The sequence below is a fragment of the Camellia sinensis genome, chromosome 12 (assembly GCF_055761805.1).
Source record: "Camellia sinensis isolate YWXY chromosome 12, ASM5576180v1, whole genome shotgun sequence".
In the NCBI taxonomy this organism is placed as follows: domain Eukaryota; kingdom Viridiplantae; phylum Streptophyta; class Magnoliopsida; order Ericales; family Theaceae; genus Camellia; species Camellia sinensis.
The window spans coordinates 105,096,703-105,168,791 of NC_138972.1; positions in this window are offsets into that span (position 1 = coordinate 105,096,703).

The window sequence follows — 72,089 nt, forward strand, 5'->3', positions numbered from 1 at the left end:
TTTAAATTATTCAAATACCTGATCATCATATTTCACAAATTAATATACAAAAGAAAAATCATATCAGGAAAAATAAAATAGAAAATTTGTGAAAAGCTTTTTTTGAAGAATTTGTTTAGTCATAGATGCTATGAAAATATTAGTGATTCGATAAGCTGTATATGTTTAAACCGTGTTATAAAAAAAAATTAAAAAAAAAATAAATGTTTTTTCATGATAATTTTACACTCTTTGGTCAAGATGCTTACATGGTAACTTTTTTTCTTTTCTTTTCTTTCCTTTTTTTTTTTTTAATTTTTTGCAAAACTTTGAAAATACAAATCCATTTTTTTTTATATATAAAATTTTGATTTTTGAAAACCACTCGATAAGATATATCAAACAAAATCGTAATTGAATATAAAATTATGTAAAATGAAAAAATAAAATTTTCACTTTTTTTTTTTTATGATCTGAAAGTATGATCTTTTTTTTTTTTTTTACTTCTAGAATTTTACATTTTTTAGAGATGTTTTGTGTAGTAATTGTGAAAATTATAAATGTGAATATTTATACTTTCATTTCAATTAGTAAAATATCATAAATTTTTTAAAAATATAAAAGTTAGTGTGAATATTCATACTTGTTAAAAAAATTCACAGGTCTTAAAAATACATATTATTCTAAGGGAAATGTTTCGTAGCTCGAAACATTTTGGCCCGAATGGCTCGAGGGAGAAGACGCAGAGAGAGGCAGAGGGAGAGAAAGAGAGAAGCAGAGGGAGAGGGAGAGAAAGAGAGAAGCAGAGGGGAAGAGAGAGAGAAGACGATCGTCGCCCCGGCCAGCCGCCGATCGTCGCCTCTCCCAGCCGCCGATCCGCCGATCGTCGCCCAGCTCAGCCCCGCCGCAGCCTCCGACCACCGTCGCCCCGCCTCCGCCTCCTCCTCCCCCGAATATTATGCCCCCTCCATTCCTCCACCTCCTCCCTCCTTCCTCCTCTTCCTCCTCCTCCTCCTCCTTTCTTCCTGGTTTTCGTTCTTCATCTGCAAAAAAAAAAAAAAAATCGAGCCATTCGGGCTCCCCGTTTTCGAGCTACGTAGCACGATCGTTATTCTAATTTATTGAAAGTATGATTATTTCGTTATTCTAATTTATTGAAAGTATGATTATTTACATTTCAAAAATGTTAGAAATCCCAAAAGTTTTACCAAGTGTCTTACGCTCGCATGGAATTTGCATGGTATGGATCTTATACCTATGTAAAACATTTAATAAAAATTTTAATAAAATTTTTAAAATGTCTTGTATTTTTTGGGTGAATAAAATGTCTGGTATTACTCCTTATATTTTTCAAAAATTCACAATATTATATTCACTAAAATTGTGAATATCCACCCACGTTCTCGAACTTCAAGGGTTAGTTTGGGTTGGTATAGGTTTGGAAAAAGCCTCGGACCCCCACTGGAGGTGATCCCAAGGCCCCCAATGGGGTGTGATTGATTCATTTTTTTTTTTTGATCTAATGACCAATCCCCACGTGTGTGTAGGGGGTGATGGGGGTGCTTGGAGACTGGGGGTCTCCGGCACGTTTGGTATAGGTTTATGGTTGACAATTTTTGCACACACCCCTATCAAACAAAATGATAATATAATGAAGCAGGGAGGAAAGCATGGAAATTACAGGAGAATATATTCATTGAACTTACTCTACTCTTGATCCCATCAAAAATCAAAGATAATTTGAAAGGAATATACAAATTCTAATGCTTGAATTTTGAAGGACAAGATTTGATATATCAAACAACAATACAACATGAAAAATGCTACAGTACACATATTTTAAGGGTGTGTATTATATGCATTCTTGTTATACAATTTTATGATATATATTATATATTTTTATGGTAATATTATGTTTTTTTTTCTGGGTAGAATTATGAAAATTTATGACTCAGAAATGAAGCATTTTGTGGTAATGTTATGCTTTTTTGTGGTAATATTACACATTTTTTGGTTAAAAAATATTTAGATAAAAAATGTGTAACATAATCATAAAAATACATAACATTATCACAAAATTTATAACTTTTTTTTTTTTTTTTTGTAAATCACAAATTGTCGTAATTCTACTAAAAAAATTAGATAATATTACTATTGGAAAAAATATGATTTTATGGTGACTTTAATGTGAAATTATAGTAGGTCCCAACCATTGATTGAGGTGGCATTAAGTGAGTTTAGATTCTTTGTAACAAAGTCTTTACACCACAAAAAGCATGACCAAAAACCATTAAAAATTGAATGAGAAATTGTCTCATAAAAATGGCCTCATGAATGAGGTATTGAGAATTGTGTATAACTACAAATCCCACATTAATTGTAGAGGAAAATTTTGATGGATATTTAAACCTCAAGGTTTTGATAAGGGCATGAGCCCTTTGGGGCATCCGAATTTTCCGAAGGAAAGAAGTTATGGATGCTTTAAGTGGGATCGGTGTGACCCCTCCAGTCTTCCTAGGAACACTTTTGACCATGTTCGATTCTAGGTTAAGTGGTGAGACTAATTTTGAATTAAATTTCCAACTGTGAAATTTTCTAGTGTTGAGTTTAATTTTCAGAAACATAGAAAGTGAAAGTCTGTTGTAATTTTTAGAAATAGCAACTGTCACCGATGCTGCTCCTACTGCTAATGTTGATGGGGATTTGAACCCCAGGACAACTGGCTTACAAGCCCCTACTGCTGTGACCTCTGTGGTCAACCCTGTTGTTGCTCCTGGTTTTCCAAGAGGCCTGCTCAACCATTACGACCGCCCGGAGAAGTTCACGTGAGTGAATTTCAAGAGGTGGTAGCAGAAGATGCTATTCTACTTGACTACTCTTAACCTTGCGAGGGTTTTGAGTGAGGATCTACCAGCTGTGGAGGAAAATGAGCCAGACAAACAGAAGCTCATGGCTCTAGATGCTTGGAAGCAGTCAGACTTCTTTTGCCGGAACTACGTTTTGAACGGCTTGGCAGATTCACTTTTCAATGTGTTTTATGCCAAGAAGTCGGCAAAGGAGCTGTGGGGTGCTTTGGACACGAAGTACAAGACAGAGGATGCTGGGGTAAAGAAATTTGTCGTTGATTGGTTTCTTGACTTTAAGATGGTGGATTCAAAAACCATCATCGGTCAACTCCAAGAGTTCCAAGTAATTCTGCACGAAATTCATGTAGAGGGAATGTTCCTGAGTGAATCATTACAAGCCGCTGCACTGATTAAGAAGCTGCCTAATAGGTGGAAAGAATTCAAGAACTATTTGAAGCACAAGCGGAAGGAGATGACAGTCCGGATTGAGGAAAACAACAGAAGGAAATGGGGGAATACCTCCATTGTAAAAGCAAATGTGGTCACTGTAACAAAAAAAGTCTTTGGAGATGAAAACTAATGACGAAAATAAATTTTGTCACAAAAGACGTACCTTTTAGTGAAGAAAATAATATTGTCTCCAAATGTACTATTTTTAGAGAGAAAAATAAAATTTCGTCACCAATCTACATACATAATAAAAAAAATTAGGTAACAAAATTATTTTTCATCATTATTTTTATTTTTTTGTCACCAAAGATTTTCTCGCTAATTTTTTTGGGTGGCACCAAAATTTTGAGACTTTTGGTGAGGAAAAAATTAGTCACCAATTATAAAATTATTACTGACGAATATATTTTCGCTACCAATAATTTTTAATATTTTGATATCATTTGGTGAGAAAACACTACTACAAAAATACTTAAAGATCACACTTAAGAAAATTAAAACATGACACTTTTAATAAAAGTATGATTGAAAAAACCAAATTAATATTTTAATCACACCTTCTAATTAAAGTAGCAATGCTTCAGACCCCCACAACCCCCATACCCCCACAACATTTGTGAGAGAGAGGGAAAAAAAAAAAACGAGTAGTTACAAATCAATTGAGAGTTACGAGGGTCACCAAAAATAGGAGTCTCAAGCATTTTTCTATGATTATATATATATTTTTAAATTTTATTTTTATACCTAATATTCCCAGATCCTTATTTTGAATAAACAGGGAGCATCATTCCAAAAAAAATTGGCCCTAATTTCATTGCCGCTTGCCACAACCTTAGTTCTCTCCTCACTCATTCTCTCTCTCGCTGTGGTGCCACAGATGACAACACCTGCGTGGGCGGAACTTCCTCTGGCGTCTAGGTAACCATTTTCCTCTCTTCTCTCTCTTTCTCTCTTGTTCTCTCTGTCTCTCCCTTAATCTCTAGCTTCATATGACTCTACCCTGTTATTACCGCAACTCTCCTTTTCCATCTTGATGCGACTTATCTCCCATTACTGCTGGTGAGAGCTCTCCTTCTCATTTCCTGACTCATCTCACTCCCAGAGATGTGCCAAAGACAATGATATCCTTAGATCAGATGGGCCCAATACAAAGATGTGTCCATTTTAGAGCCTAGATAAGGTGGACTGGTCGCCGGATGCCCATGCGCCGTTGCTTTGCCGACCCTACTTTTCAGCCGCTGCTACTTTTCGGCCACCGCCATAGAGCTACATTCCGATGCTACCCCTCTTCATATACTGGTACAACTTTTCACTTGTATATAGCATAGATTTATAGATTTGCAATTTCTTGTAGGATAAAGATGCGAAAAAAAGGCGTTCATATGTGTATTATTTGTTTGAATTTATGCCGAATAAACAGATTTGAGTTTCAATTAATGAGAATTTATCGCTGATGATTTCAATTGCAACACAAGCCTACATACTTATTTAAATGCCATAGTAGTTTTTGTTTTTGATTGCCAGGCTTAATTGTTTTAGGAGTTGGAATTGTATTATTTAAAGTTTGTTTTTGTATATGTATGTATGTATGTATGTAGGTGAGGCTGGAACATGAAGAGTGCTACTGTAATTATTATAAAAATGTTTGATGGCTTTTATTTTGAATAAGTGGCATGTTGATGGTCAGTGAGATTTTGCTGGTTTGGTTTATTTGACACTATTTAGTATCAAATGCAAATGAGGATAAGGAAGTCTGTGTAACCAAAAGACCAAAAGTTAGTTGGAAATGATAATTGTTGCACTTTTACTACATTGTTAATTAGAATGTGGTTAGTAGTTGTTAGGTTAGGTTAGTTTAGTTAGGATACAACTGATGTATATATACTCTGTTACATTCAAAAAATGAAGTCATAAACTTCTATAACTACTGCTGAAATGTCATTTGTGAATACCCTGGTACTAATTATTAATGAAAACCTTGCTTTGTGCTTTTGAAAATGCAGACCATGTGTATCATGATCCAAACCCGCCCCTATAGATTAAGGTCATAACTGGCTAGTAATCATGAGATCACCTGCGACCTCAAACAGAAATCAAGTAAAAATTAATAATATGGGGCCAGATGCGGAAGCAGACTTAAAAATTTTGTCCAATGAGCTGTGCTTATATAGCATATCAAAACATTTCCCTTATACTTAATAATTACTCACACAACATATTAGTAATTAACATTTTGTATACCCAGGATCATTCAAACACATAGTCAGCTATATTAAAAGCTTATACACATAAATGGTCTATCATGACCAACGAAAATAGCAAAAAAAAAAAAAAAATACAAAAGATCATAAACAAAGCCTCTTGCGTGAGGCGCCTGGGCTGACTTCACTAAACTTGGGTTCCTTTCTCAAACTCCTCTAAGGCTGGGGTTGAACATCCCTTTGCTCACCTACATACATATTAATACGGAGTGAATGTCCAGTGAATAATACTAGAGTAAAGAGGTTAATGAATGAGATTCATACATAAATAAATCATACTTATAATTTAAACATTTAAACTACCATTTTCATTCATATCAGATTTATAGATCATAACAAAGTAAAATGACCCCGAGTCCAACACATCATATCCATACGAAACGACCTCAGGTCCATTGTATGCAAAACGACCTTGGGTCCATCTATACAAAACGACCTCGTGTCCAATACTCATTCATAGACCAACCTTAGGTCTAATGAATCCATATACGAATGACCACTGGTCCTTCATATCATAATACCAAACGGCCTTGGGTCCAGCATTCTTATAATTCATAACTATACGCATAGTCACATTCATGATCATGATCACATCCGTATTCATATTCAAAACGACCTTTGGTCCAATCAATTCCTTATTCAAAACGACCTTTGGCTCATTTAACAATCATACAAAACGACCTTCAGTCCAATTCATATACAAGATGATCTTTAGTCTATCTTGTTAAACATTCCAAATGGCCTTGGGCCTAATTTGAGTCCTCATCAAATATACCAAACGGCCTTAAGCCCAATTTGTGTCCTTATCAAACATACCAAACGACCTTAGGGCCATCTCATATGTTTGCACCAATCGCTTTACAGATTCTACTACAAATAGAACGGATAGAATACTCATTCATAGTACAAATTCATAAGGTCAGAAATTTAACATGTAGGTAACATTTAGAAAATAATGTATACACAAAATATTGTTACTAAGATATTACTCACAATGTTTGGAGTGTTGATTCATCCTTGTGGATGCTCCTACACAATTCATAAACATACACAAATCGGATCACAATGTTATTTAATCTGCTCCTTAACTTATTTAATTCTCTTAGACTCCTCTCTTATTCTTTTATTCATTTAGAATGCTTAATGCATGCGTAAGAGTGCTTAAAAGATGAAAAGAACGGAAAACAGAACGTGAAATAGCTTTTCAAAACTTTCTGAAATAGGGTACCTCGCTCGAGCGTAGCTTTGCTCGCTCGAGTGGACCCTTTTGGTCTGCAAAACTTCTGGTTGCCCTCATTCTTCGCTCGAGCGGCAACCCCTTCGCTCGAGCGAAGAGGCTGATTTCTAGGTTTTTAAACATAAAGTTTGAGCTCCAAACACGAATTCAAAGACTTGGGTCATGTTTGGATTATTCAAAAACACAAAATTACTTTAGAAAACATATATAAATGACCCCATAAAAAACATTTGCTTCAAAATCTCATCAATTTGGCAAAATTGAGCTTAAAACTCTCATGTGTGCATGATTTTCAAACTCTTTTCTCAAAACTCAATTCCAAAGTGTGTAAGCTTGCATGTTTGAACCAAACTCTTGAAATTACATGGAAATACATATGGATGAGCTCAACTTGAAACCATGAGCTCAAAAGTGTTATGGTTTGCCAAAATTAAGATCAAAACTTCTATACATGCATCAATTCCCTTCAAAGACTTTCAAAACATGGAATTAAGCTTCATAACTTTATGATTCATGAATGCATGTAAGTGACAACTCCCAATTCAATATGGATTACAAAGTTTATGCAAGAAACATGAGAGATCATAACAAATTCATGCATGCATGTATGATTTAGTACCAATTTCCTCATTCCAAGCTCAATTCTTGCATTTTGGTTCAATATCTTCTAGAATACACATAAATATTAACTTAAGCTCATAAATTAAGGTTCAAAAACCTACCTAGAGGCCTCAAGAACAATAATTCTTGCAAGATTATGAGTTGTCTTCTTCAATTCTTCAATCCTTGAGTAATTCTTCAATCCTTGAGCAATTCTCCAAAGTTTTTGTTTTTCTCTCTTTCTACAAGGATGATTCTCTCTCTATATAGTTTAATCTTAGCAAAATGGTGAAGATGAGCTCAAAATTATGAGCCTAGGCACTAACTCAACATATTTATAGTGGGTGATTAGCTTAGGCTAATTAAGCATGATTAAGACTAATTAACCTTAATTTAATTCAATTTAATCTAATTAATTTGATCCGAATCAATTTTTAATTAAATTTCACCATAGGCTCTAAAAATCATGCTAAACACAACAAATTAATCAATTTTGGTTTCTGGCTCCTCTACAACCCTCAATTTCGGATTATAGCAGAAATTGTAACAGATATATCTACAATCAATAGATAGGCATCCAAAAATTACATAGGACACATAATTAGCATTCAGATTCATATTAGGCATATAAACACATATATAATTAATGAATTAAAAGCTTAATAATGTGTCATTTATCAAAGATGTAGCTGCAACTCAACCACCAGAGCATTTGCCTTATCTTTTGAAAATTCTTCAAGCGAGAGGTAAGGTGTTGAATGAACTCTCAACTACTTAAATTGTGAGGTGGAGTCATTGCATTGGATATCTTTCGAAATGAAGATATTTTTATTTTAAATAGTTAAAAACGGATCGCAAAACAACCTAGAAAGCAATTGATATACTTTGATTCCTCAACTCAATTAGTTGTCATGACCCGAACCCACCCCCGTGGGTTAAGAACATAACCGGCCAGTAATCATGAGATTACCTACGGCCTCGAACCAAGACAAATGTATTTTAACAGAGTTAATGGGGGCCAAACGGAAGCAGTTCAAAAACTTTGTCCATAGAGCTATGCTTACATGGCACATCAATACAACCAAACACATATACATTAATAACTCACAACAGAAAAGCAGTAGCATAAGTTCTGTACAAACAAGATCATCCAAAAACTAAGTCAACCCATGAAAGCTATATACAACATAAACAAAGACTTCGCCAATATAACAACATAAACAAAATGACAAAAGGCAAAAGCGAGTCTCATGCGTGAGACACATGGGCTGACTTTCCAAAACTCAGTTGTTCCACACAGACTTCACTGGGGCTGGGTCTGGACTTCTCTTGGCTCACCTACAAACACATGAATGAGCGTGAGCAATAGCCCAGTGAATAATATCAAATAAGAAGACATAAACAATATATAGAACAACATACTCCGAAAGGCCTTGAGCCCAATTCACATTTTTATTTAATATTTATTCTTCATTCCTGTCAAAACGGCCTCTGGCCCGCTCATTTATGTCAAAACGGCCTCTGGCCCATCCATCCATATCAAAACGGCCTTCGGCCCATTCATTTATGTCGAAACGGCCTTTGGCCCATTCATTCATGTCAAAACGGCCTTTGGCCCATTCATTCATGTCAAAACGGCCTTCGGCCCATTTGTTCATGTCAAAACGGCCTTGGCCCATTCATTCTTGTCAAAACGGCCTTCGGCCCATTCGTTTATTCGTATCAAACATTTGTCCATAATTCAAACTGGCAAACTCACTAGGCTTATAAGAAAATAAGCAATTGGACAACTGATAAGTTTCAAATATCGATATTACTCACAATGATCGGTTGGTTGGTTTGCCCTGGAGCTCGACCCTACACAGTCCATGAACACAAAAGGGTTAACAACCATTCAATCCGTTCCCAAATTCACATTTTCCTCTTTAGGTTTCATTCTTATCTCTTTAACTCAATTACAATGCTCAATGCATGCCTAAGAGTACTTAGAAGTGAAAGAGAACAGAAAACAAAACACAGAATGCATTTTCAAAATTTCAGAAAACAGGGTCCCCACTCGAGCGTGGACTTCCTCGCTCGAGCGGACCCCTGGCGGCCTGCAAAAGTGCTGGATAGGTGAAAATTACGCTCGAGCGTTCATTCTGGCGCTTGAGCGGAAGGCCTCTCTACATGGATTCCCGCTCGAGCGTGAACTTCTCCGCTCGAGCGGACACCATGTCTGCAAAAAGTACTGGATGCATCATTTTTACGCTCGAGCATGAACTTGGACGCTTGAGCGGAAGTTCATTCCACATAGCTCCCCGCTCGAACGTGAACTTCCCCGCTCAAGCGGACATCATGGTCTGCATAAAATACTGGGAGCATGAAATTCACGCTCGAGCGACGGTTTCCCCGCTCGAGCGGACATCAAATTTCTAGGTTTTCCCAAATTGTGTTCTTGAGCTCAAATTCGACATTTCAACCACATTTCTTGCATATTATGGCTCCAATTTCATATATACCTGTACTAATATGATATAAAAACACCAAAACACATCATCCTGGAGCTCAATTTCTTGGATTACCTACATGCATGTCTCAAATTAATCCAAATTCATCACCAATACATCAAATTCAAACATGCAATGCTTACACTTTCATGATATATTCTTGCATGTGAGAAATACACATTATTCACAACTTATTTGATGAAGAAATGGTCATACACATGGATTTTAATCAAACTTCAACATAGATTACTCAAATTAAGCTCAAACATGGAAATCCATGACAACTCTCTACATGCATGTGTTCTATGACTTCAAATTCAATAAAATCAACTCAATTTCCTTATAATCAAACTAATTCATGTTCTTGGCCATTAATCAAACTTGAATTTACAAATTCCAAACAAAACCCATGAGAAACTCACCTATGAGCCTTAATCTTCACAATCTATGGCAAATTCTGGAGTTATCTTCAAGACATTCAAAGTTCAAGAGCAAAACTTGAACAATTCTTCTTCTCTCTCTCTCTATAGCCGGCCTTCACACCCTCTCCGTGCCTATCTCAAATTTTTGAGTTCAACAAGGAGCAAAGAGAGTGTATATGGCCATATAAAAAGTCCCACTAATGCTTATTTAATAATATTAAATAGTTGGGCACTAATTCACCAATTTAATCAACTTAATTTGATCCAAATCAATTTTTCAATTAAACTTCACCGTAAGCTCTAAAAATTATGTCAATCACAATGGCGCAATCAATTTTGGTTTCGGTGGCCGTTAAGGCCTTCAATTTAATTTCCAAAGTGGAAAAATCAAACAGATATTCCTACGGTGAACAGGTAGAAATTCAAAACCGCATATATTCACATAATGGCACACAAAACCATATTAAACACATAATCATACTCAAATTAAGGATCAATTAGCGTACTACGGAATAGAGGTATCACAGTCTTCCCCCCTTTAGGAAGTTTGGTCCTCCAAACTTAATTTACCTTTGTCGGGAAACAAATGTGGATAGCGTAGTAGCATTTCCTCCTCTTTTTCCCACGTGGCATCCGTCCCATAGTGTTCTTTCCATTCAACTTTCACCATTGGGATGGAGTTGTTTCTCAGTTGCTTCACTTGTCGGTCAATAACTCGTTCCGGCCATTCAGCGTACTCCATATTTTCATCCAAAGCTACCCGGTGATAATCAATCACATGAAGTGGGTCTCGGAGGTAACCCCTCAACATCGACACGTGAAACACATTATGGATTTGTTCAAATCCCGGTGGCAAAGCAACTCTATAAGCAACTGGACCGAGCCTTTCCAAAATCTGAAACGACCCAATGTAACGGGGCGACAACTGGCCCTTCTTTCCAAACCTGACTTGGCCTTTCATTGGTGACACACGAATAAACACATGGTCACCGACCTCATACTCAAGAGGTCTCCTTCGAACATCTGCGTAGTTCTTTTGTCGGTCCTGAGCTGTTTTGAGCCTTTGCCGAATGATCTTGATTTTCTCAGAAGTGTCTTGCACAATTTCAGGCCCAAGTAAAGCTCTATCCCCGACTTCTGTCCAACAAATAGGTGATGTACACCTTCTACCATATAAGGCCTCGTATGGTGCCATACCGATGCTGGAGTGGAAGCTGTTATTATAAGCAAATTCTGCAAGTGGCAAATAGTCTTCCCAACCCCCTTGAAAGTCTAAAGCACACATCCGAAGCATATCTTCCAAAGTCTGTATTGTTTGTTCTGATTGTCCATTTGTCTGTGGGTGGAATGTAGTACTAAATCTCAATTATGTTCCCATAGCTTCCTGTAAATTTTTCCACAATCTAGATACAAATTTCGGATCTCTATCCGACACAATAAATACCAGAACTCCATGTAAACGAACAATCTCATCAACATAAATAGTAGCCAATCTGTAAGTAGTAAATGTAATTTTGACAGGCAGAAAATGTGCAGATTTAGTCAGTCTATCAACCACAACCCAAATAGAATCCATACCTCGAGAAGTCCGAGGTAGGCCAACAACAAAATCCATAGTCATATGCTCCCACTTCCATTCGGGAATAGGGAGAGGTTGAAGTAGACCGCCTGGTTTCTGATGTTCAGCTTTAACTTGCTAACACTGAAGACATTTGGACACACATTCTACAATCTCTTTCTTCATCTTAGGCCGCCAATAGGTTTGTTTCAAATCCCAATACATTTTATTGTTACCCGGATGCATAGCAAATACGGATCTGTGGGCTTCATCTAAAACCCTCTTCTTTAGTTTCGGAATATCTGGGATACACATTCTGTTCCGAAATCTCATCACTTCATTCTCAATACTAAACTCCACTTTCAGACTTGTCTCAAATTCATCAATCACTTTCTTAAGGAATTCATCCTCTTTCTGTTTCTGCTTGATTTATTCAATGATTGCCGGTTCGGCTGTAATAGCGGCTATCAATCCACCCTGTTCACACATTACCACTTCAATTTCAGACTTCTCAAAGTCTTGCAAGATCTCTTTCTGTTCAGTAAGCAAACAAGCCATACTCCCTGTTGATTTTCTGCTCAAGGCATCCGCAACTATATTAGCTTTCCTGGGGTGATACTGAATCTCTAATTCATAATCCTTAATCAGTTCCAGCCATCTCCTCTGACGCATATTCAACTCCTTTTGCGTGAAGAAGTATTTCAGACTTTTGTAATTCGTGTAGACTTCACACTTTGCTCTATACAGGTAATGCCGCCAAATTTTCAAAGCAAAAACAACTGCGGCCAGTTCTAGGTCATGCGTTGGATAATTCTTCTCATGTGGCCTCAACTGTCGAGAGGTGTAAGCAATAATATTTCCGTTCTACATTAACACACAATCCAAACCTTTATAAGACGCATCACAGAAAATTACAAAATTCTCCATACCTGAAGGTAGTGTCAAAATTGGTGCGATGGTCAATCTTGTTTTTAGTTCATGAAAGACAGCTTCTCTTTCTTCGTTCCATTCAAACGGTTGCCCTTTTCTTGTCAATTGGGTAAGAGGCACGGCTAATTTCGAAAAGTCCTTCACAAACCTCCTATAGTACCCAGCTAAGCCCATGAAACTACGGACTTCCGTTACATTTGTCGGTGTAGGCCAATTCATAATTGCCTCGATTTTCTGTGGGTCCACTGATCCCTTTCTTGTTGATCACATGCCATAAGAAAACAACTTCATCCAACCAAAACTCACATTTATTTAGTTTAGCAAATAATTTTCTTTCCCGAAGTATTTGTAGGACAGTTCTCAAGTGATGTTCATGTTCAAGTCTATCTTTGGAATATATCAAAATATTATCAATAAAAACCATAACAAATTCGTCAAGGTAGGTTTTAAAAATTCGGTTCATTAGGTCCATAAACGCTGTCGGAGCATTAGTCACTCCAAATGGCATAACAAGAAACTCAAAATGTCCATACCTCGTTCTGAATGCGGTTTTCTCAACATCCTCTGCCTTAACTTTCAGCTGATGATACCTGGATCTCAAATCGATCTTAGAAAACACCTGTGATCCCTGCAACTGGTCAAATAAGTCATCATTACGGGGTAGGTCGATAATCGATGCACAGGCGTAGGGTTCCATCCTTCTTTTTCACAAACAACATTGGTGCACCCCATGGTGAAGTGCTAGGTCGGATAAACCCTTTGTTAAGCAGGTCTTGCAATTGTTCTTTCAATTTTTTCATTTCAGCTGTAGCCATTCTATAGGGAGTTTTAGAAATAGGTTGGGTGCCTGGCACAGTCTCAATGGTGAACTCTATCTCCCTGTCTACCAATCCCCTGGTAATTAATTTGGAAACACATCTGGAAATTCTCTAACAATAGGGATATCATTCAATTCAATATTCACAGATTGTTCAGACAACACATAGCACAAATAACCCTGGCACCCCTTCCTAATCAGTTTATGTGCTTTCATTGCAGATATCAAATAAGGTGGAGGCACTACCCCATTACCCACAAACACAATCTCTTTATGTTCTGGTGGTTTAAATACAACTCGTTTTGTCACACAATCGATAGTGGCACAATACTTGGTCAACCAATCTATGCCTAAAATTACATCAAAATGCCTAATGTTCAAGGGCAGCAAATCTACATATAGGATAGCATCCTCAACACGCATATCACAAAACCGGTATATAGATTCACACAATACAGATTCCCCAGATGGAGCCGACACACATAGCAGATATGGCAGTAATTCTAAAGGTCTATTCAGTTTAGATGCAAATGCATATGTCACAAAAGAGTGTATGGATCCGGAATCAATTAATACAAAAGTATCCTGATTACATATTGAAATAGTACTTGAGACAACTGTGTTGGCATTCCGTGTATTGCCCGGAACAAGCGCAAAAACTCTTCCCTGTCTCACAGTATCCCCGGTGGTAGCGGATCTCAATTATTTTCCGGCTTTGGGATCGATGCAGTGGAACTAGCAGTTACTTTTCCACTATTCTGAATACAATCTCGGGCTATATGCCTTTGTTTCCCACATTTGAAACAGGCTCCTGACACACGGTAACCAACTCCGCGGTGCTTTCTGCTACAAATGTTGCACATGGGAGTTGTGTCTCGGGAAGAATTTGAAGTATTTGTGGAGCCCATATTTTGCTTATTTGAAAACTTCTTCTTTGAAAAGAAGCCCTGCCTTTTGTTGCCTTTCCACTCTGTTGTTGGCTTAGCTTGTCTAGCTATGTTAGCCTCTGATATGATGGCCCTGTCTAGTACCCCAATGTAGGTCTCTAGCTTTAAGATATTCACTCTTTCTAGGATGTCACTTCAGAGCCCACCTTCAAAGTGTCTCGCCTTCTTATAGTCAGTATCAATTACATGTGGTGCAAACCTGGCCAATTCGGTGAATTTGGCCTCATACTCAGCTACAGTCATACTGTCTTGCTTTAGTTCCATGAACTCAGCTACTTTCCTATCTCGAACACACTGTGGGAAGTACTTGTCATAGAAAATTTTCAGAAATTTCACCCAATCAACATCTTTATGATTTTCTATCATTAACATCTACCATCTTCTTGCCTCGTCTTCTAGCATAAAAGTGGCTAGAAGCACTTTTTGTGACTCCGAGCTGGGGAACACTTTAAACAATTTTTCAATGCCGAGAACCCATGCTTCGGCTTTCAACGGATCTAATCCACCATGAAACTGTGGTGTTTTCATTTTCTTGAATTCTTTGGTGAGAGCTATGATTCAGTCATTATTCTGATTATCTGGCACGGGTGGTGCCAGAGGTGGGGGTGGCGGATGTGGTTGCTGCCACTCCTGTTGCTGTCTCAAAGTTTCTGCCATTTCCTGTATCATTCTTTCCATTCTGTCCATTCTGGCAGTAGAGGATTCCTTTATCTCATCACCTCTTGTTCTCACTATCTGATTAAACTTACATTATACTTCATACAATAGATTTACAAGTATGCATCTATTAAAGAGCATACATATTCAAATAATTTGCAAAGCAAGCAAATCACAAACTTATAACACATAATTGTTCACATTTAACAGTTAAGCGTATTCTTGATGCTTTCAGATTTATACTTATCACATGAATGCAACCTAGATCTTTTCTAGACACTTATTACTCTTTCAGACAAGTGTGTGAGTTATTAACTCGTGCTCTGATACCACTCTGTCATGACCCGAACTCGCCCTCGTGGGTTAAGGACATAACCGGCCGGTAATCATGAGATTACCTACAGCCTCGAACCAAGACAAATGTATTTTAGCAGAGTTAATGGGGGCCAAACGGAAGCAGTTCAAAAACTTTGTCCATAGAGCAGTGCTTACATGGCACATCAATACAACCAAACACATATACATTAATAACTCACAACAGAAATGCAATAGCATAAGTTCTGTACAAACAGGATCATCCAAAAACTAAGTCAACCCATGAAAACTATATACAACATAAACAAAGACTTCGCCAATATAACAACATAAACAAAATGACAAAAGGCGAAGGCGAGTCTCATGCGTGAGACACATGGGCTGACTTTCGAAAACTCTGTTGTTCCACACAGACTTCACTGGGGCTGGGTCTGGACCTCTCCTGGCTCACCTACAAACACATGAATGAGCGTGAGCGATAGCCCAGTGAATAATATCAAATAAGAAGACACAAACAATATATAGAACAACATACTTCGAACGGCCTTGGGCCCAATTCACATTTTTATTTAACATTTATTCTTCATTCTTGTCAAAACGGCCTCTGGCCCACTCATTTATGTCAAAACGGCCTTTGGCCCATCCATCCATGTCAAAACGGCCTTCGGCCCATTCATTTATGTCGAAACGACCTTTGGCTTATTCATTCACGTCAAAACAGCCTTTAGCCCATTCATTCATGTCAAAATGGCCTTTAGCCCATTCATTCTTGTCAAAATGGCCTTCGGCCCATTTGTTCATGTCAAAACGGCCTTTGGCCCATTCATCCTTGTCAAAACAGCCTTCGGCCTATTCGTTCATTTGTATCAAACACTTGTCCATAATTTAAACTGGCAAACTCACAAGGCTTATAAGGAAATAAGTAATTGGACAACTGATAAGTTTCAAATATCGATATTACTCACATTGATCGGTTGGTTGGTTTGCCCTGGGGCTCGACCCTACACAGTCTATGAACACAAAAGCGTCAACAACCATTCAATCCGTTCCCAAATTCACATTTTCCTCTTTAGGCTTTATTCTTATCTCTTTAACTCAATCACAATGCTCAATGCATGCCTAAGAGTACTTAGAAGTGAAAGAGAACAGAAAACAAAACACAGAATGCATTTTCAAAATTTCATAAAACAGGGTCCCAACGGACCCCTGGAGGCCTGCAAAAGTACTGGATAGGTGAAAATGACGCTCGAGCGTTCATTCTGCGCTCGAGCGGAAGGCCTCTCTACATGGATTCCCGCTCGAGCGTGAACTTCCCCGCTCGAGCGGACACCATGTCTGCAAAAAGTACTGGATGCATCATTTTTACGCTCGAGCATGAACTTGGACGCTCGAGCAGAAGTTCATTCCACATAGCTCCCCGCTCGAGCGGACTTCATGGTCTGCAGAAAAATACTGGGAGCACGAAATTCACGCTCGAGCGGCGGTTTCCCCGCTCGAGCGGACATCAAATTTCTAGGTTTTCCCAGATTGTGTTCTTGAGCTCAAATTCGACATTTCAACCACATTTCTTGCATATTATGGCTCCAATTTCACATATACTTGTACTAACATGACATAAACACTAAAACACATCATCCTGGAGCTCAATTTCTTGGATTACCTACATGCATGTCTCAAATTAATCCAAATTCATCACCAATACATCAAATTCAAACATGCAATACTTACACTTTCATGATCTATTCTTGCATGTGAGAAATATACATTATTCACAACTTATTTGGTGAAGAAATGGTCATACACATGGATTTCAATCAAACTTCAACATAGATTACTCAAATTAAGCTCAAACATGGAAATCCATGACAACTCTCTACATGCATGTGTTCTATGACTTCAAATTCAATAAAATCAACTCAATTTCCTTATAATCAAACTAATTCATGTTCTTGGCCATTAATCAAACTTGAATTTACAAATTCCAAACAAAACCCATGAGATACGCACCTAGGAGCCTTAATCTTCATAATCTATGGCAAATTCTTGAGTTATCTTCAAGACATTCAAAGTTCAAGAGCAAAACTTGCACAATTCTTCTCTCTCTCTCTCTCTATAGCCGGCCTTCACACCCTCTCCATGCCTATCTCAGATTTTTGAGTTCAACAAGGAGCAAAGAGAGTGTATATGGCCATATAAAAAGTCCCACTAATGCTTATTTAATAATATTAAATAGTTGGGCACTAATTCACTAATTTAATCAACTTAATTTGATCCAAATCAATTTTTCAATTAAACTTCACCGTAGGCTCTAAAAATTATGCCAATCACAATGGCGCAATCAATTTTGGTTTCGGTTGCCGTTAAGGCCTTCCATTTAATTTTTGAAGCGAAAAAATCAAACAGATATTCCTACGATGAACAGATAGAAATTCAAAACCGCATATATTCACATAATGGCACACAAAACCATATTAAACACATAATCATACTCAAATTAAGGAACAATTAGCGTACTACAGAACAGGGGTATCACATTAGTAGTACCTCTAGAGTCCACGTATCCCCCATACTAAGAGCAAAAGAGAAAATGTAAATGTGGTGACCTCAATCCAAGAGCCAAGACCCCAGAGATGTGGTAGAGACGATGATATCCTCAAATCAGATCAAATCTATGTGTTTAGGGTTTTTATTTTTTGTCAATTTCTGTTTTTCTGCTTTTTTCTATTTCTTCATGTTTTTGCTTGTTTTTTTGTTATTTTATATATTTTGGTTCTATATCTTCTGGTTTGATCTTGTTTTTTCTTCTTCTCTTTACTTCTTCACTATTAATTTGTGTACTTTTTTCTTGTTCTTTGCATTCTATACATTTGTTTCAATTGCGCTGCTTAGTTATTTTGTATTTTTTTCTCTACAGAAAACACTCAAAAATCATGCTCTATATAGAGAAGCCAGTTGAAGTATACGATACTTTTTTCTTCCCCATTGTTTTGTTATATTAATTTTTTGGCTACATCAACATAACTTATGTGTTTTTATAGCCTTTGTTCGTTTAGGTTTCAAAGTTGTTGGTAGCAGAGCTCTATGCAAAGTAGTTATTTATTTATTTTTTATTTTTTTAATAAATTTGTTGACCATTATTTTTTTATCAGTATACTGATCATTATTAAAATGCTTCAGAATATTATAAATTTTGATTTTGTGATGATGAAATTGTATGATATTTGGGGTATTTCATATCTATCTGATATATTATGTAACACTCCAAAATTTTCCCTCCGCTCGAGCGCAAGAGTTGACGCTCGAACGGTCTTGTGAGGCTCCCAGTACTTTTGTAATTTGATCCAGATTCTGAGAGTTGTGAATTTCCGCTCGAGCAGTCAGCTTTGTTGGTCTATTCGCTCGAGCGTACGATTGGATGCTCGAGTGGTCTGCCAGGTTGAGTCTGAATTTTTAAGACTAGTGGGATTTCTCTTGACATTTTTATTATTGTATTTGGAGCCTCCTTGTTTTAGTTTGGGTTATTGATCGAAGTGGTAACATGATGGCAAAATAAGATTAGATCAAAAACTTTGACTCCGGTAATGTTCCTGCGAACAACCATCACTCTTTTGCCATTTTCTCTTTCCACACTTTGAATTTGGGTGTGAGGCTAGAACAATTGGAAATCTTGTTTCCAGGGCTTCGATTTGACATAAGAACAACTTAAAACGGAGTCTGGATGAAGGAGTTATACCCGTTTGAAGTTTTAGTATCTGTACTGGAAGCAAGTGCGCTTGAGCGCAGAAAGTGGCACTTGAGCGGACTGCGCAAATTTAGCTGTTTAAAAAGTGATTTTTTAGATCATTCTCTCTATTTTTTTTTCTCTCTTCCTTCCTCTCATCCTAGGTTTGAAAAACCATTGATTTTTGGCCCAAATACCTTCCCTTTCTAAAAAATTTGGCCAAGATCTCTCACCAAAAAGTGAAGAATACATAAAGCTCAACATTTTCAACTGATTGAATTTTGGATTTTCAAAAGGATGCTCTTGATCTAGCTTCTTTGCTTGGTCTTTGAGGTAAGGGTTTCTGGTTCTTCTTCAATACTTTCATTTATAGATAGATTTGTGGTATTTTCTTTATATAAATACAAAATTTATGTTTTTAAGCATATTGTGATAAATCATGAGATTGGGGGTCTAGGGTTTGAAGTATTGGGGTTTATTTGTTGGGTTATAAATTTGGGTGTATAACCAATAGGAGAATTAGAATAAAAATGTGTTTTATAAAAAGCTTTAATTTCTCTTAAAAACCCTAGTTTGGTTCATGAAAATAGATGATGGTTTTGCTTAAATTGAAAGTAGTATTATGAAATTGAGGTGTTAAATTGTACATATACAAGTTTAATTGAATTTTGGAAGTGTTTGGACATTTATGTAAAAGTTGCGATTGAACTTTTATTGTTGATCTTATAAATCATGTTATAATATGAAACCAAATTTGGGTAAATGAATTGTTAATGATATGGATTATATGAGATTTGTGATAAAATGATGAAATGAATATTTAAGAATTTTATTGTGTTATGTTAAAATTGCATTAAGTTATGTTAAATTGTGGTAAGTCTATGTTGGGTTAAGATGAGTGTGAACAATGATAAATGGGTGATCGTGAAATATGATGGGGTTATATGAAGGAGTTATATCAAAGAAATTAGTGTTGGGGATTTAATTTACAGCCTCGGGTGGTAATTGAAAGTCAATGTGATGTGAAAAATTAAGTTTGAAGACTTGATAATAATATGGAGAAGTAAAGAAATAGTTAAAATATAAGTGTTGTGAATGTTTTAAAAATGAACCCTTATGCCCTTGGTAGAGGTGTTGTCATATTATTGTGCAAAATAATGAATAACTTGATGGATGATAGAGAATGTGGTGGAATAAAACGGGGACTTGTTATGTAGAGGAGTTCTTATCACATGGTGAACGTATATTGAACCAATGCGTAACAGAAATAATAGAAGGTGTGTTGGCATTGTGTCACGACCCAAACCCGCCCCTATAGGTTTAGGGCCGTAACCAGCCAGTAATCCGTGATTACCAAAGGCCTGCTTAACAATAATAACAATAATACATTATAAAGGAGGCTGGTGGAAGCCAATCAATAATACAAAATACCGTCCAATGAGCTGTGGAGACTTAAATGAACAAAACAAATTTCACACACTTAGAATTATACAAACACTTAAGTCCATAACACATATGTGTTCATAACAAAACATAAGCTAGGGAATTAAATACCATTGCCAAAAATAGTTAGCAAAACTCATTATGCATTCTTATCTCATAAACACAATGTCAAAAGGGTGAATTTGAATCACCCAATAAACCCTGACATGCAATGGTTCGGAACCTCACAGTGAGGCACAGTAGTTGGCTTGACAAAAACAGGGTTTGGGTCGACGCTGCTAACTCTGATCCGATGCTCGATCACCTACATATATATAATAAATAATGAGCTAGAGCCCAGTGAATAACAAATGTGTAAAAGGGTTAAGAATGAATGTCCTTTTAGTATATAAAACAGTCAATTGTATCAGTAAATCATTTATTCAATCAGTATCTCATATTTCATATCATATCTGTCATATAGTGATCATAGCAGTCATACGTGATACATCTAATAGCAGAACAGTACAGTTGGTCTTAAAAGACCAAATAGTCAGTTGATGGCCATCAAACAGTAGTTCCAACAATTGGAACTTACAGAGATCTCTGTAACAGTAGCAGTAGCAATAGTAATAGTAGTAGCAGTAGCAGTAACAGTAACAGTAGTAGTAACAGTCAGTTGCTATGAATGCCACGGGTATAGTTCATAAAATAAGACAAATATTCCTCCAGTAAACAATATCATTTTAGAAAGCAGTACAGTTAATCATTCATAAAATAATTATAATTGAACATAGCTTTACAACATTGTTATCCACAATAGGCTCTTGAAAAACACGTGCTAATCGTTCGACATTCGACCTAAACAAACAAATTCAAGCACAATAACTCAATTACATCTCTGCCGGATTCAATCATTTCTATTTCTATTCGCTTCGTTGTTATTCAGTTAATTTCTATTTATTGTTCACTTAATCGGTGCTAACTTTCATTCGTTCACTCATGAGATGCAATGCATATGAAATACACTTTAAAATCATGTAAACAAAGGGCTAGAAAGTAGAAAAGATGAGCAAAAAGTAAACCGAAACTACCTTGTTGGCCGCACATGCGGTGGCCTTGGCCGCTATAGTTCGACTTTTTTGCGCCCCCTTTCAGAGAGCTCGAATCGGTCCTACAGTTCGGACTCCTGTCATGGTTCTGAATCTAATCTCACAAAGTGCAATGTGAGACTGATAAACACCAAAGAGTCCAATCTGGCAAATCATTTTAGAAAATCGATTTTGAATCAAATAATGCCAAAACTGGTCTGCTTTGCCAGATTACAGAGTCGCCACCTAAATATTTTGTTTTGGAGAAATTTAGGAAACCTTGACTCGTGCCAAAGGCCACGTGTCTGTCATCACCAAAGTTGCCTCGCCTTGGGAACTTGGGTATGAGAGGGGAAGGTCCTGAAATGAGCATCCCCACTTGCCCGATCAAAGGATCAGCCTCTACTATCATGATATGTTGTTTTATAAACATGATGTGTTCTTATTCTGATTATTAGACTATTTTTACTATGTGATGCACACAAGCAAGTATAGACTAAGATCGCAAGAATTGGAACAAAAAAACTCATGTGTGCTTTTGAAAATGGTTTGAATTTGCCACCCTCAAGTGGGCTAAAACGCGGATTTGCCATCAAACATGATGGGCTTAAAACATGATTTTACCACTTCGCAAAGTGGGCTTTAAAACATACATTCGTTGAACTATTCCAATTCAAACAACAAAGCCTTCATCCACAAGCATTCATACAGTTTAGCATATAAGCACATAGCCCCATGGCAAGCATGCGAAACATGGCAATATGGCAAACATACTCATGCAAGCATGCTAAAGCGTAAAACTTACAGAGTACTCCAAGCCAAAACAAAAGCTAGTTAGAAAGATGCATGATCCTAACTATACGAGATGCCTAATGCAACATATGCAATATGAAATTAATAGGCTCGGCTACTAAATCATGGCATATGATACAATTTGATAACATTCTTTGAAACACGTATTCAAAGAAGTATTGAATTGACAATGCAGTTTGAATGATGCGCCAAGCCTCGGTGCATGCAAGACAAATGAATGGATGCAAACATGTGAGCATAAGGTATGTTAATTGAAATATGTCCCCAATCTAACCATTAAAAGCGATTAAATAAAAAGGGAGAAAGACATGGGGTTGGAAGAAATGCATACACGCACGTACACTTATTACAACATTACACCCTCGCAGAGGAGGGTCCGAGTGAATAAGCTAACTAGCTACGCTAAGCTAAGCTACTTATTACAAAAATGAAATTAATTAACTGTTCTAGCTAATTATTACATACCGAATTGAATAACAAGCTACGCTAAGCTAATTAAGTACAACACTTGAATTGAATAATTAGCTACGCTAACTAACTAAAGCAATTTAAACAAAGCAAGTAAATGGTCTCGAAGGTAAAGGACGCATGCGTGCTCAGTTGCTTTGCCCGAAAATGCCCTTGCCTTGCCATCGAATGCCTCTATTTGCACTCGTTTGATTTCGGAAAACTGTACCAACTTCCAGATTGCCACCGTTCCAACGCAGGAACACATTTGTGCAAAAATTGATTGGTAGCCGGTCGGCTACAAAAAGTGACTGTCGGCCACCCCAATTGGCCGGTCGTCTATTTCAGGTGGCCGGTTGGCCACCCCATTTTCTAGACTTCTTCTTTTGCTGCAATAGAGAGCAAACAGAGGCAAAGCAATGCATTTTCAAGAAATATATGTATTGCTACCCTCCTTATCATCTCTCAAGCTCAAAGGAGTGTAGTTCTTAGCTCTCAAGCCATCAAGCAAGCATGTTTAATACATGATGGCTAGAGAACCAAGCTTGTACAAGCTTAATGAATGCACAATTAAGACCAAAACAACCACCACCCTATCATGCACGATCAAGGATGATGGTGACCAAGAAAAATGACACGTTTCATCACTTTGAGTATGAAACGTCCTATTTTCCTTGTGTTTGGATTAACGTCCGATCCAAACACATGCAATGCAACACAATATGCTTAACTTGCTCAAGTTTTACTTGTCATGTTTTATTTATTCATCTTAATTACCGACCCATTCTTTAACTGCTTAAGTCCAAAAGATGAGTGTCCTCTAATGGAAAGAGGGCTTAAGCCACAAGTACCTTGAGCATGAAAGAGGCCTCATGTTGTTGGTAATGAACTCCCGAAGGAATTAAACCATTAGGCATGAGGGTCTCAATTCCACACTCAAACCAACAAGAGGCTCAAAGCCACTTTCAAACAAAGTAAAGAGTGAAGAATAGAGGGAGGTTGTAGATATTTTAGTGTTGTCATGGCATTCAAAATGACACTAAATCATGCAAGCAACACATGCAAGTCATGTTTAAGAGCCTAACTCATTAAGCTAGTGAGGACCATTACACTATAGCCATGCAATACAAGCCTCAACTGACCAAACCAGCTTAGAACAGAGTTAAAATATGCCAAAATAGTTGCTAAAACTTGCTAATATTAAGGCACAAAAGGCTAGAAAAACATGCTCACATGTTAGCTTGCAAACAAGACTCAAGAGCAACTCCTAAAAGCAATGAAAGAGTGAAACAAATGAGCATGTGACAGAGTTATAAACACTGAAATTACATGTTAAAAGACACTACAACATGCAACCATCTCAAGCAAATGAAGTTTGAAGGGCTAGAATGCTAAGCTAGTGAGGCTATTTGCACTACAACTATGCAAAACGAGGCTCACATGACCAAGACAGCCCAAAACAGACCTAAAACCAGTCAAAACAGTAGCTAAAACATGCTTGAATTAAGCTAAGTTAAACCACAAAAACATGCTACCATAGGATGCTAACTAGGCATGCAAACGAGACACAAGGAGGGGAGGCCAACCCCTCCATTTTTGGGCTTCAAAACATGCTTTTTACCATTGAAATAACTCTGAATTTCAATTTTTTAAAGGCCCAAAAAGTTTTGACTTTAATATGCTAAAAGATGGTGTAAAGGCTCACACAAATAAGCAACAAGAAGGGTAGACAACCCCTTAGCACAAAATGGCTTCAAACTAACATGTTAAGGCTAAAAAATCAGAGCTTTTGGTAGTTGAAAACTAGGCCCAAAACAGTATAAAAAGATGGCCAAACAAGTAATCAAAATAAAGCTTACAAGGCAAGTCCTATACTTCTTGAAGCACAGCACAAAACATGCCCTCTTTTAGGCTCAAACAACCTTCCAACAACCCAAAATAGGCTCCAAGGGACCTTAGCTCCAAGGTGGTCCAATTTGGTTAAGGGCTAGTGTGCAAATGTGTAGAGAAAATCAACTATCAAGCATAAAACAATATGAGAGAGAGAGAATTCTAGAGAGAGAGGGAGAAATTTGCTCAAAATTATCCAACCTCTCCAAATGGGGGAGAGAACCCCCTATATAGAGAAAATTAAGCTAAAGGCTTGTATTCATCCCTCCGTACACGTGTATGGAGATGGCCTTTAGTGATCAACAGCTGGCACAGCTGGCAAACAAATATCTGAAAAAGGGAACAAATGGCCGTCAGCCACTTTAGGTAGCCGACCGGCCACTTCAACTGGTCGACAGGAACAAAAAGTGGCTAACAAGGCCAAAAAGTGGCTGATAAGGTCCCTCTCCCTTCCAAGCAAGAGGCACCAAGGTTTGGCCAAAAAACAAGCACAAAACAGAAAGGGTTTAGAGACTCAAAGACAAGGTGGTATAAGCACAAAAAAGCACAATCATCGAGTGCACAAACGATGACGTCTAAGTCTTATGGTCGGTCAAAAATGGGGTGTCTACAGTTGCCCCTCTTTGACAGAACTCGGAAGTCATGAAATGACGAGAGTGAATGTCAAAGCCTAGAGCGACCTATTTTTGACAAGGCCGAAGACTCAGACAAACAAGCAAACAAAACAAAGAACGATTGCGCCCGCAGGCAGCCTACATATCCCTTGTCAGGGAATAAACCTGCGTAGCTCTGGGGCAAGATGCAAATGATATGCACGATGCAATAACATAACCTATGATCATGCAATGAGAATGTAATGAAACAACTGGGTGTAAGTATTATGCAAAGAAACGCTATAGCAAACTCATACATAAGCAAGCAAACATGAATCAAACTACATTTCATGCAGAAATGATGTAAGAAAATTATATAATCTTAACTACGCCTCACGCAGGAAAGATAAAGAACAACCCAACCCTCGTGTGCACCCAAGGCGTGAAACAAGATCCTAATGCGTGACACACGCAAGGAGAGAGATGATGTGAGCCTAGGGACACACCCTAAGGTTCCAAACCACAGAGAACAACGATAACAATTGAAACACGTCAAACTATTATATAGCTAAAACAAAGAGCGGTATAAGCATTGGAATCTGTCCAAATGCTTTTAACCAAAGCATCTTAATGCATCACACACAAGAGAGAAAAGAGAGCGGTGCAAACACCGGAGGGTGGTATAAATATCGGAACACGTCCCAGTGTTTCTAACCAAAACAAAGTGGTATAAGCATCGGAACACGTTCCAAATGCTTCTAACCGGGGGGTGGTCTAAACATCGAGAACACGTCCCAATGTTTCTAACCAACAAGGTGGTATAAGCGTCGGAACATGTTCCAAACGCTTCTAACCGGAATGGTGGTATAAATATCGGGAACACGTCCCAACGTTTCTAACCAACAAGGTGGTATAAGCGTTGAAACACATTCCAAACTCTTCTAATCGGAGGGTGGTATAAACATCGGGCACACGTCCCAATGTTTCTAACCAACAAAGGTGTTCAAGGAACATGAATGATCTTACCCGGAGTTCCTCTGAATGAACCGTACATACAATATCATTTGGTCGCACCAGCTTTAAATGAACCTTACATACAATATCATTTGGTCGCACCAGCTTTAAATGAACCTTACATACAATATCGTGCCTGCATAAGAAAGAAACTTGACAGGTACAATACAATAAGAATGCATTTTCTATGCAAGACGAATAACCATGACACAATGCTTAGAGGCATGTTTTATACACATCATGCAAGGAACAAAACAGAAGCATATTCTATGTAGCGTAAGCGAGAGCATATTCTATACAACACCAAAATGTATGTTCAGCGCAATAGGTACAAACATTTTCTATGCGAATGTAAGGGCATGCACAATGTAACATGCATAGTCTATGCAAACATGAGAGCATATGTAATGCAATGCAACGCAACGCAACATGCATATTCTATGCACAATAATAATGGCGCATATTCGGTGCAACATCAATAGCATGTTCGATGCGAAACACTGAATCAAAAAATGCGCGTTCTATGTAATGAGAAACAGAACGTGCCTTAACAGAACCAATTCAGTTGCAACCTCCGATTTACCTATCGGAGGAGTTACAATATATTTTAAAAGGAAACACCTCGTTCATGCCGTTTGACGATGAGTCATGCATCGAAGACATGGTTCGAAACCTCCGCAGAGACACTTTGAGCTGAAAAGTAAACTTTTCTTGCACTTTCTCGTGAGACAAGGACACAAAACAACATAAAAACACACAGGGTGCACACTGGGAGCCTGTTGGCCACTTGAAGATGTTGTCGGCCACAAAAACTGGCTGGTCAGCCAGTTGTGGTAAATCTAGGCCATTTTGGTCTTTTTGCATTAAGATCTTTAAAAACACATTTCCAAATCACATTTCCTTACACCCACAGTGCCGAAATTGCTTGTTCTTTATCCCTAGACACTTTTTCCTCCTAGATCTGTGCTTTACATGCGTTTTCCAACACCCCACGCGAAGTTGATTCGCTAAAACCCTTTGATTTCCTCCGTTTTGAATCGATTGAAATTTGTTTTCGGAGTTTTTTTTCTCTATTTTCACCACTAGAGGTTTATTTCTCCCAAGTTTATCTTGAGCTTGACACATTTTCCCGGGCTTTGACTTTTTCTCCAATTTTCTCTTTCTGAGAGTTGACTTTTGGCACTTTCCACTTATTTTGCTCATTTTCGCCTACTTTCTCTCCTTCTTTCCAGTTGGTAGATGATGTTCTTCACAATGGAGGTCCTTCAGGGATGGAGGGAGATCCCGACTACATACCATTACTGCCTAGAGTCCGACCTTTTGACTCAGAGAGGTACCGCCCCGACGCGCATGTACTACCGCCTAGTACAGTCCGTCACTTCAGCGAATTTGCACGAGGCGCACCAGCAGATCTCCTGCTATGAGAGCCAGAGTCTCACTTGTCTCATGGTGCCTCTGAGGTACACACTGTATTCTTATATTTTCTGCGATGTACTTTACATTTCCTTCATAGTTCGCATCTCTGCATCGTATTTCATCTGCTCATTCTGAACACATGTACACACTGCATTTCTTCTGTTCATTCTAAACACATTCACACACTGTATTTTTTCTGCTCATTCTGAACACAGGTAGACTCTCGCTTTACCCGAGGATATAGGTCCACCTCAATGAGGGAGTGGTACATGGACCTCCCTGGCGGTGTCCGCCAGATCATCGATAAGGCAGGGTTTGGTTTGTTCTGCATGGGGCTGTCGCATGTCATGGCGAACAGGACTCTTCTGGGCACGCTGGTAGAGAGATGGTAGGATACCACAAACTCTTTCCATTTCTCTACCACCGGGGATGTGACGATGACCCCATATGATTTTGCTATGCTGACGGGCATCGAGGTAGGAGGCCAGCCGATCCCATATGATATTGGCATGGGCGAGTGAGAGGCCGCCTGGACCTATTTGCTGGGAGCACACCCACCTATCTTCGGATCAGGGATGGTCCGGTATACCTAGTTCACAGACCACTGCAGAGGGACAGCCCCAGCGACTGTAGAGGAGACTGAGCAGCATGCTCGAGGTTTCCTGATGTTCCTCTTTGGCACTACCTTGTTTGCCGACAGGGCGAACATAGTCAGACTGTATCTTTTGAGTGCCTTGGTGGACTTATCTCAGGTTCGGCATTATGATTAGGGCGGCGCCAGCCTTGCTACCCTGTACTGCTATATGAGTTCGACCTCCCACAGGAGCGGGAACAGAGTTGGTGGCTATTGGAGAGCCTGGGAGGTATGCTTTGCTTTTCAGCTTTACATTCTCTACCGTGCCTTCTGCTTTGCACTTTCTGTACACTGTACGCACCGTACACTGCACACACATAGTCTAATCTCTGCATTTGTACTTTCTATACACTGCACTACACACTTTGCTTTCTGCATTTTCTCTGTATTATGTATTCTCTGCATTTTGCATTTTTTGGACATTGCACACATACGCTGATTTTCGCATTATCTGTGTTTGTCTGCATTCTCACTGTCGCCCTCTTACTTTTTACAGCTATGGGTGTATGCTTATTTCCCGACACTTGCCCCAGAGCCGGAGGTCGAGATGCCTCTTAGGGTACCATATTTTCATCGATATGATGGAAGGTGTCAACTGAGGACCTGGGAGACCCTCTCATTCCTTTGCTGGTATTTCGATACAGTGAGGGCGGTAGAGCTAACTTAAAACTCACAGTTCTTTTTGCTTTCAGCTCCAATTCATTTTACATATGTAATGGCAACTTATCAATCTATGCACTTACTGCCTGCAGATCACGTGGCAGCCCTGGGCGATGATGCTAGAGGGTGTCAGATTTCAGTTCGCTGGAGCTTGGGGCGCTTCTTGGTATCGGCTCATGCTTGAGGGACCAGTAGGCCGAGCCTGGTTCTTAGGCGAGCGTTTCATGCGCTAGATGCTGGGTCTGCCATTACAGTCGGTTCCCTTACCACCTCCACCTTCCATGCGAGCCACAAAGAGTCTCTTTCCTCAGGAGATCATTGACTTTATACGAGGTGGGAATGCAGACTTTTTCCCGAGGCGGGGGACTACACGACTTATATCCAAACGTACCTCATGCCTTCCTTGACAGGCGTTCGTGCTCATACAGGGAGGGCAACTGATGCCCCTTTGATGAGCAAGGCCCGAGTACGGAGGGGCAGGGGGATACCCCCTGCTTGGCAGAGTGTTGGATGGCCAGATCTTCTGACCGAGCTAACAGGTTGGCGGTACTCTGGAGAACCTTATTAGATTCTGATTGAGCCCCCGTTGCCTGGTCACCGATATACGAGGACACCTGACTCACCACCGGCATATACTACAGCTTTCATCTATCCATTCTCACTCATATACTCAGACATTCATTCATTCACTGATCATTCTAACTTGCATTTGTAGCCCTCCATAGGGTACGTCGAGGGGTTACTCGAGATGTTGGCCTCATTTGAGGGCATGATCTTGAGGAGGGTGTCGATACTTGGTTCCCACGGTATTCAGGTAATTCTCCAGTTTTCTAGGATTTCGGTTATCATATTTCTACTGATATCCTGAAACTGACATCTCAACTGAACACTTACACACATTGCACTGATACACTGAATATATAGATCACATCTGGGACATCGCATTTACTCCCCATATCTAATTTCTGCATGTACTCATTTTGCACACCATACTTGCATCTGATACACACTGTGGTAGTCATATTCTAACTGCCTTTTTAGGTCACACCTCTATAGACAGGACCAGTGACGACAAAAGCAAGACCATCAGCGCCCCCTCTTGCAGCAGGGAGAAAGAGAGTGGCTCCGGCATGCGGCTGAGGGAGGCATCAGGAGCCCATCATGTGCGATGACGATGAGACCAGCGAGTCCGAGGAGGCTGGAGATCAGCATGACGAGTTATCCAAGAGCGGAGATGATGATGCCGGCTCGCGTTCCACTAGTAGAGATGAGGTTGAGCTAGGTTTAGATGCAGAGGATGATGACTTTGGTTCTAGTTTTGCATCAGATTCAGACAATGGTGAAGATAGAGATAGCTCTGCAGAGTCTGCTCCGCTGAGGAAGAGGATGAAGAGGGCCTCTAGAGCTTGAGCTAGCCAGCGTTGATTCATGTGCTTTTGCTTTGTTTCTTTTTGCTAGTACTGTTATTGTACAGCTTAGACAGTTTTATTTTTCTTTAAAAACTTGTGCTCTTTGTAAAAAGAAACCATGATTGGAATGAAAACAGTTTTTGATTAAAAAAAAGTGTTGCATTTTATATTCTGAGCATTGCATTGCACCATTTTACACAAAAACGAGATCGATGGAAATTGAATATTGTAAATTGTCTTGACAATTGCTTAGTCAGGTAGTGAACCGACCAAAACATAACAAGCAAAATAAAACAATTCAACGGACAATGCAATAACCTGATAAACAAAACAACTACAACTCGATAAGAAAAACAAATACAACTCGATAAATAATACAACAACTCGATAAACAATACTACAACTCGATAAACAAATCGAAACAAACCTGAGAGTGACTCAACAAAACTACTAAAACAAAACAGCAAAATGCATCTAAAGTAGAACACAACACAGGTTCTCAACAGTCTCAACACACAGGAAGACCGAAGGAATTCTGCTGGACACAAACAAGGGCTGTCGGCCACTTAGTGGTGACTGTCGGCCACTAAAGTGGCTGGTCGGCTACTAAAAGTGGCCGGTTGGCTACCTTAACTGGCCGGTCGGCCATTAATGCAGGGAGCCTCCAGATTGCTGCCGCCTGTCTTCCACTCAGTGCTTTATTTTCTACAAAAGTTGGGACTTCGCAGTTTCTTCACTTCAGCTCTATTTTTGCCACAAATGGAGCCATTCTTCACTGAAAAACTCTCGACTTGGATTACAACTTTAGATGGCTCGGAAAAAGTGAATTTCTGGGGTTTTGGGATAAATGCACTATTCCCACTAAGTCGTACTCCATTGTGTTTTCCATTCCTTTACGCCGCGGCTAGGTGTTGGAACCCGGTTGCACATGTTTTCAGCTTCGGGGGACAAGAGATATGCCTTACAATCGGAGAATTCCAAGTTTTGATGGAATCGTAGCGTGACGAGAAAATCTTGCCCCAGTCCCGTTTTAGTCATATCCAGGCTTTAAGAAGGATGTGTGGGCTCACTTTACACGATGCCCGATCTTTGGTTCACAATGGGGAGTTGGATATTCCCAACTTCATTCATTGATTTTCTGATGCCGGTGACCGTGACAATCGTCTCTAGCAAAGTTTTCGGCAAAATGCCCTCTGTTTGTGTATGTTGGCCCATTTCCTACTTGCCCCTGGCTTTGGAGGGTCTAGCATTCGCTTGATCGAAGTTACCCAAAGCTTGAAAGAGTGTAAGAGTTGCATTGGCTTGACATTAGCCGAGACTTTGATGGGCTTGGATGCTTTTCATCGCCCGGAGACAACCAAGTTCGCAGGAAGTCAACTACTCTTATAGGTACTGTTTCTCGCCCTTCTCACATGTGTTTCTCACATCACTCGGCCCTCAAGCTTTATGTTTCTCTCTAAAACCTTTTCTCACTTTTCCTTCCACATACACCTCTCTATTCTTTAATCTCTCTTATTTTTCATCCCTCCCCAGGTATGACTCATGGACAGGTTAAAAGTAGTGGACTCTTGCCCCGTATATTCAGCACGAGGCTATTTCTTTCGCCAACGGCTAGTTGATTTCTCGAATGAAGGGTGGTTGTGCCACTGGATGTGCAACAGATCTGTTGTTGACATTGCTTGGCATTGCCCCTGGTTTGATCCGCCCGAGATGAGCTACAGCATGTCTCGACAACCTAGCATTCAACTGATTGGCTTGACACACTGTGTCTTTTACTTTCCATTCTGGTTCAAGTGTTAGTTCGGACAGGACCAGACTTGTCCAGAAAAAGGGAGTAGAGTACTCGGCTTTATTTCCCATCTGAGGTTCACAGCTAGCTCGAAATCCCACAGCGTGGAGGATAAGAGAACTTCTGGCTCCCGTTCCCAATTTCAGTTGCGTGCTTTCTGGCGAATGCACAACATGGCTTGAAGACGAGGCACAAACCGAGCCTACTTTAGCATCTGAAGCTTCCACAAGCTCTAGGAGGAGGCGCAGGAACACCTGACTCATTGATGCCCCAAGTTTATTGCTCTGATTTGTACTTTCAAGTTTTCCTTTTGAATGTAATAAAAAAGCAACTTTGATTTGTATCAAGAGGTAGAGAACTCTGTATTGAAATCAATGAAATTGAAGGTTGTGGGCATTAAAAATTTTCCTTTTGGTCCAAAAATGGTCTAAGTTGTAAAAAGATTAATTTAAACAAAATCAACTTTTATAAAAACTTTTCAAAATCATTTTCGATACGGATCACAACTGGACCCACCCAAAATCTATCTTTGAGATGTACAACCCCAAACCTAGCAAACGAAAAAGTTGCCCTTTGTCTGAAGAGCACTACACTGTACTGTAACTAGTTCTCATAGTGAAGATCACAACCAAACTCTTGGATACGGAAAAGACAAAGATGACCAAAACAATCTCATGGACACAGTTGATTTGGAAGTGTTTATGACTGGATGTCAGAATGAAGTTGCCTACATATCCTGAAGATGGGAATCAAGCCTTACATAGTTCGGTTCGGGTTCACTCGTGTATTAACACTCTGCTTTTGCGCTCTAACTTTTGCCAAGGCCGTCATTTCCTGGTTTTCGACCTTGCGAGCTTAGTTTTTCTTATTTCTAATTTCTTGTGCTTTAACTTTTGCCTAGGTCGCCCTTTCGGGGTTTCGGCCTAGCGAGCCACTCAAGGGTAATATTTCTTCAACTTGTCCATGTTGATCGGTTGGGAGAATTCGAGGCCATCTAGGTCCATAAGAATGATAGCTCCACCCGACCAAATAGATTTGATGATGTAAGGACCAATCCAATTGGGTTTGAACTTGCCCCTAAGGTCATGGATGGAAGCTCAGTTGTCTTTGAGAACCAAATCCCGTTCTTTCAAATTCATGGACTTAACTTTCTTGTTGAAAGCCTTGGCGATTCTTCGTTGATAACCTTGGATGCGGTACAGTGCTTTCAGCCTCCTCTCATCAAACAACATAAGTTCCTTAAATCTGCTCTGCTGCCAATCTGTTTTTACTATCTGGCACTCAGCCATAACGTGCAGTGACGGTACCTCAATTTCAATCGGCAGAACAACCTCCATCCCATAAACCAGTGAATACGGAGTTGCCCTAGTAGATGTCCGAATTGATGTCCTATAGCCCCAAAGAGCCAATGGCAGCTTGTCTGGCCAGTCCCTGTAGGTTTCCACCATCTTCTGTAGAATGTGCTTGATGTTCTTGTTGGCAGCCATAACAGCTCTGTTGGTTTGTGGCCGATATGTGGATGACTTATGAAAAGCCACGTTGTACTTCTCCAACAAGTCGATCACTTCCTTCTTAAAGTGGGAACCATTGTCCGAGATGATCTCATTCGGGACCCCATAACGACAGATGATATTATTCCTAATGAACTTGGCTACATGTGACGTTTTCAGCACTGCGTAGGATTGGGCCTCGACCCACTTTGTAAAGTAGCCTATTGCCACCAGGATGTACTCATGCCCGTTTGACCCCTTCAGAGTAACTGCCCCAATAACATCAATTCCCCAGACTGAAAATGGCTACAGTGAAGTCATGTTGTACAGCTTCGACGGCGGGATATTCATGCGATTTGCATGAATTTGGCATTTATGGCATCGTTGAACAAAACCAATACAATCCTCCTCCATGGTTGACCAGTCGTAGCCTTGTCTGAGAATCTTCCGAGCTAGCATCACTATGCTCATGTGTGAACCACATTCTCCTCTAGGGATGGCCTCCATTAGGCGCTTCGACTCTTCCGCATCGACACACAACTTGTGCATTCCCAGATGGCCTCGTTTGTATAATTTACCCCCGCAGATGATAAATTGAGTAGCCATTTGCCGTATCGCCCTTTTATCTTTGGCATTTGCCTCTAGTGGATAAGCCTCTTTTTCTAAGAAGTTCCAGATGTCATGATACCAGGGGTTCTGATCTTGTACTTCATCGATTGCGGCGATCAACTCGTAGGCCGGCACATATCTCTGTTCAATAATGATCGGACGCATCCGGACTCCCAAAGGGATGTCTATCATGGAAGATAGAGTTGATAAAGCGTCTGCAAACCTATTGCTCTCTCTTAACAGATGCGTGAAGGTTAATTTCTCAAACCGAGGAATCAGAACATCTAGAGTTTGGTGATAGATTTTTATCATTTCTTCTTTAACCTTCCAGTCTTCTTTTGCTTGAGACACAACCAGGTTCGAGTCCCCAATGACGTCCAACCATTTTGCCCCTAGTTCCAAGGCGACTTCCAAGCTAGCGATACATGCCTCGTATTCTATTTCGTTGTTTGATACCTTGAATTGGAGTTTGAAAGCTAAAGGTATGTGAGAATTGTCGGGTGTTATTAGCAACACCCCTATCCCATAACCATACTGATTAGACGCTCCGTGAAAGTACATAGTCCAAATCTCTTCCTCGACCTGCAGAATGGCCTCATCCGGGAACAAATCTTCTGCTGCTTCGTTTCCTTCCACTGGGTGATCAGCTTGGAACTCTACTACCGCTCTCCCTTTCACAGACTTGCGAGTCATATACTTCAAATCAAATTTGGAGAGAAGAAGCAGCCAACGGGCTAGCCTACTCGTAAGTGTTGGTTTCTCGAAGAGATATTTGATGGGATCTAATCTCGAAACCAGAATTACAGAGTGAGCTAACAGGTAGTGCCTTAACTTCCTGGTAGCCCATACTAAGGCCAAGCAAGCCTTCTCCAGCAGAGTGTAACGGGTCTCATATTCTAGCATCTTCTTGCTCAGGTAATAGATGGCCTTCTCCAATCTATCCTCAGATCCTTGCGTAAGCATGCAGCCCATTGTCGTGTTGGTTACTAACAGATACAAAATCAACGGCTTCCCCAGCTTTGGTGGTGACAACACGGGTGGGTTCTGTAGATACTGCTTGATCTGCTTAAAAGCAACCTGGCATCGATTATCCCATTGGAATTTCTTTCCTTTTTTCAGGAGACCAAATAGTGGTTCACAAGCCATGGTTAATTTTGCAATAAACTGTCTTATGAATTGCACTTTACCCAGAAAGCCGCGCACCTCATTTTCAGTCCTTGGTGGCAGCATTTCTAAGATGGCCTTAATTTTGGAAGGATTAACCTCAATGCCCCTCTGTGTAATCCAGAACCCCAACATTTTTTCTACTGTGACACTAAAAGTGCACTTCTGTGGATTTAGCCTCAACCAATACTCTCTGATCCGTTGGAAAAATTTCTTCAAGGCGGTGCAGTGGCCCTCTCTTTCCTTGGACTTGACAATCATGTCGTCCACATACACCTCAACCTCTTTGTGGATCATATCATGCAAGATCGTGGTTATAGCCCGTTGATAAGTAGCCCTAGCATTTTTCAGACCGAGTGGCATCACCCTGTAACAGTAGATTTTCCACGGCGTGGTGAAGGCGGTCTTCTCTCTATCTTTGGGTGCCATCAAGATCTGGTTGTACCTGGAAAACCCATCCATAAAGGAAAGCAATGTGTGGCTTGCGATGAAGTCCACTAATTCGTCGGTGTGCGATAGAGGAAAGTCGTCCTTCGAACTAGCTTTGTTCAGATCTCTGAAATCCACACGCATCCAAATTCTGCCATCTTTCTTCGGCATCGGAACATTGTTGGCCAACCAAGTAGGATACTCAGATACTAGCAAAAACCCTGCATCTATCTGCTTGGTGACCTCTTCCTTGATTTTCAGAGCCTAATCCGGGCGTATTCTCTGAAGTTTCTACTTGACGGGTCGGGCCTCAGGGTCAAGAGGGATCCGATGTTGTACAATCTCAGGATCGATTCCAGGTACGTCTTCATAAGACCACGCGAAAACATCTTTGAAATCTTTTAATAAAGCGACTAAGTGCTCTCGTTCCTTCGAAGACAACATGGACCCAATCTGGACCAGACGTGGATCATTCTCAGTGCCCACATTAATTGATGTGATTTCATCAACCAGGGGTTTTACAAACCTCTCATCCTCTCGATCAATCAAATGTTTCAAAACCAGAGGAATTCCTTCCTCGTCGTTTTTATCAAAGTTTTGAAAGTCATGATCAATGCAATATACAAGTGGCATATAAAAGTACTCAGAAACAGTAGTGGTACCATTCTCATTCACAACTTCCCGTTCGCCCAATTCCTCGGTTACAACCGACTTAAAAGAAAAGGAAAAAGATGACCTGGACAAAACAACGACATCCGGATTATCAACCCCAGGAATACCAAACTCTGACTTAGAAGAATTGGAATCTGATTCCGACTCCATAGACTCTGTGGAATCAAATTCCGGTTCACTACTTGATTCAGAACTGCTGGACAAAAAGCCCTCCTCGAACTGCCAAACGAGGGAGGGTGCGATAGATATATCCAGAATGCCGATAGAAGGGTCCACAACTGATTGATCCCCAGTCATGGAAACAGTGAAGTCATCCCCCAAGCTCTCTAGTTTGATTTGAGGATCCGAGAGGAGACAAGCCAACCCTGCCCCCAGCTCAAGTTCTATGCCACCGGACTCATCCTCTATACACTGTTCAGCCTCAGCTGGTAGGTCAGTCTGCTCTTTTGCAACTTCATCCCCTTGCAATTGTAGGTCGAAGAAGATCTTGAAGCCAGGCAAATCTCACGTCTCATAGTTCAGCCATGGCTCAGGAAAGTCACAAAATGGGAAATCTTCCCCCTCCCAGACAAAGCGGCCGTTCAGGGTTCCTCGAATAGGTTTATGTACAAGCTCGTAGGGCCTTCCATTTTTCTTAGCCTTGGCTCTTCTTGCCATTTCCTTTCCCTTCCTTACCCAATCCTCTTTGGTAGGCGTGTAACCTAGACTTATGGTATGAGGATTATGTGGCACTTCGGCCAACACAGCAACGCCCTTCCGGCCGCTCCTTCCCAATCCCATTTCGGGTATATGTTGTAGCTTATTCAGGAGGTAGACGGATTGCACACTGACATACAACCCCTCATTAATAGCCAGAATATCTTGCACTACCCGGGCCTCGGCCAAGGTGAACCTAGACAAAAAGACATCCTCATCGCCGTGTACTATTTCCAATACCGGTGTAGTGACTTCCGGCAGAGGATGTATCGAAGAGTTCCCAAAAACAATAACTACCCCTTTCCCATGGGGTACTTCAGCATCTGATGCAGAATGGAAGAGACAGCTCTCACTTGGTGCAGCCATGGCCGTCCAAGGAGTAAATTAAAAGTGACCGGAACGTCCAGGATGTGGAACTCAATGTCCTGTTGCGCTGGGCCAACCTGAGTTTTGAAATGAACTGTCCCCATCACTTCCCGATTTGTATTGTCATAAGCCCAAATCATCTAGGTTGTTGGTACAAAGTTTGCGGGTTTCAAACCGATAGCATAGGTCGTGCGCGATGGACACACATTAATTGCAGACTCGATATCAACCAAGACGACTGGTATCCACTTCTCTTTATATTCAACAGAGATGTAAAGTGGCTTGTTGTGCTCAGAGCCCTCAGACGACAATTCCTTATCTGTGAAAGTCAAAGTCAGTGAGGCCCTTCTTGGGAAAACCAATCCCACTAACTGCTCGGGAGTTGTGTCGATAGAGAGCTTAACTTTATCCATTGTTGATAGGACTGCTTGTCTATGCACCAGTGAAGCCATGAGCAATCCCCAAATGGATATATCTGCCTGAATCTTCTTCAGCTGCTTCAATACAGCTTCTTCTTCTAACTGTTTATCTTTCTATTTCTCTGCCTCCTTATCCTTCCTTGATGCTTCTGGTTGGTCCAGGTGTGGGGGCTTGAAGTACCACCTGCTCCGAGTCATGTGATCAACTTCCTTAATATACCATGTATCATCTAGCAAATTCTGTCCCTAATCCTCATCCGTGTGGGCAAGATGCAAATCCTCATCTTCCCACCACATTCCTCCTGCAACCGACAAGCAACTGTCCGGTTCCGTTGCAACCTTCTGATCATTCTCAGTTTTTTCATGTTTGAACCGCTTCAGCGCGGCCTCTTATTTTGTATCGGCTGTACAAGTACTACCCAATTCTTGAGCAAAATTCTTAGTACCGATGCTCTCTAGCAACTTCCCCTTATTGTCGACCGTTCTGGCCATTGCAGAAATTCTTGTTTCCAGCTGTTCCTGCTTTGGTTGAGACCCCTTATCAACATCCGGTTCATCGCTGAGCCACCCCGTATTATCCGTTGATCCGTTCATATAAAACCAGCCAATCTATACATTTCCCAGATCCTATTCATCAAAGAACTGCAGATTACTGATGTCCTCCTCAAGCTCAACTAAGTCATCCAGTCCCTGGCTTGGACCATCCTCCCGGACTACATTAACCTCCATCCTCGTCGGCAATTCCACCCCTAGTCTGGCTTGGTTAGTTGGCACAATGTAACAGCATGGGTTGTACTTTTCTTCAATTAAGCTCATGGAGCCCTCAGGCGTACCTTTATCTACCACAGCCACCACCACGGGGTTCGGGTTGGGATATGGATGCGCTCATCATGCACATGTCTATGCTTTTTGGGATGAATAGTCCCGGCTTGGGTAGGTGAGAGGGGGTGATTTATATATTGGGGTCATATGGGACGACCAGTGTTTGGATAAGATTTATTTGCCAGGGTGGTGGGGGTTGGTTGTGTGGTGGGAGAGGATTTGTAGTGAAGTTAGGCTTTTCAGGAGGCGCTATCACTTTGTTGTCAATGAGATCCAAAATCTCATGACGGAGTCTAAAGCATAGGTCGGTATCATGACCATGCCGCTGATGGAAGGTGCAATACTTGGCCGGTTTGTGTGTAGGAAGGAGGGGATTAGGCAATAGGCACGGTTCTAGGGGTTTTAGATGCCCGTTTCTAATCAGGACCCTCAAGGCTACAGATAGAGACATGTAGAGTGGGGTGAAAACCCTCTGGCCTTGGGGTTGGTGCTTTGCAAGTTGTGAGGTGGTTCTGGATGTACCGGTAAAGGGGGTGGCTATTTTCGGTGTGGTGGTGACCATACCAACATCAAAAGTCCTTGCAGCTACATTACTACTCGTAGCTGCATTTGAACTGCGTGTAAAAGCCCTCTTGGGCTGCTCTTTTTCATGGTCTATCAAACCCTGTTTCATCGCATCCGCTATCTGCACCCCTATCTCATGGAGGTCGAAAAATGTAGGCAGAGGTAGGACTATCATCTTTTGAAGCAGCCTCGGTTACAGGTTACAAACGACCATTCTTATCTGGTCCTTTTTTGCTGGCCAGGTGGTTATCATAAAGGCCTTGGTCCTCCATCGAGTGACAAAATTGGAGAAGCCCTTCTTCGGCTCTTGACGAGTTATCTCGAGATCACGAGCTGTGACCTCAATTTGAGTGTTATAGGAATATTGGGCGACAAAGGCCTTGGCCATCTCTGCCCAGGTCCTCTTCACAGAATTCTCAAGTTTAGCATACCGAATGGCTGTGATACCTGACAAGGTCCAGCCGAAGAGGGATAACTTCTGCAGTCTAGCTAGACCCATTGGCTGCAGAATATCTAAAAACAGCCGCAAATGGACCATGGGATCACCCGAACCGTCAAAGCGGTCTATATGTGGCGTTTTAAACCTGTCTGGCAAGGTCATTGCTACATCGATATAGCCATCCTTTATATCTGGGATTGAATTAACACCTTGAGCTCGTTTAAAAAGCTTCTTAAGCTTGCTTACTTTCAGGGCAGTAGGGTCGACCTCAAACTCAAACGGTGCCTCCGTTGGGTAGATCGGTGCTTTGGAAGTCTGGGGTGGGACTGGCTTTGCCGGAATGTCCGCATTCTCCTGGACATTAGTTGTATCCCCAAGTATTGGAACCCTAACTGGGGGTGGATGTGAAGCAGAAGCTGCTGCTTGTTGTGGTTGTTGTTGCTGTTGAAGCCTAGCAATCAGTTCAGCCTGCTGGGCTGCAATCTCCGTTTGGCGAGCGGTAACTTCCCCTTGACGAGCAGCGTCCAACTACATGGCCTCGATGGTTTGTTGAAGTTGGCGCATCATATCCTCCATATTGTCTACGAGGTGCTGATCTGTTAGATCCGCTGTATACTCTCTTTCTGAGGTGGAAGCAGAAAACTGGGCCCGACTAAGCAGATGTGATGTAGATAGTGATCGTTGAATTAGCGACTGCTGAACCGGTGATCTATGCCTGACTCTCCCCCGCTTCATAACCAGGGGTATGGTTGTCCTCTAATAAGATCCTCAGATCGGTAAATCCTCTTGACTCGAGTCCAGAGTGCTTGGGGGGTAACTGCCTCGTCGGAAGCAATTGTGAAATACTACCTTGCAAAAAGAAAATAAAGCAAAAGAAACAAAAAATAAGAAAACGCACAGCACCTTGGCTTAGATAGAGACAATACACAATTGAAATCACAAGCTGGACAATCTGTACTCAAACACTGATCTCTGGCCTAAATTTCTGCCTGAAAATTGATACTCTGAAACTGATACCCAGACTTGCAACTGATACATACGTTCCTACAGAGTTACACTCTAGAAGCACATATCAAGCAAGTAAGAGCCAAGACACCCCTATGATGGGGTAGGGTTACCCTGTCTGAATCTCGTCAGGAACTAGGGGTTCGCTACACAAGCAAATGGTTTCAAACAAACATACATTCGGGTGAGCAACTTGTCCTAGTTTGGAACAGTCTCTAAGGCTTCCGATATGCAACTAGGTCGATTGGTCAAAAATGGTGCCTTAGCAAGACCACCTAATATACCTCTCACTCCTAACACTGAGAAGTGAAAGGAGGATCAAACGGTACAGCGGTAGTCCAGATCCAAGGGTTGTGTTCCCATCATGGCAGAGCCCGTAACTAGTCAGCCTTTTGGCGAACTTTTCCAAGTAAGCCTCTAACAAAATGCTCAGGAATAGCAAATGGCAAACACTGTGACTTTGGCGCACCGATGCAAATGCAAATGCAAAGAAACACATAAGTGTAAATAAAACAAGATATCATGAGTTCGAGTCAAGTTCCCTAAATCCCAAGCAAAGTCGCCAAAAACTGTAGCTTGACTTTTTCGTGCCCCCTTTCGGAGAGCTTGAATCGGTCCTACAGTTCGGACTCTTGTCATGGTTCTGAATCTAATCTCACAGAGTGCAATGTGAAACTGATAAACACTAAAGAGTCCAAACCGACAAATCATTTTGGAAAATCAATTTTGAATCAAATAATGCCAAAACTAGACTGCTTTACCAGATTACAGAGTCACCACCTAAATATTTTGTTTTGGGGAAATTTAGGAAACCCTAACTCATGCCAAAGGCCATGTGTCCATCATCACCAAAGTTGCCTCGGCTAAGGAACTTGGGTACGAGAGGGGAAGGTCCTGAAATGAGCACCCCCACTCGCCTGATCAAAGGATCAGCCTCTACTATCATGATATGTTGTTTTATAAACATCATGTGTTCTTATTCCGGTTATGAGATTATCTTTACTATGTGATGCACACAAGCAAGTATAGACTAAGATCGCAAGAATTGGAACAAAAAAACTCATGTGTGCTTTTGAAAATGGTTTGAATTTGCCACCCTCAAGTGGGCTAAAACGCGGATTTGCCATCAAACATGATGGGCTTAAAACATGATTTTACCACTTCGCAAAGTGGGCTTTAAAACATACATTCGTTGAACTATTCCAATTCAAACAACAAAGCCTTCATCCATAAGCATTCATACAGTTTAGCATATAAGCACATAAGCCCCATGACAAGCATGCGAAACATGGCAATATGGCAAACACACTCATGCAAGCATGCTAAAGCGTAAAACTTATAGAGTACTCCAAGCCAAAACAAAAGCTAGTTAGAAAGATGCATGATCCTAACTATACAAGATGCCTAATGGAACACATGCAATATGAAATTAATAGGCTCGGCTACTAAATCATGGCATATGATACAATTTGATAACATGCTTTGAAACACGTATTCAAAGAAGTATTGAATTGACAATGCAGTTTGAATGATGCGCTGAGCCTCGGTGCATGCAAGACAAATGAATGGATGCAAACATGCGAGCATAAGGTATGCTAACTGAAATATGTCCCTAATCTAACCATCAAAAGCGATTAAATAAAAGGGAGAAAGATGTGGGGTTGGAAGACATGCACACACGCACACACACTTATTACAACATTACACCCTTGCGGAGGAGGGTCCAAATGAATAAACTAACCAGCTACGCTAAGCTAAGCTACTTATTACAAAATGAAACTAATTAATTGTTCTAGCTAATTATTACAAACTGAATTGAATAACTAGCTAAGCTACGCTAAGCTAATTAAGTACAACACTTGAATTGAATAATTAGCTACACTAACTAACTAAAGCAATTTAATTAAAGCAAGTAAATGGACTCGAAGGCGAGGGACGCATGCATACTCGGTTGCTTCGCCCGAAAATGCCCTTGCCTTGCCATCAGATGTCTCTGTTTGCACTCGTTTGATTTCTGAAAATTATACCAACTTCCAGATTGCCACTGCTCCAACACAAGAACACATTTTGCAAAAATTGATTAGTGGCCAGTCGGCTACAAAAAGTGGCTATCGGCCACCCCAAGTGGCCGGTCGGCTACCCCAAGTTGCCGGTCGGCCACCCCTTTTTCTGGACTTCTTCTTTTGCTGCAACAGAGAGCAAACAGAGGCAAAACAATGCATTTTCAAGAAATATATGTATTGCTATGCTTCTTATCATCTTTCAAGCTCAAAGGAATGTATCTCTTGGCTCTCAAGCCATCAACCAAGCATTTTTATTGCATGATGGCTGGAGAACCAAGCTTATACAAGCTTAATGAATGCACAAACAAGACCAAAACAACCACCACCCTATCATGCATGATCAAGGGTGATGGTGACCAAGAAAAATGATACGTTTCATTACCTTGAGTATGAAACGTCCCATTTTCCTTGTGTTTGGATTAACGTCCGATCCAAACACATGCAATGCAACACAATATGCTTAACTTGCTCAAGTTTTACTTGTCATGTTTTATTTACTCATTTTAATTGCCGATCCATTCTTTAACCGGTTAAGTCCAAAAGATGAGAGTCCTCTAATGGAAAGAGGGCTTAAGCCACAAGTACCTTGAGCATGAAAGAGGCCTCATGCGGTTGGTAATGAACTCCCGAAGGAATTAAACCATTAGGCATGAGGGTCTCAATTCCACACTCAAGCCAACAAGAGGCTCAAAGCCACTTTCAAACAAAGTAAAGAGTGAAGAATAGAGGGAGGTTGTAGATATTTCAGTGCTGTCATGGCATGCAAAATGACACTAAATCATGCAAGCAACACATGCAAGTCATGTTTAAGAGCCTAACTCATTAAACTAGTGAAGACCATTACACTATAGCCATGCAATACAAGCCTCAACTGACCAAACTAGCTCAGAATAGAGTTAAAATATGCCAAAACAGTGGCTAAAACTTGTTGATATTAAGGCACAAAAGGCTAGAAAAACATGCTCACATGTTAGCTTGCAAACAAGACTCAAGAGCAAATCTTAAAGGCAATGAGAGAGTGAAACAAATGAGCATGTGACAGAGCTATAAACACTGAAATTACATGCTAAAAGACACTACAACATGCAACCATCTCAAGCAAATGAAGTTTGAAGGGCTAGAATGCCAAGCTAGTGAAGCTATTTGCACTACAATTATGCAAAACAAGGCTCATATGACCAAGATAGCCCAAAACAGAGCTAAAACCAATCAAAATAGTAGCTAAAACATGCTTCAATTAAGATAAGTTAAACCACAAAAACATGTTACCATAGGATGCTAATTAGGCATGCAAGTGAGACACGAGAAGGGGAGGCCAACCCTTCCATTTTTGGACTTCAAAACATGCTTTTTACCACCGAAATAACTATGAATTTCAATTTTTTAAAGGCCCAAAAAGTTTGACTTTAATATGCTAAAAGATGGTGTAAAGGCTCACACAAATAAGCAACAAGAAGGGTAGACAACCCCTTATCACAAAATGGCTTCAAACCAACATGTTAAGGCTAAAAAAATCAGAGCTTTTGGTAGTTGAAAACTAGGCCCAAATAAGTATAAAAAGATGGCCAAGAAAGTAATGAAAATAAAGCTTACAAGGCAAGTCCTATACCTCTTGAAGCACAACACAAAACCGACCCTCTTTTAGGCTCAAACAACCTTCCAATAGCCCAAAATAGGCTCCAAGGGACCTCAGCTCCAAGGTGGTCCAATTTGGTTAAGGGCTAGTGTGCAAATATGTAGAGAAAATCAACTATCAAGCATAAAACAAGGTGAGAGACAGAGAATTCTAGAGAGGGAGGGAGAAATTTGCTCAAAATTATCCAACCTCTCCAAATGGGGGAGAGACCTCCCTATATATAGAAAATCAAGCTAAAGGCTTGTATTCATCGCTCCATACATGTGTACGAAGATGGCCTTCAGTGATCAACAACTGGCACAGCTGGCAAACAAATATCTGGAAAAGGGAACAAATGGTCGTCAGCCACTTTAGGTAGCCAACCGGCCACCTCAACTAGCCGACCGGCCACTTCAACTAGTTGACAAGAACAGAAAGTGGCTGACAAGGCCAGAAAGTGGCCGACAAAGCCCCTTCCCCTTCCAGGCAAGAGGCACCAAGGCTTGGCCCAAAAACAAGCACAAAACAAAAACGGTTTAGAGGCTCAAAGGCAAGGCGTTCCGCCGAGAACTTTGGGTGCTCAAAACAAGCACAATCATCGAGTGCACAAACAATGACGTCTAAGTCTTGAGGTTGGTGAAAAATGGGGTGTCTATAGCCGCACGAGCGGTGGTCCAGCAGAATGCTCCCTTGAGTTCAAGAAGGTTTGCTGCTTGAGCGAGGGCCTAGGCCACTCGAGCAGTCTAGGTTGAAAGGGTGTTCGAAACTGGTATGTTAGAGCAGTACATTTCCAAGCAAATTTGACCTCAATTCCAAGTATTTCACTCCCAAAAACTATGAAGGTGACCTTGACATTACAAACTCCATCCTTAAACACAAGAGTGCTTTAATTCAACTCAGGTTTTCCAATAAAAATCAACTAAACTTTTGAAATGCAAACATGAACATATATATATATATATATATATATATGAATTTTATACCTTTAAATTTCCTAAACTTCCCTTCATTTGCTAGAAACTCATGTAAGAAAACACATATATGATCATGAAACTCAAGAATTATGCCATGCATGGTGAACTTAAGTTCAATTTCCCTCAATTCTTTTCTATCTTGGTTTGCATGTACTAAAGCCTCTAATTTCTTATAAATTCTCTTCAATTACATTGTGTCTTAGGAGATGCTAAGCAAAGGAGCTTTAGTTTCAAGAAATTAGAAAGAAGAATTTACCTATTCTTGATGATTGAAGAAAATTTTCGGTCAAGTTCTCAACTTCCTCTTAGTTCTTCCTTCATTCCTCTCTTCTTGCTAAGTTCTTTACTTAGAGCACTTTCACTCCCTCTCTCTCTACCTGTGGTATTCCTAGGTGAACACCAAGTACTCACTCTCTTTCTTTGATCAATAGATGAGTAGAATGCTCTGTAATAATAATAATAATAATAATAATAATAATAATAATAATAATAATAATAATAATAATAATAATTCATTACATTAATTAAATTGTATTCAAGTAATTCAAATTCATTTAATCTCATTATCTAATGATCTTAATTACACTTAATTAAATTATACAAAGATGGATTAGGCTCTAATTTCCTATCTTATTATTTAATTCTAACTCGTTAAAATCAGCGAATCAGAAAGGTTTAATTTTCATTCTAACCTATCTGCTCAAACAATACAAGTCAATAAATATCATAACAATCAATAGCACTTAAATCACATAATTAACATGTAGGAACATAATTAATAGTTCTAATTAGGGCTCAATTCAATCACAGTCAATTTCAGTAAACTGAATCAATTTTCAATTAAACTTCCCAAATGGTTCTAAAAATTCCCAAGAGCCCATCCATGCACTCAATTTCAATTTGTAATTGTCAATTTCAATTTCAAAGTTGTAACCTTTTTCCCTATTTGGACAGATAGGCACAAATTAAATTACTAGGCACTTAGTTCAATTAGAATTAACACATAATTACTTAATTAAAATCACGATTAGCAAGTCTGGGTTGTCACACATTGCCTACTAATTATAATGATGGATTGTGATGTTACCATGGGGTCCGTTTTCCACCGTATTTTGAGCCGGAAAAGCGTGGCACTTGAAATAGGTTCCACCTGCCTTTTGGAGTAGCACCCGATAAAGCATGTGGTATGTTGAGGTTCTGCATTCCTTTCGGCTTGTGACCAGTAAAGCGTGAGGTTCCGCGTTCCTTCCGGCTTGTGACCGGTAAAGCGTGAGGTTCCGCGTTCCTTCCGGCTTGTGACAATAAAGCGTGAGGTTCCGCATTCCTTTCGGCTTGTGTCCGGTGAAGTGTGTGACTATTAAAGAAAACTATTAATGAGACTTGTAAATATGACGGCGATAGTCATGGACTATGTTCATGAATTATGCAAGTGCAAAGGTTGGAGTTGAATAAATCTTATTGTTTAATTGGATTGTTGATATGTGATGAAATAAATGTAGTCATACATGTATCTTGTTGGGATACTAATTATTGTGGAACATTGGTTATTGTGATCATGAGTGTGGTATGCATGAATATTGGTAATGTCTAACTAATTGAGCTCAGAACTTTATGAAATGTAAAAAAAGAAGTAATGGGAAAGAGATTATTAACTGATACAAGAGTATTATGTGATAAGTAAAAAGATGCTTTCTTCAAGAGCTTTTTGGAATCCTATTGAAAATAAAATTACTTATATGTATTGTATTTGATCATAAATAGCACATTTTCTACTTATGTATTACCCTGCATGCATGATCATTTCTATCTATGTGTTAGTTATTGTTTTAGAACTGTGAGACTCCTACTGGGCATTAGTGCTCATCCCTTGTTTTATTTTATTTTTCAGGAAGAGCATTCAGATTCATTAGTTGAAAAGTTAAGAAATCCATGAGTCTCTCAAGTGTAATTTCACTGTAGATGTGAAGAAAGTGAATATTGTACATTGATATTTGTAATTATTTAATTGTAGTTCTGTAGTGGAAACTTAGCATGTATTATTGTTGTTGTATTCATTGAGAGAGAGAGAGAGAGAGAACAGGTGTTATTATGTTTCTATTACTCACAGGTAATAGATATTTGTATAATTTTTTTTAAAAAAAATGGACCTAAATTAAAGGCTTTTGGTAATGTTTCCGCGTAATTAAAACTTGGGGCGTTACATATTAGAAGCAAGAAATACATACGAACAGAGTTTCTATAGCATTAGAATTTTTTAACTTGGCCAATTCTTTTCAATCCATTGAAATTGTACTTCATCCATCTTATAATTCCTTTCAGCACTCATCAAAAGAATTATTGATATTATGTGATAACAATCTTTGAGTACAGGGCAAAAATCAAAGGAACGACGAAAGCAACAGCTATAGACGAACAAGTTGTAGCTTGCTAATAACAACTACTTAGTAGTTCTTGCAAAAGTCTTGGTGGTTTTTGTGTAAAGTGTTTGCATCAGGTGGTAAATCTTTACATTTTTTATTGTCTATCTTTTTTAGAATGTCCAATACACATTTTTCATTTGGAATTCTATTTCTCTTATATATTAAGGATGTCTTTGGTTAAAGGATTTGATGAGAAAAATGAAAAGTGAAGGAGAAATTAGAAAGAAAAGGAGATAGAATTAGGATTCAAATTCTAAGCTATTTTGGTTGAATTGGGAATTGGAGAAGGAAAAGAGCTCAAGTGAACCCAAAAGACAAAAAGTGAGATTGCATTTTTCTCACTTGTTTTTTCCTTGTGTTTTCCATTATAACCAAAAAAAAAAAAAAAAAAAGTGGGATTTTGGGATTGCATTTCCTTTTACTTTTTCATTTCTCTAATCAAATCCCCTAACTAAACATAGCCTAAATGTCATTAGTTAAAAACATGTATTTGGGACCGTTATCAAAATTATGTAACTCAGAATTTATCAAAAGACTTATAATTTTCCTAAATCATTTCTTTAAATTTATGCTGAAGTAGTTCAACATTTATCAGTTGATGACTTGTTCTTGTTTTAAATTAATTTATACATTTAAAAAAATTCCATTAAAAAAAGGTCAAGTTTGTGTTACATACAATATAAAACTTGTTTGGAATTAGTTGATCAACATTATTCATTCATGTGCTTTGTCCACTTATATTTTAGTTATCAGATTCTGATGGACAAGCTTTTTGGTTAGTATATTATGTTTTCATGTTAATTTAGTAGAAAATTTCTTTTTCGACTAGGGTAGAATAAAAAACTACTTTTGATATTTAGGTACGAAAGGCCCTGGTAAAATAGTGAAATATGCATGTAAAGGCTCGGGAAACATCACAAACACCTTGAGACGGAACAACATAAGTTGTGCAAACTTACGGAACAAGCACGTGGCTCCCCATTGGAACAAGCATGTGACTCTTAGTTTGAAAACTACTTTGAATTATGTATTTTTCCAACACTTATGCTTGAAAATAGGCCATTGAGAGACAAAATAGTGAAATATGAACAACAAGGCCCGGGAAACATCATGAACACCTCGTGAGGAACCAATGTAAATTGTGAAAACTTATAGAATAAATACGAGACTCCCAATTTAAAAACTACTATGAAATTTGTAAATTTCCAACACTTATAAGCCATTGAGGGGCAAAATTGTTAAATAGGTATGGAAATGTATAGAAATTATCATGAACATCTTGGAAGGTGTAGACACCCCATTTTTGACCGACCTTATGACTCATACATCATCGATTGAGCGCTCGGTGATTATGCATGTTGTGCTTGTTTCGAGTTTCCAGAGTTTTGGCTGAGAGCCTTGCCTCCGGGCCTCTGAACTCTTTGTGCTTTGGCTTGGTTTGTCGACCGAACTTGTTTCTCTTCCCTAGAGGGATGGGGAGGTCTTGTAGACCATCTCTTTGTGGTCGTAGACCACTTTTTGCGATCATAGACCACTTTCCCCGCTTGGAGACTAGTTTTCGATTTTTGGAGCCTTCGGCTGCACGCCTTGTCTCGGGACCGCTTAACGTTCTCCGTTTGGCTTGGTTTTCGAACCATGCCTTGTTGCCTTTTCCTAGAGGGACACTGTGGTCCGGGAGACCACTTTTGTGGTCGTAGACCACTTTGGATGCCCGTAGAAATAGGCTGGGTGCCTGGCATGATCTCAATTGTAAACTCTATCTCCCTGTCCACCAATTTCCCTGGTAGTGCATTTGGAAACACATCTGGAAATTCTCTAACAATAGGGATATTATTTAATTCAACATCTACGGATTGTTTAGACAATACATAACACAAATGACCTTGGCACCCTTTCCTGATCAATTTACATGCCTTCATTGCAGATATTAAATAAGGTGGAGGTACTACCCCGTTACCCACAAATACAATTTCTTCTTGTTCAGGTGGTCTAAACACAACTCGTTTTGTCACACAGTCAATGGTGGCACAATATTTAGTTAACCAATCCATGCCCAAAATTATATCAAAGTGCCTAAAGTTCACGGGCAACAAATCCACATATAAAATGGCATTCCGAACACGCATGTCACAGAAACGATATACAGATTCACACAGCACAGATTTCCCGGATGGAGCAGATACACATAGCAGATATGGCAATAATTCTAGAGGTCTACTCAGTCTAGATGCAAATGCACATGTCACAAATGAGTGTGTTGATCCGGAGTCAATTAACACAAAAGCATCCTGATTACATATAGAAATAGTACTTGAGACAACTGCGTTGGCATTCCATGTATTGCCCGGAACAAGCGCAAAAAACTCTCCCTTGCCTCACGGCATCTCTAGTGGTAGTAGTTCTCATAGTATTTCTCGGCTTCGGGATTGATGCAATTGAGCTAGCAGCTAGCTTCCCACTGTTTTGGTTACAATCTCGGGTCATGTGCCCTTGTTTCCCACATTTAAAATAGGCTCCCGACACACGGTAACAAACCCCACGATGCCTTTTACTACAAATGTTTCACATAGGAGATGTATCTCGGGAAGAATTCGAAGTACTTGAGGAGCCCGTGTTTTTGCTTTTTCAGAAATTTCTTCTTTGAAAAGAAGCTTTGCCTTTGGTTGCCTTTCCAGTCAGTTGTTGACTTAGTCTGTCTAGCTATGTTAGCTTCTGATATTATGGCCCGGTCTAGCACCCCAATATAGGTTTCCAGCTTCAAGACATTCACTCTTTCTAAAATGTTGCTTCGAAGCCCACCTTCAAAATGCCTCGCTTTCTTATAGTCAGTGTCAATCACATGTGGTGCAAACCTGGCCAATTCAGTGAATTTGGCCTCATACTCAGCTACAGTCATACTGTCTTGCTTTAGTTCCATGAACTCTGATACTTTCCTGTCCCGGACACATTGCGGGAAGTACTTATCATAGAAAATTTCCATAAATTTGGTCTAGTCAACATCCTTATGATTCTCACGCATTAACATCCACCATCTTCTTGCCTCATCTTCTAGCATAAAGGTGGCTAGAAGCACTTTCTGTGTCTCCGAACAAGGGAACACTTCAAATAGCTTTTCGATGCCAAGAACCCATGCTTCGGCTTTCAACGGATCTAGTCCCCCATGGAACTGTGGTGGTTTCATTTTCTTAAACTCTTTGGTGAGAGCTATTATCCGATCATCATTCTGATTATCTGGCATAGGAGGTGCCGGAGGTGGAGGTGGAGGTGGAGGATGTGGTTGCTGCCGCTGTTGTTGCCACTCTTGTTGTTGCCTCAATGTCTCTGTTATTTCCTGAATTAACCTTTCCATTCTATTTATTCTGGCAGTAAAGGACTCTTCTATCTCATCACCTTTTGTTCTCACCATCTGATTAAACTTGCATTATACTTTATACAAAAGATTCACAGGTATGCATATACTAAGAGCATACATATTTAGATAATTTGCAATGCAAGCAAATCACAACTTATAACACATAATCGTTCACATTAAACAGGTAAGCGTATTCTAGATGCTTTCAGATTCATACTTATCACATGAATGCATCCTAGATTTTTTCTAGACGCTTATTGCTCTTTTGGACAAGTGTGTGAGTTATTAACTCGTGCTCTGATACCATTCTGCCATGACCCGAACCCGCCTCCAAGGGTTAAGGACATAACCAGCCAGTAATCCTGAGATTACCTACAGTCTCAAACCAAACCAGACATAACTCGTCAGAGTAAAAGGGCCAAACAGAAGTAAAATTTAAAGCTTTATCCATAGAGCTGTGCTTACATGACACATCATAACAAACCATGCACATACATATTAATAACTCACATCGAAATATGTACTAACACAAAGCTTTGTACATACAGGATCATTCAGTCTAGGTTAGCCAATAAAAACTATATACAATCAAAAACCAAAATCCTCGCCAACATGACAAAATAAAACAAGATAGCAAAAGGGCGAAGACAAGTCTCGTGCGTGAGACGTAAGGGCTGACTCTTCAAAACCTTGGTTGTTCCACACAACTTCACCGAGGCTGGGTTTGGACCTCTCTTGGCTCACCTACAAACACATGAATGAGCGTGAGCGAAAGCCTAGTGAATAATATCAAATAAAGAAGATACGTTGGAACAATATACATCAGACGACCTTGGGCCCAATTCATATTTCTATCTAAGGCGTACATATATACATATGTAGGTCAAGTAACTACGGTTCCAAACACATCGGACGGCCTCGGGCCCAATCTATTCATGTCAAACTGGCCTTTGGCCCATTTATCTTTCATTCATGTCAAATTGGCCTTTGGCCCAACCATTCTTTCATTCGTGTCAGACTGGCCTTCCGCCCATTCATTCACTCATGTCAAACTGGCAGACTGGCCTCTGGTCCATTCATTCTGTCTTTCATGTCAAACTGGCCTTTGGCCCATTCATTCTATCTTTCATGTCAAACTGGCCTCTGGCCCATTCGTTTATAGCGAATGGCCTTAGGCCCAACCATAGGGCATAGCAAACATTTGTCCATGATTCAAATCAACAGACTCATAAAGCTTATGCAGGGATAAGTAATTGGACAAATAACATATTTCAAAATATCTTTATTAAGATATTACTCACAGTGATCGGCTGGATGATTTGCCTTAGAGCTCGACCCTACACATTCCATGAACACAATGGGTCACAAACAGTTCAATCCATTCTTAATTCACATATTCCTCTTTAGGCTTCTTTCTTATCTTTCTAATTCATTCGTAATGCTCAATGCATGCCTAAGAGTGCTTAGAAGTGAAAGAGAACGAAAAACGAAACACAGAATACATTTTCAAAATTTCAGAAATAGGGGTCCCCGCTCGAGCGCGGACTTCCCCGCTCGAGTGGACCTGATATGTCTGCAAAAGTACTGGTTGCCTCGTTTTTACGCTCGAGCGCGAACTCGGACGCTCGAGCTGGAGGTCATTCTACATAGCTCCCCGCTCAAGCGGACATCAAGCCTGCAAAAAGTCCTGGGAGCCCGTATTCCCCGCTAGAGCGTCGGTTCCCACGCTCGAGCAGACATTATAAATTCTGGAAAATCCAGAGTTGTTCTTGAGCTCAATTTCGACCTTCCAAGGTTCAAAACCCATAATTTTGGTTCCCAAGCATGCAAACACATCATATATCATGGGAATACAAGTAAGATGAGGTCAATTGCTCAAGATCATGGTCACATTCTGAAATCATTCAACACTTATTTTGTATAATCAAAGTTCATGCATTCAAACTTTATACCTCCAATATTCAAACATGCATGCCAATTTTTTACTTCAATTTCATTTCAAATGATGAAAATGGTGTCTATTCTCATGAAACTCAACAAAACCATGCTTGCATGTATGATCAAACTCCCAATCTTGCATAATTGGCATGCTACATGTTAGATTATGCAAACTCGTGGCAATTGATAGCAATTCTATGCATGCATGAACATATCTCATCAAAATCAACACAACTCATGATCTAACTCACCATTTAATCTTGAATTCACAAAATCACAACATTAAACTCATGAATTAAGGGTCGATTACTCACCTAAGAGCTTTAATCTTCCAACTTATGCTTAATTCTTGAGTTGGTCTTCAAATCATTCAAGTTCAAGATCAAAACTCCAATTGTTTCCCTCTCTCTCTCTCTAGCCGACCCTCTCCCTCTTTCCTAGAGTAATTTCAGCCAAAATGTATGAGGAGAGAGAGGTTGAGTGCTTAGTGCCCCCTTTATATACAATTTCCCTTAATTATAATTATCAACATTACATATTTGAGCACTAACTCATTAATTTAATCTATTTAATTCGATCCAAATCAATTTTCAATTAAATTTCACCGTAGGCTCTAAAAATTACGCTAATCAGAAGGGGGTAATCAATTTTGGGTTTCGTGGCTGATAGGGTCTTCAATTTAAATTCCAAAGCAGATAATCAAACAGATATTCCTACGGTGGACAGATAGAAATTCAAAATCACATATTTTCACATAAATGGCACAAAAAATCATATCAAACACATAATCACATTCATAATAAGGACCAATTAGCATAATACGGAACATGGTTATCACAGTTAACTCGAGAGTTAGTAGAAACGTCGTCAAGAGGAATGAGATAAGGCTTTTAGTAATGTTATCGGAATGGAAAACCCAACCTAGTTGACTGGAGATCCAAAGATCTAGGTTCAAAGGGATAACCTAATTTCATATAATAGGTGAATTACTAAAGAGGTAAATTATCTTGCCCATTCCTTTGTACAGTGATTCCCTATGGGGGTAGAAGGTTAAGCTAATGCTTTTAATGACCTAAGTGATATGAATAGTCAACCGTGGTATAATGAGATAACTTATATAGGTCACCTATATGAGTGCAAAGTAGGGCCGCTTCTTTAAGAATTGGTGAGGCTGAATTCTTTAAAGCCACTCACTAAACCAAGCTAGTGTTCCAGGGCCATACCGGACACACTAGTGAGAACAAGAACAATGGTTGGATTAACTCCTGTGTGAGGTCTATTGTCTCAGTTTACACAAACAGCAGAACAGTTCAAGACATCACGTTCACTGGTCATCCAGTAAATCCGATAGGCTTTCACTACGAAAGGTTCAAGGCCAACAGCTACCTTTTCTAATGCAGGGTTAGTCTGTGTGCTCTCTTTCTGAGTCTTTGTTGTAAACGTTGTCTGTTTTTCTTTATTCGGTCAATTTTTATTCATATGGGGTATTGTTGGAAAAAAATATGATTTTATGGTGACTTTAATGTGAAATTAAAGTAGGTTCCAATCATTGGTTGAGGTGGGATTAAGTGGGTTTAGATTCTTTGTAACAAGATCTTCACACCACAAAAAGAATGACCAAAAACCATTAAGAATTTAATGAGAAATTGTCTCATAAAGATGGCTTGATGAATGAGGTATTGGGAATTGTGTATAATCCCACATTGATTGTAGAGGAAAGCTTTGATGGGTATTTAAACCTCAAGATTTTGATAAGGGCATGAGCCCTTTGGGGCATCCAAATTTTCCGAAGAAAGGGAGTTATTAATGCTTTAAGGATGGGCTTGGGCCAAGACTATGGTCCAAGTTGGTTATGCAAAATTGCCACACACGCATGCCGCCCGTCCGGACTGGATCGGGACGGGTCCGAGTCCGGGTCTGTGGATCATGGGGCTTGGAGCTTATGGGTTAGGTTTGGGCTAGGTCGAATTGGTGGTCTATCAACCTAATCTTTTTGGCCCAGGTATATACACAGATGTGTATATTGTGTGTAACTCATACTTTAATTCTCATCAGTTTTGTAGGATAATGGCCTGCATTTGTTGCCAGCCTTGATGGCTAGAGGCTCCTCCTCTCTCCCCCATGGTGTATAAAAGGAGACCCATCTCCCTTGGTTTAGGTGCAGAATTTTTCCTCACAGAAATCTATGATAGTCAGTTTGCTCCTATAATTTTCTTTCTGTGTGAGAGAGTGTTGCCATTGTCGGTTTGCCAAAGCTAGCAGAAGGTGCTTCTCCGTTAGTCGGTCTAAACCGTCATATCCTGGAAGACAGAAGTCGACGTACTTCTAGCATCCACGATGAAATGACTAATCTATTTTAAAGAGACTGTGGTATCACACAGGTTTCGGTTTGCATATTCTACCAGTTTATTGTATTCTATATTTTTGTTTTGTTTCATTTGGTTATAATTTTCAACATGTGCTCTTGTTATATAATTTAATTTAGTTGATCATAAATCTATTTATTTAATTTCATAACTTATTCAACAATTACCACAAACATATCTAATAGATGCATATAATAAACACTTGGGTGTATAGGATAGAGTTTTCCTGCAAACATATATGGATTTGAAATGACTTTGACTGAGCATGGGAAAATGACCACCAATTTGTAGATCTCAAAATTTACATGCAAAAGTACTAATTAATCAAGGGAATATATATATATATATATACATGCTTCTCTTTAAAAAAAAGAAAAAGAAAAAAAAAAAGATACAGAAAAAAGGAACAATTTTGTAGCAATTAGATTTGCAACAAACTTGTGTATAAAGATCCTATTTTTGGTCTCTAAATAGATTACATACATAAAACAAAAAACAAAAAATTCAACATCGCATGATATTTCAACAAATGCATATATAGTTGATGATGGTAGACATGTACACTCCTAGAACAAATAAACATCATATTTCAATCTCAATTTTTGTAATTCTTGTTGCTGATGAGATTTTTCTTAAATGAATTGGAATACTTCATACCTATTTCAGAATGAATTAAAAGCATAAGCAAATAATCACAGCCAGCCTCGAGTGATTCTAACTTGTTATTAAGGTACAAAATTTCATATTCAATAGCAATCAGACTAGTTTGTCCACGATCAGTAGAGGATTATTGCTAATTGTACAAGCACGAAATAATCTTCTCGTATAATCCTGTTGATCAAGTTTTTACTCCTCCAAACGTCGTCGTTTTACTACCTGAAAACACAAACGTGAGATAGTTGGGGGGTGCGTGCTGGAAACCCCTCTGATGCCTAAGTCAGCAAATAGACAATAGACACAAAAGCTCAGTGTATTCCAGAGTAAGAATTCAGATACCTGTACATAGGTCCTACCATAAGCTTTTATAAATTCTACCTAGCATAATCCTAGTAGGACTCCAACTCCCAAGGATAATACCTATCCCGGTAACACCTTGTAGACATCTCATTTTTGATGACCCTTATGACTTGGACGTCTTTGCAGGTACACCCGATGATGAGTCTGTTTGCTCGCAGAGCGCTTGAAGTCCTCAGCGAAACGCCCCAACTTTGAGCCTTTCAAACCCTGCATCTTTTTTTGTCTCATTTTTAGACCATGCCTTGGTCTTCCAGCCTGCAACCTCTAGTGGCCTGTCGACCATCCCTAGAGGCTGCCAGCCATCACTTTTGGTTTGTCGGCCACTGATGTGGCTTACCGGCCATCACTGATGGCCAGCCGACCACCACTGATTGCCGGCCGACCACCAGTGTTTTCTGTAGATATTTTATGCTAGCTGACAGATATTTTATGCCAGCTGTGTCAGCTGTTTACACAGATGTATGCATCTGTCCACACGTGGAGGGTTGGATCTCCTTGTAGAAATTTAATGTTTTCTGTATATAGGGACCCCCTCTCTCATGTTTTGTGGTTAGAAAATTTTACACTAAAAAATTTTCCTCTCTCTACAATTCTGTCTCTCTCTACAAATTCTCTACACTTTTGCCTACTTACACTACACTCTTGCATATACTTCCTTAACCAAAGTTGATCACCTTTGAGCTGAGGTTCCTTGAGGCCTTCTTGGAGCCCTTGAAGTTGGTTTTGGCTAGAATTGTTGCCTAGAATCAATCTTCTCTTCAAGAGGTATGATACTAGCTTTGTTAGCTTGTTTTGCATACTTGTTTTCCCATCTTTTTTCCACTGTTTTTGGATTTGTTTGGGCTATAAAACTTTGTCTTTGTGGGCTGAAATATGTGGTTAGAAGTTGATTTAAGGTAGGGGGTGGTTCACCCTTGTTTGTACCTTGTTTGTAAGGCTTTTCCACTTGTGTTTCCCATTTTCAAACTATCTTTTTTCCAAGCTTTTAAACACTAATTTTCAAAGCTTTTTTAGTGATGAAAATCATGTTTTGAAGTCCAAATTTAGAGGGGTTAGCCTTCCCTCCTTGTGTCTTATTTGCTAGCCTAGTTGGTGCCATGTGTTAGCTTATTTTTCTAGCTTGTGGCTTAATTCCAGCATGTTTTAGCCTCTAATTTAGACTATTTTAACTTTGTTTTGGGTTGGTTAGGTCATTTGAGTCTTGTTTTGCATGCTTGTAGTGTAATAGCCCTTACAAGCTTGATGTTTTAGGCCATTAGACATCACTGTTTGAGTTAATAGCACTTATTTTGGGCTTTTTATACTTAATTTCAGCAAGCATAATCTCTGTAACTTCCCTCCTTTCTTGGCTTTTAATTTTGCTTTGAAAGTGGTTTCAAATCACTTGTTTGCCTAAGTGTGAAATTGAGGTTTCATACTTAATGGTTTAATCCTTTAGGAGGTTCATTACCAACGGTATGATGCTTCTTTCATACCCAAAACAACTTGTGTTTTGAGCCTTCTTTCCATTAGAGGACTTTAACTCACCTTTTGGACATAATTGGATTAAAAGATGGTTGGTAAAGTAAAATGAGTAGCTAAATCTTCGGACTAAAAGTGAGCAAGATAATAACTTGTTGTGTTCAATCGGACGTTGATTGAACATAAGGAAAATTGGGACATTTCATACTCAAAGTGATGGAATGTGTCAAGTTTCCTAGGTCTCCATTGCCCTTGATCATGCATGATAGGGTGATGGCTTTTGTATGTCTTGTTTTGCATTTATTGAACTTGCACATCTTGAATCACAAGCCATCATGCAATGAAATTACTTGAGTTGGTGGTTTGTGGCTTAAGTTCACCACTCCTTGGATTTGCTCATGAAAAGGAGGGGTGAGTTGTGCAAACAAACCCTTGAAATACCCTGTATATGCTCTGTTTGTCCTCTATTGTAGCAATATGAACCAGTGCATCAGTGGCCGACAGGTGGCCGACAGAGCACCATTGATGGCTAGCAGGCCACTTTCATGGCCGGCAGATGGGCGTTAGTCTTTACCAGTGGCCGGCTGGCCACTGATGCAAACCTTAGCAGAGTGTTGGTAAGGTGGAGCAAAATGGTTCTGGAAATGTTCAACTCTGCAAATAGAGGTTTTTAGGAGCAAAACGGAGGTCTTTTCGGGTGATATCCGAGCATGTGCATGCACATCTTCTATTTCCCAAGGCAGAGTAGTGGTAGAGTAGTTAAATACTTTAATTACTTGGCTTACTTGCATTTTTGTAATTTAATTAGCTTACTAGTTAGTTAAATTCAAAGTGTTGTAATAATTAGTTAATTAGTTTAGCTATTTATTTTATTCGGTTTTGTAATAGTTAGCTTAATTAGCTTAGCTTTAATTAGTTGCTAGTTAGCTTAGCTTTATTCATTCAGACTCTCCTTCGTGTGAGCGTAATGTAATAATGTGTATGTCTTCCAACCCCATGTCTTTTTCCCTTTTACTTAACCGCTTTCAATGGTTAGTTTAGAAGCATCACGTTTCAATTAGCATACCTTATGCTTGCATCCATTCATTTTGTATTGCATGCACCGAGGCTCAGCGCATCATTCAAACTACATTGTCGTTTTAATACATCGATGAATACATGTTTAAAACGCATGCTCTCAAATTGTTACAAATAACATGTTAAGTAACCGAGCCTATTTTAGTTGCATTATTGCATGTATTACATTAGCCATCTTGTATAGTTAGGAATCATGCATTTTTTCTAACTCTTTTGGTTTATCTTGGCTTGGAGTACTAAGTGAGTTTTTGGTACTTTACCATACTTGCATGGGTGTGAGTGATTGTCATGTCTAGCATGCTTGCCATGAAGCTAAATGCTTAATTGATAAACTGTTTGAATACTTGTGGATGAAGGCTTGTTGTTTGAATTGGAATGATTCAATAAATGTACGTTTTAAACCCACTATGTCTAGTGGCAAATTCGCAAACTTTAAACCCACTTGAGGTGGCAAATTCAAACCCTTTTCGAAAAACAAACATGAAATTGAATTGTTTCAATTCTTACAATTTTAGTCTATACTTTCTTGTGCGCATCCTATAGTAATGCTAGCCTAATAATCGGAACAAGAGCATATATTGTACATAAAAATCATATCATAATTAGTAGAGGCTGATATTTGATCAGGCGAGTGGGGGTGCTCCATTCATGACTTTCCCCTCTCGTAACTATGTTCCCGAGCCGATGCAACTTTGATGATGACGGACACGTGGCCTTTGGCACGAGTCATGGGTTTCCTAAATTTCTCAAAAATATTTAGGTGGCGACTCTGTGTCTGGCAAAGCAGTCCAATTTTGATATTATTGATTCAAGATCAATTTTCCAAACGATTTTCCAGATTTGGACTCTTTGGTGTTTATCAATTTCACATTGCACTTGCGAGATTAGATTCAGAACCGCGGGAGTCCGAACTGTAGGGCTTCTTTCGAGCTTCCAAGGAGAGGCACGAAAAAGCCGAGCTACAGTTTCTGGCGACTCCACTGGGGAAATAGAGACCTTAACTCGAACCCATGATATGAAATTTTATCTACACTTATGTGTTCTTTGCATTTTCATTTGCATTGGTGCGCCTAAGTCACTGTGTTTGCCATCTGCTATTCCTGGACAGTTTGCCGGAGGCTTGCTTGGAAAAGCTTGCCAAAAGGCTGACCGGTTGCGGGCTCTGCCACGATGGGAACACAACCCTTAGATCTGGACTTTCGCTATACCGTTTGATCCTCCTTTCACTTCTCGGTGTTAGGTGTGAGAGATATATTAGGTACTTCAAGCCGCCGCAATTGGACCAAGCTGAGGCCTCCAAGAAAGATAAGGAGGTAAAGAAGCAGAAGGAAAAGTAGTTAGAGGAAGAGGCAGTGTTGAAACAATTGAAGAAAATTCAGGCTGATATTTCAATCTAGGGTCTACTTATGGCTTCTCGCGTGCATCGACAGGCTGTGCTATCAGCGATGGACAAAGCCAAACTGTCCATTGATACGACTTCTAAACAGCTTGTGAGGTTGATCTTCCCTGGAGATGCTACGCCAACTTTGACCTTCTCAGACAAGAAACTACTGCCAGAAGACTCAACACACAACAAACCTCTGTATATATCAGTTGAGTGTAGAGAAAAGAGGGTGCTAGTGGTATTGATTGATACAGGCTCGGCTATCAATGTCTGTCCATCTCATACAGCATATGCCATCGGCCTGAAACCAGTATATTTTGTGCCTACAGCCTAGGTGATTCGGGCATATGACACTATAAGCAGAGAGGTTATGGGTACGGTACAGATCAGAGTTCAAGTGGGCCCAACTCAATAGAATATTGAGTTCCAGGTCTTGGATGTGCCAGCCACTTTCAATCTACTGCTAGGGAGACCTTGGTTACACCAGGTGAAAGCTGCCTCCTCTACCGTCCATCAGATGCTGAAATATCCTCATGGGAAGGGGGTGGTGTAGACACCCCATTTTTGACCGTCCTCAAGACTTGGACGTCACCGCTTGAACATCCGGTGATCATCCTTGTTTGTGTTCGTCTTGAGTTCCTGGAGGTCTCGGATACGCGCCTTGCCTCAGGATCTCTCGACTCGACTGTTTTGTGTTTGGTTTTGCACCAAACACTTGTGTTTTGCCTTGGAGGGGCAGGGAATGGCTTGTGAGCCATCCCCACACATCACCGGCCATGGCTTGAGGCCACCGGCTGTGTTTTGTTTCCACCGGCCAAATACTTGGCCGGCCGGCACTATAGATGGCTGGCCGGCTATCTTCTTTTGGTCAATTTCACTTTTGGCCGACCGACTACTGTGCATCTGCTTTTGCAGATATTTTCATGCGGCTGGCATGCACTTGGCTCCCCCCCATACACGTATGGAGGGATTTCCTTCTTAGCTAGCTTGTCTTGTAAGCTAACAAGATTGAAGCTCTATAAGAGGAGGCCTCCTCTCCCTCTTTTAGGGGTTAGACAACTTAGACAACATTTTCAGAGGGTTTTGAGTTTTAGGGTTAGGGTTCATACGTCTTCCATCTCTATATCTCTCTCTTTCTTTGTTTTGTGAGTGTTTTTGTCTTAGTTTTGCACACAAACACCCACCATCACACCTGTTCTTGGAGCTGAGGCCATTGAGGGTTGTTTTTGGAGTTGTGGAGCTGGTTTGAGCTTGAAGAACCAGCTGGTTCACCATTGGTGAGGAGGGTCTACAAGGGTAAGAAACTTGTCCCTTTATTCTCCATTTTTGCATTGTATTTTTGTCTACCTTGCATCTGTTTTTGAGCTTCGTGTATAACATATAAAAGTTTTGATTTTTAGTGCTCTAAATAGTTGGTTAAGGTTGCAATAAGCTTTGGGGAGGTTTGACCCCTCTCAAGCCTTGAAAGGCTTCATTTTGTGCCATTTTGGTTGAGCTCCGGCACCATTATGTTTGGGCCTCCTCACCACTGAAACCTTGAGGGATTTCAGTGATGAGGACGGTGCCTTGAGGTCCTAAGAAGGAGAGGGCCACCCCCTCTCCTTGTTGTCCTTGAAAAGGGCCATTTTTGCCTCTTTAGTGAGCATCATGTTTAGGTTCATGTTGGCCATGCCTTGACTGATATTTATGCTTATTATGTCATGATATAGCTCTGTTTTTAGTTGGTTTTGGTACACCATGCTTGCTTAGCATACATGCCTTGTAATGCCATGATTTGCCTCAATACATGCATAGCATTTAGACTGCCATACTCATGTGTTTTAGCTAAGCTTTGTGTAGCTTACATGCATATTTTGATGTGCTAAGGGACTGATTTAGGTCATTTGAGTCATTCATATCTTGCTTTGTATAGCTACCATGCAATCCCTCTTGAATGCCTTAAGCTTTGGCCTCTCTAGCATGCCATCCTTGCTTTGTTCCAGTGGTTTGGAATCACTAGGTATGTTATTTAAGACCTCATGATGTGCTTATATGCTTGCATTTTCCATCCCTTTCATGCTTTGAAGAGTTGATGGCTTATGCTCCATGTTTAGGCCCGTGTTGATGCATATTTGTGTGTGTGTCTTCATGCCTTTGTTGCATCATTTTCGCCACTGTTTTAGGCATGTTTGAGGGCTGCCTAAATTAGTTTAAGTCCACCCCTTTGCATGTTGTTACATGCTCACCTTGTGTGTTGTTGCATACTAGTGTGTTGTTGCATGATTGAATGAAGCCACATGCTTGCTTGCATGCTTGAACATCCTTATTGTGTCTTGCATACTTGTAGGTTGCATTGCTTCATGTCTTACATGCTTCTTTACTTAGGTCGTGTGCCTAACCTACATTACACATTGCATTGCCATGTTGCATACTAGCCTCCATACCTAGGACGCATTGCATTGGCATGCATGCTTGACCTCTTGAGTTGAGCATGATAGAGGTTGAGCCCCCTTTGCTTGATTATGTGCATTGCATTCCATATTAAAATGCATACTTGGTTCCTTGGGCCATCATGCATGGAAATGCGCGATTGGTGGTCCGAGAATCGAGAATCATATCCCTTTGAGCCATGAATACGATAAGGGGTGCGATTGGTGCATACATTGCTTGAAATGCATTGCCATGCTATGTTTTGCTCTCTGCTGCTGTCAGCTGCAGGTTTCAGCAGGAAGAATTGGCCGGCCGGTAGTGTTGGGTGCCGACCGGCAAAACATGTTTGGCCGAGAGCATAAGATTTGGCCGATAATCCCATTCCCATGGCCGGTGGCATTTTGTTCCGGCCGGTGACATTCCACAATGCTCAAGGGGCAGTTCTGGGGACTTTCCGAATTTTTAGAGGGGCAAGGCAGTGTAAACAGAGGCAGCTTGTGCATGGCAATGACTTCCGAGCAGAATCGAGCACGCATCGCATTGGACCCTCTTCCCGAGGTTGTTTATTGCTTAAATTAGATTAATTAATTTGCTTAATTAATTAGGTGGTCTGTAATATTTAATTAGCTTGTTAGTTAGTTAAATTGTATTATTCTTTCGGTCCCTCCAAGCGAGGGCAAATTTGTAATAAGTGTGGGTGCGTGTGTGCATGTCTTCCAACCCCCACTTCTTTCTCCCTTTTACTTACCTGCTTTTGATGGTTAGTACTAGGGCATATTTAATTTAGCATCCTTATGCTATGCATGCGTGCATCATTCATTAGTATTGCATGCACCAGGCTTGGCGCATCATACTAACTTCATGGTATTTCAAATCAAACTTGAATACATGTTATCTGTCGCATCTCACATGCCATCCACAGATTAGCCGAACCTATTCTAGTGACATTTTGTATGCGATGCATTAGCCACCTTAACATGAATTAGGATCATGCATATGATTACTAACTAGTTCACTGTTTTGGCACGGAGTACGATGTAAGTATTTATGCTTTAGCATCCCGCATGAGTGTGAACGTTAACATGATAGCATGATTACCATGAGGCTAGATGCTTATTTGATGAACTGCTTGAATGCCTGTGGGTGAAGGTTGGATTTTTTGAGTTGGGATAACTCGTTGAAATCCGTATTTTAGCCTACTTGTGAGTAGCAAATTCCAAAGCGTTTTCCAAACAAACGGATATGCAATGTTTTGTTCCAAATTAGGCGATTTGGTCTATACTTGTTTGTTGTGCGCATAACATAGTAATTCTAGGCTAATAACCGGAATAAGAACACATAACGTTTTCAAAAACGGATATCACAGTTAGTAGAGGCCGATCTTCGGATCGGGCGAGAGGGGGTGCTCATAGATGACCTTCCCCAATCGTACCCAAGTTCCCGAGCCGAGGCCACTTTGGTGATGACGGACACGTGGCCTTTGGCACCGAGTCAGGGTTTCCTAAATTTCCCAAAATAAAATATTTAGGTGGCGACTCTGTATCTGGCAAAGCAGTCCATGTTTGGCACTTCTTTTTTAAAAATCTATTTTCTCAAAACGATTTGTCGGATTTGGACTCTTTGGTTCAGATTAAGAACCGTGACACAAATTGAGTCCGAACTGTAGTGAGGCCCAAGGGCGCGTCTACCGTTTTTGGCGACTCTGCTGGGGAGTTAGAGAGCTTGACTCGAACTCGTGATATCCTGTTTTGATTTCATTTATGTGTCTCTTTGCATTGCATGTGCATTGGTGCGCCTAGGACACCGTGTTTGCCATCTGCCATTCCTGAACGGTTTGCCGGAGGCTTGACTTTGTCAAAGCATGCCAAAGGCTGACCGGTTGTGGGCTCTGACAGTATGGGAACACAAACCCCGGTTTTACCGGGGCACCCTTTTCGACCATTCAACCTAGTCCATATCGAAATCCATAGTGACTATTCCAAACTAGGACAGGTTGCTTACCCGATGTTAGGTTGTTTGAAAACTGCTGCGTGCATAGTGAAACCCTAGCTCCTGACAAAAATAGGACAGGAAAACCCTACCCCTCCATAGGGGTGTTTTGGCTCTCTTTACTTGCTATGTGCTTTTAAAGTGCATCTCTACAGGGAACGTACATATTAGTTTGCAAGTTTGAGTATCAGGCCGGAGGGCACCAGTATCAGTTTATGAGAATCAGTTATATCTGTGGGTATCTGATTCAGCATTTTGGGGCAGTGATTTCGGGCAACAATGGTCAGCAGTAGAGTATAGTTGTTCGGCTACATCTGTGTTTGATCCATTTGGACTGAAACGCTGCTTGTTTTTCCTTCCAGTTCAGAGAGTTGATACAAAATAGCTAGTGTTCCCCCTTTGCTGAGTCAAGACAGATATCTGATCCGTCAGTCAGCGTTCAGTACAGCGGACTTATCATGACGTAGAATTCAGAGGAGATTGTGGTTATGACGGCCGCATTAGATCAAGGAATCACTCTGCAAAGCGAGACCAATGTCGATGTACCACATCCACCCAGGTCGCCTGTCGCGCGCCCGGTCTGGAACCCCCAGTTGTATCAGGCTCGTGAGCCCACCACATTCGAATTGATGGGAATGATAGGTGACCTCCAGAGGTCCATGGCAGATCTCGCTTACGGATTGTCAGCTTCGCCACCAGCCGCACCGTATGCCGGGAATTTTGTACCACAGGAGCCCCCACTGTTAGGACGGATTGTGATCGAACTTGGCCAACCCGAGGTGGCCTCCAACTATAATAATGACGTATCAACATCAACCTAAACCCTCGATCAGGATGAGGCCAGAGGCAAGAACAAAATGAAGGCAGATGCCGATCCCATTGAACAACTGCTATGGGCAGTCGAGGCTTTGAAAGCCGAGGGGATGAGTAAACAACAGGTATTCGCAGTCATAGCTAAGGCTGTGGATGATGTTTTCCCCACTCCAACCAAAGGCAGTACAAGCCAGTTAGAAAATCAGGATAGGCCTCGTCATGCCAGAACAGTTCCTTCCACTCCCAACCCTGCACCTGGGAAAGATCAGAAAGCCAAGGCGGCGCCTACCGAGCCTTTCGCTAGTGCGTCTAGCAAGAATACTCAACCTTCAAAGTACCTGCCCCGAGGGCGCAGTGTCACACCCCAAACTTGCCCCTAAAAGTTTGGGCATGACCTATTCAGAAACGGACGTATAGTATACATAACCTACGGGGCCTTATCAGAAGCATAAAATACAAACATAATATAGATACAAACTACTCCATTGAGCTATTTCTAATATGCCAGGATCTCATACATCACACACACCATCAAAGGCGGACAAAGTTTAAAACTATATCCCTGGACATCTGTTATATCCACATACATTTACAGTTCCAGCCCCATGATTGGGCGTATATAAAAAAAAAACATGAAGTTATGTACATCAACCTTAGATGGACGCTTAAATACCAAGCCAACATCATAACAACTTCACAAAATGAATGGCTTTGTATAGTGCCTGAACACGTAAAGGCTGACAAAAGAAGACGGCATCAAGGCTAAGACTGACCTCCGGATTGATGACCTACAGAAACAGACATAATAGAGAGTGAGCTAGGCTCAGTGAACAGTAATACATAATAAATGATGCTTAACTTGAAACATGAAATACATCAATACATAATAAGATGCAGAGTTCACACGGTGAGTCTGATTCTGTGTTAAGTACATAATGGCCATAGGCCCAATCCTGCAACATAAGCATGTGGCTATAAGCCCTTGAAACGTGATGGCACGAGGCCCTTAAAACAAGTGGCACGAGGCCCTTGAAACATGCTTGAAACTTATGGCACTAGGCCCTTGAAACATATGGCACGAGGCCCTTGAAACATGCTTGAAACTTATAGCACTAGGCCCTTGAAACATATGGTACGAGGCCCTTGAAACATGCTTGAAACTTATGGGAGTAGGCAAAATGTTCACCTTCTCATCATCATGCATTAATATTAAGAACGTTCATACATTAACATTAAGAACATTCATGCATTAACATTAAGAACATGTGCATAATTATCATCAATAGAATACTAAGAGCAATCATTATCTGTAGTAAAGCGTACTACTACTCACAGGGTTGAGATGGCGTGTTACTTCCTCCCGGAGTGTGTCCTGCACACATTAAAACTTGCACATTAGTTCCCTTCTCTTTCTTAAGTCATTCCCGGAGTCATTACACTTTGCATGAATGTACAACTATCTTAAAATTATTAGAAAAATATTCTAAAAATACCAGCGAGTCAAGCATGCAAAACGAAGCAAACCATGTTTCCAGCCTAGGCCGCACGTGCGGCCGGACCCTCCGCTCGAGCGGCCATGCACCGCACGTGCGGTCGTACCCCTTCACTCGAGCAGCCATAGACAGTAGCCATCTCTAGGTTTTTCTTCTTTCTCCGCTCGAGCGCCCAAGGCCTCCGCTCGAGCGGCCATGGCCCTGTTTTGGGGCAGCTCGGTTTCAACTCACAATTACACATCACCACTTCATTTTACATGCAATTCACTATGAAATTCATGCAATATATGGACCCAACTTCACTATAACATGAATTACCATTTGAATATCACAAAGTAACATGATTCAAAGCTTGATCAAGTCACTATTTTTTCCAAATTCCATCCTTTAACTTAAGTTATTTATGTTCATAAATCATAACACATGGTACATGGCATAAAACCAAGGATTGAAGTATAAATTTCACCATAGCATGTACTAGAACTTGAGCATCCTAAAATACACATGAGAAGAAGCTTATTCAAGTTACAAACCTTTTAAATTCCATCTTTAATTCAAGTTCCTCAAGTTTATTAAAACATCACACATTATATAATTATATTTTCATGAGTTTAACATGAGAAACAAAGATTGAGGCATAATTTCATGTCAAAACAACCAATTGATGAGTATCCTCTTCAAGCAAACATAAATCATGAACAATTCTCCATAACCCTAAATCACCAAACATAAATCATAAGCAAGCCCTTCTTCACAATTAAAAGGAGAAGTTTCATGTACAATAATTTTTAATATACCTTAAGCTTGAAAAATTCAATGATTCTCCTAACTTGATCCCAATTCTCTTCCTTGTTGTACCTTGTCTTTGTTCTCTTTTTCTCTTCTTTTCAAACCCTTATTCTCTCCAAAAGATGCTTCACGTTTTTTATCAAAGCTCAAGAGAATTTAAGTATATATATTCATAAATAATGACATATAGGACAAAATTTAATCGTTTAATCATTCCAAAATTGAAATTTCGTAAACATGCTTAATATTACTTAAAAATTACGCTGATCACAAATATATTATCAATTTCAGATAATTAAGCCGTTAAGGCTTCCCATTTCTAATTCAAACGTTTTAGTGGTGACAGATAGTTTTCTTAAGAAACAGATAGGCATTCATAAACATAAATTTCACTTGCTTAATCATAATTTTTCATGGAATTTTACAGTAAGCATTTAAAAGTACCAATCGAGGACCGAGAATATAACAGAAATCATGTGCGAGGGTCGGGTTATTACACTCTCCCCCCCTTAAATGAGTTGGGCCCTCCAAACTTGTTTTACCTTAGGATTGAAACAAATGTGGGTATTGGTGTTGCATTTCCTCCCCTTTTTCCCACGCTGCGTCAGTTCCGTAATGTTCTTGCCATTCTACTTTTACCATTGGAATTTCTCGGTTTCGTAAGTGTTTCACTTGTCGGTCCAAAATGCGGATTGGTTTTTCCTCGTAAATAAGCTTGTCCTCCAACTCAATTTGGTGGTAATCAATGACATGTGACGGATCCGGAAGGTATCCGCGAAGCATAGAAACATGAAACACATTATGTACTTGACTCATATGTGGCGGAAGGGCAACTCGGTAAGCTACCGGACCCACTCTTTCCAGAATCTGAAAGGGACCAATATACCGGGGTGTTAACTTACCCCTCTTTCCGCATCTTGGGTGTCCTTTCATTGGAGTAACTTTCAAGAAGACATGACTATCCACTTCAAACTCCAAATCCCTCCGTCGGTTATCCGCATAACTTTTCTGTCTACTTTGAGCAGTTTTCAATCTTTCCCGAATAACTAGAACTTTTTCAGTTGTCAACTGAACAATTTCAGGCCCTAACAAGGATTTGTCCCCAACTTCATGCCAACACACGGGAGAACGACATGGTCTTCCATACAAAGCTTCATAGGGTGCCATATCTATACTCGCATGGTAGCTATTATTGTACGCAAATTCTACCAACGGTAGGTGGGTTTCCCAATTTTCTTGAAAATCTAGCACACACATTCGGAGCATATCCTCTAGAGTCTGTATCGTTCTCTCGGATTGACCGTCGGTCTGGGGATGGAAAGCTGTGCTGAACTTTAATTCGGTACCCATTGCTTCTTGTAAACTTTGCCAGAATCTGGAAACAAACTTCAGATCCCTATCTGACACAATTGAGACCGGAACACCATGAAGTCTCACAATTTCATTCACATAAATTGCCGCCAATTTGTCCGCGTTATACTGAGTCTTTACTGGTAGGAAGTGAGCAGATTTAGTTAATCGGTCTACAATAACCCATATTGAATTCATACCTCGGGGAGTTCGTGGTAACCCCACAACAAAGTCCATGGTCAAATGTTCCCATTTCCACTCCAGGATGGGAAGAGATTGCAACAAACCGGCAGGTCTTTGATGCTCCGCTTTTACTTGCTAGCATTGCAAACACTTAGAGACAAACTCCACGACCTCCTTCTTCATACTTGGCCATCAAAAATTTCGCTTCAAATCTCGGTACATTTTGGTACTCCCTGGATGCATTGAAAACCTTGAGGTATGTGCATCTTCCATCAACTTTTGCTTAAGGTTTAACACATTGGGGACACATATTCGGTTTTGAAATTTGAGCACTGAGTCTATCAAACTGAATCTCGGTTTTGATTTTGTTCCTAACTCATCACATATCCTCTTTAGAGCTTCATCTTCTATCTGATGCAATTTAATTTCCTCAAGTAAGGTTGGTTGGGCCATCACTGCTGCCATTAAAGCTTCCTGTCCATGTAGCACCAAGTCTACTTCCATGTTATCCAATTCAATTACTAATTCCTTTTACCCTGTAACTAAACTTGCCAAAGTCTCCATACTTTTCCGACTGAGCGCATCTGCAATTGTGTTGGCTTTACCAGGATGATAATGAATCTGCAAATCATAATCTTTAAGAAGTTCCAACCACCGTCGCTGCCGCATATTCAACTCTTTTTGAGTAAAAAGGTACTTGAGACTCTTGTGGTCAGTATATACTTCGTAAGTGGTGCCATACAAATAGTGTCTCCATATCTTCAAAGCAAAAACTACTGCTGCCAGCTCAAGATCATGCGTGGGATAATTCTTCTCGTGGGGTTTCAACTGCCGAGAAGCATAAGCGATGACTCTTCCATTTTGCATCAGTACACAACCAAGCCCTTTGTGCGAAGCATCACTGTAGATTACAAATCCCTCTGTACCGGATGGTAAGGCCAAAACTGGTGTTGTTGTCAACCTTGTCTTCAATTCCTGAAAAGCAGATTCTCGTTCTTCTGACCATTTGAATGCAACTCCCTTTCGAGTCAGTTGTGTAAGTGGCACAGCAATTTTAGAAAAATCTTGAACAAATCTCCGGTAATAACCAGCTAACCCCATAAAACTACGCACCTCAATCACATTAGTAGGAGTTGGCCAATTTATGATTGCCTCAATCTTGTGTGGGTCAACAGAAACTCCTTCCTTTGTGATGATATGCCCCAGAAATGCCACCTCTAGTAGCCAGAATTCACATTTCTTCAGCTTTGCATACAATTTCTTTTCCCAGAGGCTTTGAAGAATCAAACGAAGATGATTCTCGTGAGCATCTGCATTCTTCGAATAGATGAGAATATCGTCAATAAAAACCACCACAAATTCATCTAAATAGGGCTTGAAAATACGGTTCATCAAATCCATAAAAGCTGTTGGTGCATTAGTTACTCCGAAGGACATAACCAAAAATTCATAATGACCATACCGGGTTTGAAAAGCTGTCTTCTCAACATCATCAGCCTTGACCTTTAATTGATGGTATCCAGACCGTAGATCAATCTTGGAAAAGACTTGTGCCCCCTGCAGCTGATCAAATAGGTCATCAATTCTCGGCAACGGATACTTATTATTGATTGTGACTTTATTAAGTTCCCTGTAATCGATACAAAGCCGGAGTGTTCCATCCTTCTTCTTTACAAACAGTACTGGTGCACCCCATGGAGACACACTCGGATGGATAAATCCCTTGTCCAATAAATCTTGCAACTGCATTTTCAATTCCTTCATCTCAACTGGCAACATTCTATACGAAGTCTTCGAAATGGGTTGGATTCCCGGTGCTACCTCAATGGTAAACTCAATTTCACGATGTATCAACTGCCCTGGCAATTCTTCAGGAAAGACATCCGGAAATTCACACACAATTGGGATCATGTCGATATTTCCATTCACCTGCCCCTCCAAAACACTGCATAAATACCCCTGACACCCTTTTTGAATTAATTTACAAGCCTTCGCTGCCGAGATCAAATAAGGTGGAGAAATTACGCCATGCCCCTGTAAGGTAGACTCTAATTGTCCCGGAGGGTGGAAACTGATTTGTTTAGTTAGACAATCTATAGTTGCACCATATTCACCCAACCAGTCCATTCCCAGAATAATATCAAAATAGGTCATGTCAAGAGGTAACAGATTGGCGTATACCCGGACATTCCCAAGCTCGAGTTCACAACCAAAATAGACAGAAGTGCAAAACATAGAGTCTCCCATAGGTGAAGACACACATAACATATAAGACAGTGTTTCCTCAGTTTTATCTAAGTTTTGTGCAAATAAT